Consider the following 72,089-nt stretch of genomic DNA (forward strand, 5'->3'; position numbering starts at 1 on the left):
CCCTTGCATTCTGAATCTATGATCTCATGATCAAGATAGGTAAAAAAAATATGCTTTATGCAAATAGGAAACTACCTAAGAGACCAGAATTGATGATCTGTCAAGTTATGTAGAGGTGAATCTGGGAAGGATGAATGAGGAGTCATCAAATTCTTCAAATGTTCTGCTGGCTAAAAAAATCACTCACTGCTTTCTCAGATTCAGATAAAAGACCTTTAACCACTCAGTCTCCTCTTTTCTACACTCATGACACTGGCCTTATAAAATTAGCATATCAAACAGGTCTTGAAATAAAAAACATCATTTTATCCTGCTGATCATTGCATTCTGGGAAGGGAGCACCAACAGCTATAAATCCTGTTAGTGAATAGAGACAGCATCTAATCAGGGTCTCAATTGTACAGCATATGGAAGTAGATTATTAAGTCCCACATGTAAATAAAATAAGGGCAGATAGGTGGTACAGGGGTAGAGTGCCAATCTTGAACACTTACTAGTTGGGTGACCCTGGGCAAGTCATTTAATCCTGTTTATCTCAGTTTCCTCATTTGTAAAATGAACTGGAGAAGGAAATGGCAAACTACTCCAGTATCTTCACCAAAAAATTTCCAAATGGGATCATGAAGAGTCAGCTATGACTGAAAACAACTAAACAACAACAAAATAACAGAAAACATCCTTGAATCTGAACTTGGAGTGTTTTGTGTACATCATCAGAAGGAACATAGGAGGTGCTTATGTGCACCTAAGTTTGCTCTGGTCATTGCTAAATGACTTAACCGATGTGGTCCAAGTAGAGACTGTGAAGTCATCACTTATAGATATTTAGTACTTATATCAAAAATTCAGTTTTCTTTGCATAAATCACATTGAGGATTCTCTTAGAGAAGTTCATTAAATTGTGCTTTTTCTCCATTTATTTTTGCTAGCTCTGAAATTTCTACAGCAGAAATATTTAATTACTATATTTCCTAAAGTGCTCTTGGACCTCAGAAAATTGACTTCAAATTCAAGGCATTCTGGAGATCAGCACCCACTAACTCAGAAACTTACCTCATGAGCCCCATTAATGTATATGTTTTTACCAAATAGTCAGAAGACATAGTTCAAACAAAAAAACAAATCAAACAGTTTTAGGGAGTAATATGACATGAAAAGCTCACTTGAACACAGGGTGAATCATTGTTCTATGGGCTGCCATTCTACAAGTGGCAAAGAGTCTCTCTCAAAAAACACCCACCTCCAAGGGACATTCAAGAAAAGTATAGACATGAGGACACAAAACCAACCAGCATGGACCAGAAACCCATATGGCCAGGGCACCTATGGAGAACACGCATCTCAAGGAGATTTGTGGCTAAGCTTAACCTAGCCCTAACCAAGACAACTGGATTAGGAAATTTGAAAATGACACCAACCTGTTTTCTGTTGACCTATGCTAGTTGTGACATCTACTGCTGCTGTGATCATCAATGGATGGCCCCACTGAGCACATGCTGAGTTTGATATTATGCATTAGGCTCCATTGCTTCAGAATTACTGGCCACCTTGGCTCCCATTTTGAAACACATAAAGCTGTTTACCTGTGAAGAAGTGAAGATCTATTGACATGGAGTCTCCTGACTCAACTATATCATGATGTCATGGCCACAAAGTCATTCCCTATTATGATGAGCTCCTTGAGATGAAGGGATTGCCTTTTGTCTCTTTTATATCTCTTGCCCTTAGTACAATGCCTGTTATATAATAGACACCTAATAAATATTTAATTATTGATGAATTGATTAATAATGATAATAAGATTTTTAGTCCTTACTAGAGGCCATCATGAATCATCACAAGAAGAAAAGGGCAGGAACGGCTAGGTGGCATAGTGGATAAAGCACCAGCCTTGGAGTCAGGAGTACTTGGGTTCAAATCCAGCCTCAGACACTTAATAATTACCTAGCTGTGTGGTCTTGAGCAAGTCACTTAACCCCATTGCCTTAAAAAAAGAGAGAGAGAAGAAGAAAAGGACAAGAGCCAGGCAAAGAGATGCATAATTTTTTTTTGACTGCTTTGGTCTAGTGCAGAATCAGACTCCATTGTCCTTGGCAACTGTAAGAAAATTCCTTTATCTGGCATGGTGGTGATGAAGTCAGCACAACAGCTCAGTAGAACTTCAGCATGGTGGGAAGCCTGATACCTCTTCTCTCCTACATTTTCTTTGAGAACCTCCTAAACACTGATCTAGATTTGCCAGTGCATGCATCTACCTCATCATTGCCAAGGTAAGAGAGAGGCAAAATGTATAAGTGGCAAAGGCAATGTGTGGTGCAGAGGTGCTAGACTGATCATAGCCCCACCCTACCCAAGCTACATGTTTGCATTCATCAAAAGCAGAGGTATTCTGAAACATTACCTATATCAAGAGACTCAGTATCAACAGATTAGAGCACTTCTTCACAGGTGAATAGTTTTATGTGTAAATATAGATTGATAGATGATAGGTAGATAGATAGATGGATAGATAAATGGATGGATGGATAGATAGATAGATAGATAGATAGATAGATAGATAGATAGATAGATAGATAGATAGATGATAGATAGATAGATAGATAGATAGTTGGATCATCATTATCACCTTCACCAATAACAATTTCACTTCTGTTTGGTTTTTTGGTTTGTTTGTTATGTTTTGTTTTATTCATTGCTGTATCCTGGGCAGACTCCTGACATTGGCATTGAAGATTTAGAAATGGAAAGAAACCTAGAGATCATCTACTTCAACACCTTCATTTTATAGATGAGGAAACTGAAACACAGAAATTAACTGACTTGTCCCAAATGACATGGATTTGAGTAGCAGAACTGACATTTGAGTCAGGATTATTCATTGGACTTCAATAAAAATACCTCCTTGAGGCGGCTAGGTGGCGCAGTGGGAAAAGCACCAGCCCTGGAGTCAGGAGTACCTGGGTTCAAATCCAGTCTCAGACACTTAATAATTACCTAGCTGTGTGGCCTTGGGCAAGCCACTTAACCCCATTTGCCTTGCAAAAACCTAAAAAAAAAATTAACAAAAAATTAAAATACCTCCTTGTGCCAAAAAAGGCATAGAATTGTCACTTGTCAAGACCCAACTATCTTTGGTTCTATGGGAGTTGAACTTAAGCTGTACACTACATAGTCTCTGCCCTAGAGAGACTTCTATTCTGGTGAGGGAAGAAGCCCATAAATAAACAAAGCAGAAATCAAAACCATGAATAATTAACTTCCTGATTGCTTGAATTTGCCTAGAAATACTACACAATAATGCTAAGATTTTTCTCTTCCAAATAAATGACCTTACTAATATGTCTTTCACAGTTTGTTGACAACTCTCTTCTACTCCAAGGATTTATTATTTCTTGCTTCCGGCATAAACCTCTCCAAGTTTGAACACACAGGATTGAGTTGCAGCTGCTAAGTCACACACACACAAAATCATAATTCGATGCAAGGAATGCAGATACTTGGCCAGACCCACATCTTCTGTCTCTTTTTTTTTTTTTGCTGAATTTTTTTAAACTACTCTGACTGAACAATCAGCATTTAGTACCTTCAGAACTCTTGTTCCTTTTCTGTACATATATGTGAGAAGAAAAAGAATTAGAGACTGAGTTGGTCCAAAGAAAAAAAGAATGCTGGAAGTAAAGGAATTCATCAGGGGGGAATAAGGGCTTTTATAGAGCAAAGAAAAGAATAGGAGACAGTTAGCAGGAGGTTCAACTGATACCAGCAAGAGAAAACTGACAGAGAAGAAAGGAGAAAGGATTCATGTAGTTACCAAAAAAAAAAAGGAAAAATGCAATCCATAGTCAAAATAATGGTTTCAATGACATTTGAAGAAGTAAGAGAAAAATGAAAGCCAGAAAGAAGAAAAATTGACATTTTTAGATCATTTATTTGAAGTCCTAAGTGCTATTCTTTTACTAGTTATTCTGGAGAATAATTATTCTACACTTCCCAATATCGTGTCAAACTGAAGAATTTAATGCTGGAAAGGACCTTAGAGATCAACCTCATTTAAGCCACACATTTTGCAATGACAAAATTAAGGCATAAAGATAGAATATGATTTACTAAAGGTCATAAAGGCTGGAAGGAATGGAGATAGTATGTGAATTCAGGTTTCTTATCTCCAAGCCAACTGTTTTATGTGTTACTTCTTATGGCATATAGTGTCCTTTGCAATCAAAACTATGTTGTTATTCTGCAGTTAATGGGGCTTGGAGCACAGGGAAATGGGAACCCTCAGGATGATTTTTCCAGTAGTCAGGATAGCTTCTCCTGGATCTCTATACCAGAACCAAATACTTGTCTTCAACTCCAACATTTTCTATCATTCTGATGCTCCCATTATCAGGAAACATGCTCTCCTGGTTGGCCATGGACCATTAGATCTAGCCAGCCCAGGTCCTTGACTCTTGGAACTAGGATCTGATCAATACTATAATACCGTTCCCTCTGGAAAGAATCTAATCAAGAAACGGTTCAATTATTGGATTCACTATGCTTATGACTTTCAGACAAAAACACTTCCTTGGCTAATACTCCCCTCAATGTGTAATCCCCAATTATAATGTTAGCTCCTTGAGAGTAGGGAATTGTAAAAGCTATATCCCTAGAATTAAGTACACTGGATAGCAAATAGGTAAAATGCTTAATAAATGTTTGATTTTTTCCCAATTCATGAATTTACCATGCATGCACAGAATCTCAGAAATTAAAGGGGTTATGTTGTCCAACTCATACCTAAACAATAATCTTGGGGTGGCTATGTGACACAGTGGATAGAGCACCGGCCCTGGAGTCAGGAGTACCTGATTCAAATTGGGCCTCAGACACTTAATCACCTAGCTGTGTGACCTTGGGCAAGCTACTTAACCCCATTGCCTTGCAAAACAAACAAAAGCAATAATCTTCCATGTAGCTGACAAGTAATGATCAAGACTTCTCTTGAAGCCCTCCAAGGAGGAAGAGCCCACTGCCTCATGTGGGTATCTATTCCAATTTTTGGTAACTAAATGTCAGGAAGTTTTTGTCAATGAAGTTTATATAGTAACCTCCATATTCTCTACAATCCAATGACATCAGCCAGCCCCCTTAGTGTTCATCAAACAAGTTGCTCCATCCTCCAGTGGTTTTCATTGGCCATCCTCTATGCCTGTAATATTCTCCCTCCTCAACTCTGCATCCTGGCTTCCCTGGCTTCTTTTAAATCACAGCTAAAATTGTGCCTTATGAAAAAAAAACTTTCCTGATTCTCCTTAATGTAATTCCTTCTCTCAGTTAATTATTTCCAATTTGTCCCATATATATATTGTTTGTGTGATTTCATGCTCTCCCCATATTCAACTGTGATTCTTTGAGGTTTGAGACTATGTTCACTTTTCTCTATATCACCAACACTAAGCCTAATTTTGGCAGGTAGTAGATTCTCAATAAATCCTTCTTGACTTGGTGACATTTGTCTTTTTGCAACACATGCCGATTGCTCCTTGTTCTACCCTCTGGAGCCAAATCCAAGTCTAGTCTTATTTTCATATCACAGCCCTTTAAATACTTGAAGAGATCTATCATCTATTTCCATGAGTCTTTCCTTACTTTCATCTAACCTCTAATAGTAGAATCTCAAAGTCTTTCACCATACTGCTCACCCTACACAAGACACTCCAGTTTTAAAAGGCTCTTCCTAAAATATGGTCCTCAGATGTTATCTGACTAGTTTGTCAGTATCAAATCCATTTTTCTCTTTCTTCCCTAATGTGCTTGCATGTTCACATCTTAAAAGACATGGTTTCTTAAGTTATCCTCCTCAATACTTTTTACAAGTTTACCAGTCCTCGAAGCCTAAGAGTCTTCAATCAGGGGCTCTTAATCTGTGGTCCATTAACTTATATTTATATGTGTATTTTGATATCTGTTTTAATGTAATCACTTTCCTCAATAACTCAATTTATTTTATTTTCATCTTTTAAAACATGATTCTTAGCAGCGTATCCACACATTTAACTATTCTACCACAGGCATCCATGAAAAGAAACTGGTGAAGAACCTCTGGTTTAAAGGAACTGACATTTTGATCTGGTTAAAAATATATCTTGTTTGAAATGCCTAGTGGAGCCATCCCATGCCAACTTCTGATTTTAAGGCTTGGGATCTTTTACAGAACACAGGAGTACCTGACCTGTTTTATCCATAACTTGTTTAGCTTCTGTTTATTCACTGATGTTCATTGCCAAATAGAAGTCCTGGTCCTTTTTCAAATCAGTTTTACAGTGAAAGAAGAGAAGAGAAGAATGTAAGAATGAGCCCAAAAGAGAGTGTGTTGAGACAAATGTATTTCCTTCCTTCTTCCAACCCAAACTGGTAAATCCTCTCATCAACCTCTTCTCTACCTAGAGCTCAGCACATTGCCTAACACATATCTGTTGACTTGGTTTGCTTAGGAGGAGAAGCTTGATGCCCTGTAAAGCCCCATATCCTGTCCCCCCCCTGCCCCTGGCAGACTTAAGAGGTAAAGAGGACATTAATGAACATTTTCTCAAAGATGTCCTATGAAAAAAGAGTATAGTTGAAGACATTGCACAGGTTGATCTAGATGGATTTGGAGGCCCCCCTCCAACTCTCAAATTCTCTGTTTCTTTTTCTGCCTTCCCGGTCAATCATCTTTCCTCCCTCTCATAAACACTAGCTCAGATCAATGAATTTCCTGCATGCAGAGGGGAGAACTGAATTTATAAAAGGGTATCACTTTTGAACTGAATCAGTTCATCAAACATTTAAATATATTGCTCGTAGTTCTGCCCAATAAGACCAAACAGAATGAGTCTAACCTCTTTTCCACCTGACTGCTTTTCAAAGACTGGCATTTCCGTATTAAAACATATCTACTTGATTGGGAAAAAAATGAAAAGTTTAGAGCAAGGAAAATTAACTACCTCATATGACTATTCCATTATTCCAATAGATCTGTGGCCTCACTTATGAGGATGTTCTCTCCAAAGATACACATCATGCAGTTCATCCATTATCCTCTATGATATTTGTTAAAGTATACTACAGGAAGTTTACTCAGTTGAAAAGGGGTCTAAAATTCTTCTCTGATGGCTATTTAATAATATATAGGGAATCCTAGCTTTTCAAATATTATGTTAGAGAAATATATCTCTCTAGAGGTGATTTCTATCATCTCCTGAAAATGTTTCTCACATGATAAAGGCTATAAAGAGATTCTGGTTTCCAATGATCACCCTATTTAGTTGCAGATAAGTTTATCACTAGAAGACTAGTCAATGGGTGATGGATTCTTAGGTCATGACATTTTATGAAATAAAATAGTCTTTGGCCCTGTGAGACTTCTAAAGTGATGGTGGCAGACTGATATAAAAGGAGTTGTCAAGAATCATAAATTCTTTAGACCATTTTTCAACTTTATAAGCAGGTGGTAAGATACCACATTTTTAAAGGAATCATTCTGAACTTTTCAAAAACTCTCTGGTGATTCCTAAGACATTAATTCTCATCCCTAGAAAATCCCCATGTCCATCTACAATAATTGATCTGTTTCCTTTTAAACTCTCCTGTTTGGTGTCAAGAAGTCCATTGCTCAAAAACTGATTAATATTTTCCAAAACAATAGGTTTTGCCAAGTTTGAAGTATTCTTAAACATGGGTTTTCAATTTCAACTTAAGCTTAGGGCCTCTTGGCTCTCAAGCTCATTTACTCTTGGCATAAATGTGACTTCCTCATTTTAAGACAAAAGGCTCAAAGGTTTCTTTGATATGGAACAGCTCTTACAAAACAACACGCCTGGTGTGTAAGAAATTAAGTTCCTTAAAAGTGAGTGGATTAAATTTGTCATAAAATAGGCAGGATTTCAAAACTCCACTTTGATTTGGATAAGGATGCGATCCTCCTTCCTCCATACCCACCCATGGTCCATATTGGGGTATGTCTTCTGACTCTTGGGAAAGTAAAAAAGACCACTTAAAAAAAGTTCCATCCAAGTACTGGTCCGGTTTCAGTTTGGGTCAGGGTAGAACATGGGAAAGTGGGAAAGCCAGGTTTTTGTTTTTGTAAACTCAATCAGTCCATTCATTCCTAAAGAACATGTAAGTGGCAGCTCCCCTTACCAGAGTTGTGCAAGTTTCAATGAAACTTAGTAATAGTAGTTTCAACTTAGTCTCCCCAGTGCTTACATTTCTCCATATTTTGTGAGGAAGCCATCACAGCTGGGAGTTAAAGCAAGGACACTTAGATCTGAAAACATAGTCATTAGTAGGAGAGATGCAGTCATTTTTCCAGGAGGATGCTGATATCCCAGTTGCATGATAGCAAGAATCTCGGCTAAGGACCAGCAATAAAATTCCCAGAGAGCCCATTTTAGTTAGACGCTGACTAAACCAATAACTTGAAATTTCCAACTTTCCTGAACATAACAGGTACAACATTTACCATCGACAAAGATAAACTTAAAAAAAAGAAAAGAAAAGAAATTCAACATTCTCCCTTGCTTTCTTGCACAATTGTAACCTAAACCATTCTAGACCAATCCAAAGAAACAGATTATAGGGTTTTCTTTGAAGACATATTTGAGACCAGAAGTTTTTAACTTTTTTGGTGTCATGGACCACTTATAGTAATGTTTTTAAAAATGCATAAAATAAAACAAAAATCTTAAGACTCAAGGAAACCAATGGCTAGTTAAGGATGTAAAAATCAAAGTAGTTTTATTTCCCATTCAAGTACATGGTCCCCTTGAAATCATTCATGGATTAAGATCCCCTGTTTTAAGTGTCCCATCTCCCCTATCCTTCCCTCTCATGATTGAGCTGATCAAAACAATCTGATCAAAACTGACCTCTTCCCAACCCAGTTGGGAACCCAGATAATTGCAACAAGAAGATGCTAATGTCTTAAACAAAATGCAAAGAAGAATCTTAGCCCTTTCTGACTCTCCCTATAATGCTGACATTTGATAGAATTTGATGGAACTAAAAAAAGAAGGAAGCAGTTGACTGGTTACAGACAGGTAGCACTCCCTGACCTCAGACACTTACTTTTTGTGATCCTGGGCCTTCTAAGTACCTCTAATCAATTTTTGCCAAGTTAGAAAGCACTTTTCCCTAGAATCTACCCTAAACTCTTGCCTTCTGTAAAAATTCTGCTCCCCCTTCTCTACAGAATTTTCTGCCATATATATATCTATGTATGTATATATATATATATATATATATATATATATATATATATATAATATGTTGATGAATTGTTATAGTTGTGTCTGATTCTTCATGACCCCATTTGAGGTTTTTGTGGCAAGGATGCTGGAGTGGTTGGCCATTTCCTTCTCCAGTCTATTTTTGCAGATGAGAAACTGAAGCAAACAGAAATTAGTAACGGACCCAGAGTTATAGAACTATTAAGTGCCTGAAACTGGATTTGAGCTCATGAAGGTAAGTTTTTCTGATTCCAAGTTTAGTATTCTGTCTATTGTACCAGTTAGTGCCCTTTTTGTATACTTAATAACCTTTAAGCAAGATCTCTTCTGCAATTTATTCTGCTCAGAAGTCCAAATAACCAATCTTTGAATCTTCCTTGTTATATCAAATCATTGAAATGGAGACCCTACCTTACTTTTTCCAAGTGAATCAGCTTTGATGACAATTGAATTTCTAGTTTACTGTAAGAAGAATTGAATGCACTTAGAGTTAAACCTGAAAACCTAAAAATGTTGGTTCTAATTTTCCCTATAGATGTGACCAAGTTTCTAGCCAAGTTCCATCTCTGCTCTGTCCTCAACTTTGGATTTCTGTGTGAACTGACTTTCAAACCAATTCAATAAAAGTTATAAGATACTGGGCTAATAATATCTTTAATACTATAATTTTATATATATTATAAATGTTGGTTATAACCTTTAATGTCCCTAAGGTTCACAAAATAAAAATTAATATAGCTCATATTAGAATAAGTAAGATAGAAAGAAAAGAAATAAATACGTATTACTTGCCAAACACTTAACAAATATAATTTAATTTGATCCTCATAGTTTCCCTATAAGATAGGTGTTTTATTATCCCTATTTTACAGTTGAAGAAACTGAGGCAGACAGACAGAGGTTAAGTGGTCATACAGCTAGTAAGTGTGCAAGGCTGGATTTGAACTGAAGTCTTCCTGATTCCAAGTATAGTCCTCTCTCCACTCTGCCACCTAGTTGCTAGATAATCTCCCTTTATTTTCCTAAACACTAAGCAGTTAGGTGACTAAGTGGCTAGAGTGCTTGGCCTAGTGTCAGGAAGGTCTGAGTTAAAATCTAGCTTCATACATTTACTATCTGTGTGACCTTGGGCAAGTCACTTTGTCTCAATCTACCAGAGAAGGAAATTGCAAACCACTGCAGTATCCTTGCCAAGAAAACCCATGGAATATACTGGCATGCTACAGACCTTGGTATCACAATGAGTCAGAGATGATTGAATAGAATGAGCAAAACAACACATAGCATCATAATGGAAACTATTTTTTAAAAATTTTTTTCACTTACAATGTTTTAACACTGTCTTCTGGGGTTTTTTTTACACTATCTCCCCATCCTTTTACAATATTTTTCGGCATTACCTCCCATCAATGACAAAGGGTATCATCTTATAGTAAAAGAGAAACAGGTCGACAAAATTAGACAGCCCAGAGAGTAAATCAGACATCTTGTATGCTATTCTCCATCTAGATGAAAAGCATATCTTATCATTCATTAGTCCTTAGTAATCAAGAGTGATTATTCCATTCAGTCTAGATGTAAACATAGAACAGTTAAAATAAAAGAATTAAAAATAATTTTCGAAATTTTTCAAAATATTATTTAAATATAAATTCTTAAATTAGATAATATAGAGAAAAATCTATAGACTCAAAACAAAAGAAAAATATAAACAACCCTAAAGGAACATGAAGACTTCCCTGCAAAGGGCAGAAAGTTAATACTGAATTTCCTTAAATATGAAATGACCATAATGATTGTATATCACAGGCACTTTGTAAATGTTTATTGACTCATTGAATGACTAAAATAACTCCCCTTTATTTAGTATTAAAGGTTTACTAAGACTTTCCTTCACAATAATTCCTTCTGGTAGGGAATGGAAGAATTCTCCAGTTTACAATGGAGGAAACTGAGTCTCAGGCAAATGAAATTACCTGCTTATTCCCACACAACTAGCATATGGAAGACTCATACAGTGAAGAGGAAACTGTATTTAGAATCAGAGATGACTTAAAATCCCATTTCTGATATCTACTACATCTGGACCTCTAGGTAATCATTTTCCTTCCTAGACCCTCAAATTCTTCATGTATAAAAGGAGGGTTGAAGTTGATGGTCTCTAAGTCTCTTCTAGTTCTGTCTTGATTTAAAGTGACTGTAACAACCTTGAGCTAAAGACATCCAACTGTGAAACTTATGCTTAGTCCATGTATAGGAAGCCAACTAAAGAATTAGCAAAGTGGCAGTCATAGATTAAAAGCTAAAAGGAACCTGATGGCTCATCTGGTCTAACCCCCCATAGGGAACCTGGGACCCAGAGAGAAGAGTAGGTGATTTAGTCAAAGTTGCAAAGATGATAGAGGTCATAAATGGAATTGGAACCTAATTCCCCTAACTGCAGTGCCACTCGTTTCAAAGAACCACTGTGATCATGGATGTAGTTATTAGTGCAGTGAACAGAGTTTGGGGTTTGGAATCAGGGAAATCTGAATTATCCAGACACTAAGACCTTGGGCAAGTCACTTAACCTCTACCTGCCTCAGTTTCCTCAACCATAAAATGAGGATAATAACAGCACCTATCTCAAAGGATTCTTGTGGGGATCAAATAAGATATTTGTAAAGTGCTTATCACAGTAGCTAGAATTTAGTAGTTGCTTAAGAAATGTTTCTTCCCTTCCCTCTTCAAAATGAAAAAAAAAGAGGTAGCGGCAACAATAAAATAGAAGAAAGATTGATAGGAATTTTTATCTTTTTACTAAATAAGACATTAAGGAGACTCCATTTCCCTCTTTATCTTTATGATCAGTGACAAATACAAAATATTTTAAACCTACTAACTGGAAGAGGTTGGCATTCACCCAACAATTTTTAGAAATCCTAGGAAGAAATTGTGTGATTCTTGGCCAGCTATATACACCAACAGTCACAAAGCCAAGACTAGCAGACAGTCGTTTTAACATCCATTAGAAAGACTGGTTGCAGAGAGAGAGGAACCCTAGTAACTACAAATCCCTCTGGGTCATTTCCATAATAGACAAGCAGGTGGGGGGAAAAACCATCATGCCTAGCATCAATGAACATAAGAAAAAAAAAAAGGTGAGGGAACAAGATGCAGCATATCTTTTGTAAAGAAAATAATGCCTAATTCTTCTGCTGGTGTTCTTTGAGATAACATCATCACCTTGTGGGGAAGAAGAAACTGAAGAATATGCAGTTTCAAAAAGCCCCAAAGAAAGAAGTGAATTCAGAGTCATAGGACTTTTGTTCAAAGACTGGCTCTGCCATTTATTTATCTAGAGACTTTGGGCAGGTCAGTGAAACTATACTATTTTTAAACAATTGGATTAGATGGCTTCTAAGGCTATTTTCTACATTATTATTTTTAATTCTTTTATCTTGACTGAACTATTATTTTATTTTGTACTTTTAATGGGCACATAATGGATTTTTTTTGAAAATTCTACCCTACTGGGAAAGTAAGAGCGATCAGAAGGGAAAAAGCTGGACTATGTGGCCCACTCTGCAGTTCCAGGCTCAGAGTAGAACAGTGCTTGTGCTGAAGGATTTGTTCTAGGCCTGGGTTCATTTTGCAAAGTATCTAGAAGAGGAAGCGAGGCATCTCCAAGTGTTCAGGGGTTTATGGTGACTCGTGACTCAGAGTGCGAGATGGCGACTCTTCATGTGCAAGCTGCAGGAACATTTGGCAGAGCTCGACAAACAGAGAGACAGGCAGGCAGGCAGAAAGAGAAATTAATAAATTAAATAGAGAGAAAGACAGAGAGACAGAGTGGGAGGAGACAGGTAGTTCTGCCCTCTTTTAGGGAAAACTTCCACAAGTTATGAATGGGTAGAAAGGAACTGTATCAGAAAATGCTGATCATGTCAAAGCTGAAGTACCTTGGATGAGGTGAGAACTGCATCATAGAACTAGATATTGCCACCAGTTAAAATTCCAGATTCATCAAAGGTTCAAACTATTATTATTATTATTATTATCGTCATTCTTCTCAAAAGCAATTGTATTTGGAAAGACGAAGCCTCTGGTTGGGGTGAACCTAAACTTGAGAGCCTACAGTGGGTGATAACGTATGCTGGAGTTTTTAACTCCTTTGGCAGGGTGGCCAACAAGTCAATGAGCATTTATTGAACCAATGTGCCAACCAATGGGGTCTTGAAAACCTCATATTCTAATGAGGGAGAGAACATGCAAACAACTATGCACCATCAGGATATACACAAGTTAGGGATGAGATAATTTCAGAGGGAAAATCTGGTGCAAGGGTGGATCCCTTCTGAGCATCATGGTTTTACATTCTTCAATAAAATACATTGGATTCCAATTAATTATTGTGCAATACAGTTATCACTACATTAAAATTTTAAATTCAGATAGAGCAAGTTAAGAATCTCTTAGAATAGAAAAAAAGACCACAAAAGGTTGGACCAGAAGATTGAGATTTGCTAGTTTAATGACCATAGTCAGAGAGGTCACCTGGCATCTCTGAAATGCAAATTCTCAGCTGAAAAATGGGGATAATAATCCTGATACTACAACAGGTTATGTGGAAGGGTCATTGTTACCATAAAGTACTATAGCATTTGTGTCTTAGAATTATCATTATGGAAGTGTGGAAGAGAAATATTTAGGAATAATAAAGGGAATTGACACTTCCTGCACCTGAGAGTAAGCATATGGCTTGTTAATCCAAGAGGATAGAGGGCTGACAATATTGATTAGTTTAAGAAGTTTTAGGTAGGGGCAGCTAGGTGGTGCAGTGGATAGAGCACCAACCCTAGAGTCAGTACCTGAGTTCAAATCTGGTCTCAGATACTTAATAATTACCTAGCTGTGTGGCCTTGGGCAAGCCACTTAACCTCATTTGCCTTGCAAAACCTTAAAAAAAAAGGTTAAGTAAATTCATAAACAACAGAAGCCTACTTAAAAAAAAAACAAACCAGATAATGTTTGAGGTCAACTTGAAGGTTGGTAATTGTGCTCCTAGGTGCTGCTTTCAAAACAGAAGGAAGACAAGACTTTTCCAATGTAGTAATTATTATATTCTTGTTTTTAAAAGTTCATGTTATATCATTGAGAGCAAAAATATCCCATGGAGAAACAGTTGAACTGTGTCACTTGATGTTCAAATATCTGGGAGAAAAGCAAAAAAATCCACTCAAAATTCCAGATGTTTTGGGAAACCAAACATCCAGATGTTTCCAAAAACCCAGGTGTTTGGCACTGTGTAGACAAAACTAAGCAGATTGACTGGATTTTGTATTTTTCATCCAGATATTTTATCGACCCAGTGATAAAGAGTGGGCCTATTCATGAATCTTTAAAAGTATTATTTTTAAAATTTATTCAAATCATTATGAAGTAGTGGAAGTCTTAAGTATATGTAAATGCCAGGTTTGTGTTTTTTGAGCTAGCAGCAGCAACTAAGCCAACTGCACATACCAAAGCATTGTAATATGATTCAAGATGGTTTGGGGAGATGACAAATATTCAACATCTCAGCTGAATATCAAGTTAAATGTCAGGCTATTCGTAGACCGCCTTCATACCACAAGGAGACCCCTATGGTTTTTTCATTCATTAAGCAAGCCTTCAGCAGAGAGCCAAATGTCGAATGTCTCTTGTACTTAAGACTCTTTCGACCCTGTGCATCTGTACTGTGGCCTATACAGAAAGGAGCTGGCAGTTCCCAAAATCTATAAAGTTGCTGGTGCCATTCTTTAATATACACAGTTGGGAAAGTTTATCCCCTGAGTTGACTTGTCAGATAGGAAAGTAAGCCAGAATTGTCTTGCTTCACAGTTATTCTAGAAATACACACACACACACACACACACACACACACACACACACACACACACACACACACAGTCTCTCTCTCTCTCTTTCTCTCTCTCTCTGTCTCTCTCTCTCTGTCTCTCTGTCTCTCTTTTCTCTCTCTGTCTCTGTCTCTCTTGCTCTCTTGCTCTCTGTCTCTCTCTTCTCTCTGTCTCTGTCTCTGTATCTCTCTCTCTCTCTCTCTCTCTCTCTCTCTCTCTCTCTTTCTCAGCTATAGTTGAATGAACTCAGAGGAAGCACTGAAAATTCATGTTTTTTTCCTTTAATAAAGCGGTGGTATCAGACATGCTGCTCATTACCTCTTAACTAGGATCTACAGCTTTCAAAATCCAGACCAAACGACGCTGTGCTTTAAGCATACTAAGCTGGTCTTGGGCTGGGGAAGTTTGTCCCTGGAAACATCAATAGTACAGGGCTGGGTCTGTATCCTATGTGGCGTAATTACACAGAAACATATTGGAGGAATATGGATGAAAAGCTTGAAAAGAATGGTCCATTTGAGATTTGGAGCCTTATAGAAATGAACTCTGATGGCATTTCCATTTGGTAAAGTGTTTAGAATGCTGGCCAAGAATAATAGCAGAAGAGGGAGAGACAGAGAGACAGAGAGACAGAAAGACAGAGAGACAGAGAGACAGAGAGACAGAGAGACAGAAAACAGAGAGACAGAGAGACAGAGACAGAAAGGCAGAGTCAGAGACAAAGAGAGCTAAAGACAGAGAGACAGGGAGTGTTATCTATCTATATGTGTGTATATATATGTGTGCGTGTGTGTATTATACATATACCCATAAAAATCGATCTAATTTCTTGCTCTAATTTAGATCAATTTAATAGGCATTTTTTGAATGATTGCTGGGGGGAGGGGCACTAGACTATATAATAGAAACATAAAAACAAAAAAAAATGAAAACAGTCCCTGGTCTACAGATGTTTCCATTTTACCAACTCACATCCTATTTAGGGTTTTCTAAGACATATATTTCTTTGAGTACATTACCATTTTTTTGTCCTCTCTATAGCCCGGTAAGGCAAAACTATAATTATCCTGATTTTACAAATGAGAAAACTGACAATGGGTCATAAATTTGAGATGGGATTCTTAGCCTGAGGTCTGTGAAGGTAACGGTCTTTTTATAAGTATGGGCAGAACGATGAAAAAGAGAATCAATACAAAATAATTAAAAAGAAGAGAGTTTGCAAGGAAAGGCACTAGTTGTTGGGAGCATCAAGAAAAGAATCAGATAGAAGAAGATGGTGCTTGAGCTGGGTTTTGAAGGGGGAGAGGGATGCTGGGAAAGAGAAAGGAAGAGAGATGCTAGGAAGAAGAGGTGAGGAATGGGAGCATTCCAGACATGGAGGTCACATGCAAAGGCACAAAAGACAAGAAACAATTTAGAGAGGTCTTAGAGCAATGATGATGATGATGATGATGATGATGATGATGATGATGATGATGATGTTTGTCCTTCATTCTTGAAGAACATGGCATCAGAGAAAGTAGATTTATTTCAAAGTCAAACTGAGGAGCTGAGATCGTATCTTAGACGAATGGGGATCACTGGAAGTGATCATTTACTACAAGAATTTAAAGATGAAGAGACCAGTTTCATGAAATGATCATTCTTGTTGCCTTTGTAAGCACAAGGAAACCAGGCTTCCAAAGCCATCTTTTGCTTCTTATTGAAGAACCTACAAACCATCCTTCCATGCTTCTGATTTCATTTAAAGGGAGAATGTCAACGTGGATAGGATTCCATTCCTACAAGAGTGTATAAATTCAGCATCTTTTGTTTATGAAGTCCCAGGAGCTGAATGGATATTATAGATTGCCCCCAAACTATAAGTCTTGGTGTCTTTATGTTTTCCTTGTCACTGTCCTAGAGGTTTATTCAAAAGCTAAGACCAATTTGTATTTCTGTTTTATGATTTGTTATAGCCCATGAATTTATTAATCACTCAGTGGTTGACGCTGGCCCTTGGACAGAAAACTCAGTAGGCAATCTTAAGTTTTTCCAGTTTGGCAAAATGTGCAAAGCTATAAAAACCCAGGTTCATCTTTATGTTCTTATGAAGTAATTTGGTGGAAAATTAGAAATGGAATAGATTAAAGGAAACAAAATGAATCCAACTATAAAAGGATCTTTATAAAACTATCAGTCTAAATAACTAAAAAATAAGTTATACCAATATATAAAAATGATAATGCTAGCACATGAATTAACATTAGTAAATGAATTAAATTGTTTAATTAACACTATTAAAAATTACTTATTCAATGCTATACAAACTGAACTACTAAAGCACTATCTTATTTAGCTAGAAATAATTATAATGAAATTCACAGGGAAGAGCAAAAGGCAAAATCAGACTAGAATGGTGGAATTGTAGCTGTTATTTAAAGAAAGACAGGGAATCCAGAAAACTAGAATGAGGAAAGAGATCATTCCAGGCATGGGGACAGTCAGAGAAAATGGTCAGAGTCAAGCAATAGCATATCCGATTCATGAAAGAGCCAGGAGGTCACCAGAGTGAAGACTATGTATCAGAAAAGGAGGTGTAAGAAGATGACAAGGTAATAGGAAACTGGGTTATGAAGGACTTTCAATGGCAAACACCATTTTTTTATTTGCTCCTGGGAGCATTGGAAAGTCACTGGAGTTTATTAAGTGGTGATAGGAATTGACATGATTAAGCCTGCACTTTGGGGGAAGGTTGCAAAGGTTCAGAAAGGGAATTAGATTATGAAAAAAAAATAATGCCCAACAGAAGAATTTATATTTGATCCTAGAGATGATATGGAAAATTACTGAGTATGGGATTGACATGGGCAGACCAGACCAGGGATGGGTACATCTAAATAAATGATGGAGAGTATCATAGAATCTTTAATAGACAAATTTAATTATATAAAAATCCAAAAGAATTTACATAAACAAATCCAATGAAATTAAAATTAGAAAGGAAACAGTTAACTGGGAGAAATCTTTGTAGAAAATTTCTGTTATTAAAATGTACCATTCAGGACAAATATGGAATGGATTCAAACTTATAAGACCAAAATAAATTATTTCCTACATACATGGTAAAATACATGCAAATCTTTCCAGTGGAAGAAAGCCATGCTATCAACAATCACATTTTAAAAAAATACTTCAGTCAGTAATAATTTGAGAAATTGAAAATTTCTCAATTTGAAAGCATTCATCTCACACCCATCAGTTTGACAACAATGATAAAAAATGGAAAATAAGAAATGCTGGAAGACCTATCATATAATCTGTGCCCCAATTTTCTACTGTTAGAACTGTGCCTCAGTTCAACCATTCTGGAAAGCAATCTGGAACTATGAGCAAAAATGTACTGAATTGTGCATTCTCTTTGATTTAGAGAGATACTATTCTCTATGGATACTAATATCTCAAAGAGATCAAAGAAGGAGGAAAAGAGCCTATATATAGTTTTGTTTTTTTTCATAATGACTCCAAACTGGAAACTTAGTGGATGCCTTCCTATTGGCCAATGGTCAAAGCATGGTCTGTGACTGTTATAGAATATTATTGTGCTGCTCACAGTGATAAAATGGACAGTTTCTTCTGAAACTGGAAAGACATCCATAGCTGAAGCAGAGCAAAAGGTGAACAGAACTAGAAAAATGTATATATCAACAACATTTTAGGGGAAAAAATAAAGATTTTAATTCTCTGATCAATTCAATAATAAACCAGGAGTTCAGAAAACTAAAAATGAAATGTAAGACCAAGGGGTAGCTAGGTGGTGCAGTGGATAAAAGCACCAGCCCTGGAGTCAGGAGTACCTGGGTTCAAATCCAGTCTCAGACACTTAATAATTACCTAGCTGTGTGGCCTTGGGCAAGCCACTTAACCCCATTTGCCTTGCAAAAACCTAAAAAAAAAAATCAAGTGGGAAGATTTAAAGCTTTGGGCAAGCCACTTAACCCCATTGCCTAGCAAAAAAAAAAAACCTAAAAAAAAAAAGAAATGTAAGACTAAGTTTCTTCCAGAGATAGGATGAAGCTAAACTGCAGAATTATACATATGTATTTTGGACATGATGAATAAGGGTATTCATCATAAGAGTTTTGTGGGAGGAGCAGATTTCTTATTCTGGAATATGTTTGTATGTTGAGGTGGGGCAGGGAAAGGAATAGATAACAAATGTTTCTGAAAAATCAATTGTTTTTTAAAAAGAGGGCAAAGGCTTGCAAATTATTCAAATACCACATGTCTTTATACCAGAAATGTTTTCTTCAAGAAGTGAGGTAGAAAGTACTAGATAGGACAAGTATCAAACAATGTCACCGTATTTCAACAGAAAAGAAATAACTGGACATAATCAAGGAAATAATTTCACAATCATCAATGTGTAGTCAAATCATCACCTAAAATGGAATAGCAGGAAACAAGGAGGTTGGATGCCTAAAGAGAAACGTATATTTCAGACATTTCAGTAATCCTTAAATTGTTCCCTTACTCACAAATTCCTCTTTTAATATTAACATGCTTTCATAGATGCCATATGGCTATGAATGAGGAAAAATGATTATTTCAAAGGAATCCAAACACAGCTGACCTCAATGTCAATAGAAAGATTATAGAGAGGCACAACTATGGCAGGAGATATTGCCAGAACCTTTCAGGATTGGGATAGGGAAGCAGCCAAGCCTGGAAAGGCTCTCAAGTCTGCCTCAGACTATGAGGGGAAAGGAGGGACTGATTGGTTCCTTAACTTCTCAGCCTCAACATCACTGGAAAACAAAAAGCTTGAGTTTGATGACCTCTAATTCAAGTAGCTCTAAGTCAAGATCACATGATCTTAAAATTGACTAAAAGGAATCATGGAAAAGATAGATAGATGATAGATAGATAGATAGATAGATAGATAGATAGATAAATAGATAGATAGATAGATAGCTAGATAGATGATAGATAGATACATAGATAAATAGATAGATATATGATAGATAGATAGATAGATGATAGATAGATAGATAGATAGATAGATAGATAGATAGATAGATAGATGGAAAGAGAGAGAGAGATGGGCAGATGGTTGGATGGATGGGTGGAAGGATGAGTAGATGGATGGGTGAACAGATGGATAGAAGGATGGACAGATGGATGGATGGCTGACTGAATGGATGTATGGATCAATAGATTGATAGATCAATGAATCAATGGATTATTGAAATGATGACTCAATGGATTGATCAATGTATGAGTGGATGATTGGATGAATAGACAGACAGAGAGACAAATGGGTAAGGTGATAGATATGAGAAAGAATTCTGAAAAGGAATGAGTCAGCAAAATAGTGAGAGCAAGGAATGTGCAGCAGTAGTGGTGCATTAATAGCAAAAAAATATTTAAAACACATAGAATTCATATATACATATACATATGTGGTACACTGTGTATATTTTGTATACAAACATTTGTTATTATCATTCAGTGGTTTTTGGACATGTCCAACTCTCCATGACCCCATTCTGGTATTTCTTAGCAAAGACACTGGAGTGATTGGCCATTTCCTTCTCCAGCTCAATTTTACATGTGAGGAAACAGAGGCCAAAAGGGTTAATGGACTTTCTCAGGGTCACACAACTAGGAAGTGTCTGAAACTGAATTTGAAGTCAGAAATCCCTAATTCAGGGCAGTTGCTCTACCCAATGTGCCACCTTGCTGCCTAGGAATATACATATGAGTTATATGTGTAAAAATCAGATGAGCTGATTTTTCTAAGTGCTTTATAAATGTTAAATTTATAGTAATTGCCTAATAGTTTTCTTTTACAGCACACGCTTGCTTTTGTTCTTATTTTTCATATTGCAGGGAAGAATTTTGAAAGCCAAACTTTTAACCCTAGCAATCATCATTGTTTATTTCATATAGTAAATCTTGCTTGAATGAAAAACACCAGTGGACATTCGTATAGCATTTTATGTTTTGCTAAGCACTTCAATACTTCCCAGATCATAGCTCTTCTGAGTCTAAACAACCCTGTGAGGTAGGCTACCATTAAGGAGCTGAGGTTCAATGACTGAAAAATGGCCACAGAACTCTCAAGTTGAGGAGGGAGGGTTCAAAGTCAGAACTTTGCAGACTTCACAACCAGTGCTCTCACCACACGCCATACTTCCCTACTACAAATAGTGCTGAGAAGTGGGAGAAAGAGGACATTCAGGAAGGAGTGGAACATGATGAAAAGTGGCAGATGGCCTGACCTGGACAGCGTGGCCATTTCTTTCTAAATCCTGGGCAGATTTTCATGGTTTTCTATGAAGGGAATTCCTGGATTGTTAGAGCCTAAGACAGTGAAGAAAGAGTGCTTCAAAGGTCAGTTAGTTCAATCCCCTCATTCTATAGATGAGAAACTGAGTCCCAGAGAAGTCATACTATTTATCCAAGGTCATCCAGGGAGTGGCACATGCATGCTTATGTGTGTCCATCTATTATAGGCACATGTGCGGACAGGTGTGCCTATCTCTATGTTGAATAAGAACGTGGACTCAAGTCCTGATGACCAGGAATTTCCTCTGATACATTCCCAAAAATGTAATCACAGCTTCAGTCTATTATCCAAGTGGTGAAATTCAAGAGGTTGAAACCTTTGACCTTCAAGAAAGGAATCCAACTAAGAGAGAAGCCACTTTCTTCAAGGTATCCAGGCCAAATCCCAAAATAAAAAGCTCCTGCTTCTAACCAGAATAAATGGACTAACAAAGACACTTGTTCAGTCACATCCAACTAACTCATTGGGACCCTGTGGACCATACTGTTGTTTTCCTAGGTAGGGCTCTTGAAGTGGTTTGTCATTTCTTTCTCTGATGCATTAAGGTTTGAAAAGGGGGAGAGGGAATAGTTATTAAGTCTGAGGCTGGATTTGAACTCATGAGGTGAGTATCCATTGAGTCACCTGACTGTCAAAGTTCCTTAGCTACATCACTCTTTTTATGAGCATTTGGGTATTTGAGATTGCAAAAGATGATGGATTCCAAATGATGGACATATCTCCTCATGAGGAAATATACTGAAGAATATCATTTCATGCACTGAGTATCGGAAAAGATTCACTGTCACCGGGGTCAAATGCCAAATAGATACCTTGAAATAAAGAGCTCAAAATAAGCAATTCATTATGAATTCTTGGTGCTTCTCGGAGAGTCCAGTTTTGGACCAGTTAGTGTTGGAGGATGGTCAAAAATCAAAACTTTTAAAAAAAGAAATCTAGCTTTTTGTTGGTCCCTAGATAACTCAGATGTCATTAGTTCTCTCTATGGTAGTAATAACCATAATCATCCTAATGTGTCCATCTCCAGGTTTTCCCCTACTAATACAGAAAAGACTTGGATGCACTGGATGGGTAAAAAATACTAAACTTCAAATAACTATGATGTGTTCAAGGTGTATAGCCCACTGGTCCAGACTGGAATACCTCTGTGACTTTATGTAAGACGATCCTTGAGAGTTGATATGGCTAAAAAATTACATCTTGCCATGACCAATTTGGTGTTGAGTTTTTCCAAACCTAGACTAGGCCTCAGATGTGAAACACATAATCTAACAGGCCTTTTAAACCTTTTCCAATTAATAAAGCAATTTAGCATCTAATTAGTGATATTAGAAACTTAACAGGTTCTACTATTTTGTTCTCTGAAACAGATGTCCAAAAACCCAACATCACCTCCATGATACATCAAAGTATTAAAATATGTTTTAATGAAAACAATTCTGTCCTTTATTTTTGTTATCTGACATGATAAATTCATCTGTGTAAGAAACTCACACCAACGCAGATCTTTAACAGACAATTTTAGAGACTGACCTGAGGACAATGGAGAGTTAAGTGACTTAACCAGGGTCATGTCCTTATGATGTGTCCCAGACAGGACTAAAGTCCAAGTCTCCCTCAATTTCAGGCAAACCTTCAATCCAAAATGCCACATATTTCACTGTAATAAAACTAATGATATGTTGTTTTATCATGTTTATAATAATACTATGATAACATATAATTACATAGGTCAGTGATGTAAAATTGCATAGATTGTAAGTTTTATGAGGTGAACATCACTCTTCCACAAAGAAACAATAAATTTCATAATTATTATAATGAAGCATAATTTATTATAATAATTGTATTTTAGTGAAGGATAATAATGGCAATTATATATGGTATTGAAAACAATATTTTTAAAAACAAACACTAAATAAATAGAAATTAGAAGAGTAGATAATGATTAGCTATAAAGCTATTTATTAACCATTTACAATTTGTCTGTCAGTATATTAAGCATTAGGAATACAATTCAAAGCAAACAAGACATACTTTCATTCAAGGAAGTTCCCTTAACAGGGGAAGACAGTAATACAAGGCAAAGGTGGCTATGGAAATCTTTAGAAGTCACAGGAGTCTTAATCACAGTTATAGGTCAGTTGATCACTTTATTTCCAGATATATTTTTGCTCATTTGATTACTCTTATCACAGATTGATGGAAAAGTTTTGAGAGGGAGAGACTTCCAAGACTTCCAATGTGTCGATGGCACATCATGGAGACGACCAGGAAAGTATTCCAGGTTTAGGTCTAGGCAAGCTTAAGTAAATGCTCAACATCTGGAGATTCAGTGTCCCAAAAGAGGGAGCTTAAGTTCCAGGTTGAAGGTGAGGCAGAAGGATAAATGTCTGGTTGCTTGAAGATGGCAAAGAAGAAGCATGATAGGCGCGACCAATCACACTTGCTTCATTTTTTTTCTTTTTATTCATAACATCGAACACATTGATTAGCCTTTATTAGGTGATTAATAAATGCTTTTGATTGACTGATATGTGACCCTGGGCAAGTTGCTTAGTCTTTCAGGGTTTATAAGTCACCTTCTAGAACAATAAGTGAATAACTGGCATCAATGGAGTCAGTTTCCACACCATAATTTCCTCACACTGATAAAATTATTGGTCCAGACTAAAAAATAAAACCATTACAATATTGTACAATTCATAATATCATAATAAACCACATATATGTTTGTACCCTTATATGACTATGCAAGAATGTCATATGTTCACTTACATTCATGTGTGTTTATGTGCTTAGTGTTTCATACATGATAAAGTTATTCCTTTGACTGATTCTCTCTAAGGTAGGTATGTAGAACTCTCTCAAAATGTAAATCAACTGGGAAACCCCAAAGGAAACTTTTGAGGAAGAATTTTCTGACTTTGAGTTAACTAAAAAAACAAAAGAATCCCCAAGGAATCTCAGAAACAATGAAACTCTCAATTCACAGAGCTGCGTATGACCAAGGTGAAGTCCTGATGAGCCATGCATTTTATCAATAACTTACATTTCTATAGAGCTTCAAGGTTTACAAAGTTTTCTAAGACATGATCTCATTTGACCCTCTTGACATTTGTGGGAGGTAAATGTGCCTACTTAGGGCAATACAGTGGCTGGAGCACTGGCGTCAAGAAGACCTGAGTTCAGATCTACATTCAGACACTTGCTAGCTATTTGACCCTGGGCAAATAACTTAACCTTGTTTCTTCAGTTTCCTCATTTGAAAAATGAACTGGGGCAGCTAGGTGACCCAGTGGCTAGAGCACCAACCCTAGAATCAGGAGGACCTGAGTTCAAATCCGACCTCAGACATTTAATAATTACCTAGCTGTGTGGCTTTGGGCAAGCCATTTAACCCCATTGTCTATCAAAAAAATCCAAAAAAAAAAATGAACTGGAAAAGGCAAACCACTCCATTATCTTTGCCAAGAAAAAAACCAAATAAGGTCACAAACAGGGCATAATTGAAAAGACTAAACAATATCTTCAGTTAGCAGATAAGGAAATTGAAACTCCGATAAGTGACTAGCCCAGAGTCACAGAGCTAAGATCTACTGTAGAATTAGAACCCACTTTCTCCTGACATCTGGTACAGATGTTTTTCCATTTCCTGCGTTTTCAAATTCTCTTCTACTCATCTCTGCTATTAGACATCGCCATTTTCCTTCCATAGGAAAACCCAAATAGAAAGACAAATTTCTTACATTTTGATTATCTTGTCAAATCCCCATGTCCAAGTTTTCAAAGCTGCCCAAAGTCATTCTAGCTGAGGGCATAAGACTCAAAAGTTCTGTTGCTAATTCCCAAACAGACCCTTAAAGGTTCTCCCTAATGACTTAACAATTCCTGAAAAAGATTTAACATCAAAAAGAATTTCCCTTTCTGCCACCTAAGTGTCTGAGATGTTTTAATTGCCATTTTAGTTTCTGGACTTTAAAATGGGGGCATTTCTCTTTCCCTTTACTCTTTCCCAATGGGAAGATTCTTACTAATTCACCATTGCCCTGTGGTCATTTTAATTTTGCCCTACAGTCCCAGCCTTAGGGCAAAATGCCCTCTGAAGTTAATGGAGCCCAAATCTCAACAGAGGAACAGGCTTGAGGTTAAGTATCTGACCCCAACAATCCACATTTTTCACTTCAGATTTCCTTTCCCTAGGATTCAAGGGAGTGAATAAAAACATACCAAGATTTCAGTGCAATTTCATTGTTTTCTCAAACTTTCTTTAGCATCGTTAGAAAGGTGATTGACAGAGAGTCAAGGAGAGACCCACAAGAAATTTAAATTTGTTCAGAGTGCTTATCCACTGGGTTTCTTTTGTTATTGCTTTCAACTCAGACTTTGTTGAACTTTTCCAGCAGAATCTGATCTCATAAATGTTGAGTCTTTCTTCATCAAGTCTCACCACTGGCCACCTCACCCTCCTATCTGCCCCAACTCTTGTGACATTCATTCACTTGAACCTGGCATGCCCCACTGAATTCATATCAAAACTGCCGCCGTCTTTCCTCCAAGGAAATTAATAAAGTTCATTCATTTTAATTTGAATAAGCTTCAGTGGCAGGCAATCTCTAGACAATATATACATGCTTCTGTATACACATATTTTTATGTGTATGTATTGTAAGTGTAGTACATCTATATGGAAAGAGAGAGACAGAGACACAGAGACAGAGAGAGACAGAAAGAAGAGAGAGAGAGAAAGACAGACAGACAGAGACAGAGAGAGACAGAGACAGAAACAGAGAAGAGACAGAGAGAAGAGAAGAGAAGAGAAGAGAAGAGAAGAGAAGAGAAGAGAAGAGAAGAGAAGAGAAGAGAAGAGAAGAGAAGAGAAGAGAAGAGAAGAGAAGAGACAGAGAGAGAAGAGGAGAGAGAGAGAGAGAGAGAGAGAGAGAGAGAGAGAGAGAGAGAGAGAGAGAAAGAGAGAGAGAGAAAGTTTCCTTGAAAGGAAAGTCAGAGATCATTCATTTATTTAGCAAGGGATTTGTGTATGCCTTTATTGGCTTTCCTTGAGGAAATCCAAGACTCAGGTGGTTGAAAGTTTGAAGATACATTGTAAAATCTCCACGTTGCTCAGAATGTAAACTTTTTTTCTTCTGGAGGCAGCTTATAGCCAGTTTAGATAATATATATGGACTTTTCCTCAGGGTAAAATTATGAGAGGTACAAGAGAGATAGTTTACTTGAGGCATGGTTTTCAAAGACAGGTGAGATAGACTAGTAAAACAAAGAGGTAGGAGAAGGCTATTTGAAATATAAAGAAATCATGCTTGAAGACAGGTGCAGGAAAAGGAATTCAGGAGTGGAGGCTGTGAAATAATAGGTTACCTTTGTGAATGTTCCACTGCCCTTGATGAAGACTGTTCATGTGGTTATGCACATACCATATACATATATAGACACACACACACATATGTGTATACACCTGGCCTGAACATTCAGGTTCCACATTTTACACTAATCATTAAATCTAGGGGCGGCGGAAGGCAGTGGCATGGCCTAGGGATCTATCACCCAAATCACATAACTTTGGCTCAAAATGATAGGTCTATTCTGTATATTCAACATAAAACTCAAATATCATGCAAAAAGGAACCCACTCACATACAAATTCTAAGGTTAAAAACAATGAATAATCTATAAGAGCACAGAGAAAATGAAAGGACTTTCAATGACTCACAATTAGTGTTCTCATTATCCCTTTCTAGTGGGACTCACCATTCCCTCCAGAGTCCTATATGTCTCCCACTTAGAACGTAGGTTTAGATGCTCTCTAGAAAGGGAAATAAAACTTGACGTTTCTAGAGAGACAACTTCCAATAACCCAGTGAGTCTCACTTTCATCCCAGGACCTACACAAGCCTCTGGACTTGAGATTCTGACCTGAGAGTTCCCCAGGAGTGAAGCCAGCTTGGGTTATTGCTGTGTTATTTTCTTACAGAAGCAGCCATCTTTCCATCCAGTTTGTGCCCTTCAGATGATAGCAGACTATAAAGTCAAGATTTTTAACTCCTGGACATAATGGCTCAGTTCCTTCCTGCTCCCCATGTCCCAGACTCTGTTCTGGACCCTTTTCTTCTCTTCTTATCATCTTTCGACAGTCTCATCAGCTTCAATTTATTCCAGAATCTGCATACCCTACTACCTATTGGACAGCTACAACTTGAAGTTTCATAAATACCTCAAAATCATTGTGTATATGATAAAACTCATTAACATTTCCCTAAAATTAGCGCACCTTTTGTTTGCCGTTTTAGAGCAACACTATCTCATCCGTTTACTCAGGTTCATAATTATGAAAAATCATCCCCAACTCTTCTCTTTCATTCACCCACCAGTCACTTGTCAAGTCTCAGATTCTGCCTCCGCAATCTTTCTCCCTACTCACAAGGCCACCATGCTTGTTCAGATCCTTATCAATGTTTGCCTGGAGTGTGGAATTAAATTGGTTCTTCCTGTTTCAAATCTCTCCCTTTTCCAATCTATTCTCAGTAGAACTGCCAAACCAGTATTCTTAAAGAGTACAAACAAAGAAGTTTACTCAGGCTTCCCTTTTGCCCCTCAAATTAATACATCCATTTCTGATGCCCTTCCCAGGTTTCAACCTCTCTTTCCAGAATGAATTCACTACATTCTTTTTTATATATTTTATTATTTCAACCAAACTCATGCTTTCTCACACAGATTATTATTCTTTTTCCTTCCTCCATACATTTGCCTGATCTGAAAGCTTGTTCTCCTTACTCCTTTCTCCTTTTTCTCCTCTTGGAATTTTGCATCTGTCAAAACTTAATTCAAGAATCTTTTCTAATCTTTTTACTTGGAAGGATTCAAGTCTCCTAATTACCTGGTATTACTTTGTATCTTGTGCTAACATCTTTCTCTACATGTTCCCAACCTGCTCCCGTATTTTGTAACCTTCTTGAGGGAAAATATTGCATCTTTTTTAATCTTACCAGGTTCAAACTAAACATAACTCCTAACAGGCTCTTGGTTAATGTAAATTGATGTATAATATTTACATTGAGTATACATTTAAAATGACTCATCCCAAGTGCCAAAATTATTGGTTATTGAAACTTTCATTCTCATTCCCTTCATTTGTTCTTGAAACTGATAAATTAGCCTTTCTTCTTTCCCAAGGTTAAACTTTTAATTTCTGAATATTATTCTTTTCATCATACTCTGGGGATACTTTTCATATTTTCATATTCTAGGGGACTGGATCTTCCCCCTACCTTTTGCTATTTCTTTGCTCTTTAACTTGACCCTAAGAAAATTATCACTAAGATCCAAGGATTGCCTTTACTGAAGATACGGATCTATGACCGATATATTTGTAAGAATAACTTGAGCTTATCCTTCGGACCCTTGCTCTATCCCATCCACAAGGATTCTTAGAAGACTGTATTCACAAGGGGGATATCTAGGAAGCAGAAACCAGAAACCAAGAAACCAAGATGCCCAGCTAAAAGGAATGGCTTTGGGCAGCTAGGTGGCACAATGGAGAGAGCACCGGTCTTGGAGTCAGGAGGACCTGAGTTCAAATCCGACCTCACACACTTAATATTTGCCTAGGTGTGTGACCTTGGACAAGTCACTTATCCCCATTGCCTTAAATAAACAAAAAAAAATTTGAACAATAAAGGGAATGGCTTCCATATAGAGTAGTCCATGCTAGACAAGTGACACTGAATTGTCCTTTTTTAATTCTAATTAAAAATATTTCTTTTTCCTTATCCCAAATGAGGAAATATCTTCAACCAACCAGGAGTGAGGGAAGAGCATGCTGTCACAAGTCTCACTTTCTCCTCTGGAGCCATTCAGTTCCAGTGGCCAGATATGGATCAGAATGGCCAAAGATGGCCTTGGAGGTGAGACAATTGACATTAAGTGATTGGCCCAACCACGTTTCCCTCAAGAAGGTTACAAAATACCAGAGCAGGGTTGGGAACATGTACACAAAGAAGTTAACACAATAATACAAGGTAATTAGGAGAATTGAATCCTTCCAAATAACGCAACTTCTAGTCATAGAGAGTCACTTGGGATATCAAGGTATTAAAGGAGTGCTCCAAGGTCACACAGCCAGTATATGTCAGAGAAAAGATTTGAATCCAGGTCTTTTTGTCACCAAGGCCAAGATCAACACGACTGTAAATGCTACAAATCTATATCCAAATTCATGACATGCACTAATCTCTCTACCACAAGAAGATTCTGAGATTTGCCAGAATTCCACCCTTACTGGCCAATGTCTTAGTGTTTTTTTCATCAGTGTTCACTATCAGGCCCAGATGGCCATTTGCCAGTAAAGTGCCAATATTGCAATATGACAGGGAAAGAAATATTTGAACTGGATTATCAAGCTTATTATTGTTGGAGAAAACGTCTAAGCCAATATAAACATAGAAATTCATTTGAAAAAGTGACTTGTAAATTGAGAATATTATTCTCAATAGTCATTGCCCACACGTTTCTGTAAATAGAATGGAATGAGATTCTTTCTTTTGATCCTAGGTGGACCAATTTGACACTGAGCCATGAAAGCCTTCTGTCTCTAATCCAAGGAACCAGAGGGTAAGGGGACAGCACCTGTGTTGTCCTTTTGTATAGGAAAGGAGTTCTGCTGCTCTGCCCACCAGGAAAGACTTGAAAAGAAAGTCCTTACCTCTGCCCTCCAGAAGGAGAGTCAAGAGAAGAACAAAGCAAAGAGGTCCTAAGAGCCCTGCCATTTGAAACCCTGCCTACTACTTCAGGTCTAGTCAGGTTCCAATCTCAATGTTTGTTCCTCACCTTCGCTAAGAAATCATGTTCTAAGAGGTTAGTGTCTGTCCTTCATTCTTGAAAAAGATTGTGACATCAGGGAGGTGATGCCAAGGCAAGCATATGAATTGGATTGGGATGAGGGAGGAGGGTGCTGTCACAAGTCTCACTTTCTCCTCTGGAGCCATTTGTATCCAGTGGCCACACATGGATCAGAATGGCTAAAAATGGCCTTGGAGATGAGACAATTGGCATTAAGTGACTGGCCCAAGGTCACACAGCTAGCAAGTATCTGAGGTCACATTTGAACTCAGTTCTCCTGACTTCAGGGCCAGTACTCCACCCACTGCACCATCTACCTGCCCTGCGTGGAGGATATGCTTCTTATTGTTACCTTCAGCCAATCAATTTATGAACATTTATCACCTGTCTTCTCCATATTAAGCACCAGGTTATAAATCCTAGTTATAGCCAGAGTTGTTTTACAGATACATACACATGCATACAAACACGCAGGCACATACATGCACATGCCATTCGAGCCTCACAACAACCCTGTGAAGTAGGTGCTAATAGTATTCTCATTTAGCAGCTGAGGAAACTGAGGCTCAGAGTAGTGAAGTGACTTGCCTAGGGTCATAATACTCATAAATATAAAGCAGGATTTGAATTCAGATCTTCTTGATGCAGAGTCAACACTCTATCCATGATGCCATCACCCGGCTAACAGTGAGACAATTTCAGTGAGCTGGCATTCTACTTTACCCATATTATAATGTATAGTTTTGGAGTAAGCAGGACCTGAGTTCAAATTGTGCCTCTAGTACAAATTGGCTATATTATTGTGGGTTATATTTCTGGCTCCAGTTGGTTCCATTTTATGATTTTGTGCAGTGGAACTTTTATACCAATAGAGGTAAATCCTCTTTTCAAGGAAGAAAGTAATTTTGAATCAGGGGTTCTACACTGTTAGCAATAGAATTTCCTCCATTCAAGTCACAAGACTTCTCATCACTCAATTTTCTAAAAAATATTGTTCTCAGCTGGAAATGACCAGGGCCAGAGTGGCTTACCATGCTTCTCTGCTCCAAACAACTAAGAGATAAAGCAGCATCAGCTAACAGCTGGGGTGCTCTCCAAACTAAGGAAGCAAGAGTATTATTATAGCTTAGATTCAGGTTGGTATCGGTTATCAGTCCTATGAGGCACCACCTCAAAGCTTTCCAGCTCAAAGACAGTATGAGATTTTAATGGCCCAAAGAACCCACTTCATCTTTTGACTCAATAAACTCAAATCATAGAAAAATAGCTGTCTTGGGATTAGCACATCATCATAGGTACCCTTCTCTCACAGTCTATGCTGCCCCTCTTCCATGACTAATCTCTCTGCAAATCTCTCCCAAAATTAAAGATTAGACTTTCATAATTATACTCCTAAGATTTGGGGTGACAACACTAGATATAGGATTTGAGGCACCATGTTAACTCTAAGGAGTCCCTGAGAAGCAATAATTCCAGATTTCCTTGCTGTCCTGCCCCATCCCAGGGCTACATCTCCTTCTCAGGCTAAAATTCTTAAGCAAAGAGGCTCATTTCTTCACCTGAATCAGACCATAACTAACCCAAACTTTTCTGAAGAATGTTTCTTTTAAATTTAAATTCCATTCTCATAACCCGCAATCAGGGTGTCCAATTTTCCAATGCTCTAAGTAAATACCTACTTTTCACCTTCAGTCATAATATCGCCAATGTCTCGCTTTCCCCCAAGATGACACCAAAGGTGAAGAAGGAAGCAGTTGTTCCCCACCCCCACCCCAGGCATAAGCCAAGTCCAAGGCCTTGAAGGCCAAGAAGGCAGTGTTGAAGGGTGTCCAAAGCCACAAAAAGAAGATCTGAACCTCTCCCACCTTCCAGGGACCCAAGACACTAAGACTTTGAAGGCAGCCCAAATACCCTAGGAAAGGGGCCCCTCAGAGAAACAAGCTTGATCCCTATGCCATCTTTAAGTTCCCTTGACCACTGAGTCTGCTATGAAAAATATTGAAGATAACAACACCCTAGTCTTCATTGTGGACGTCAAGGCCAACAAGTATTGAAGAAGCTGTATGACATGGATGTGGCGAAGGTCAATACACTGATCCAGCCTGATGGAGAGAAGAAGGCCTACGCCCAGCTTGCTCCAGCCTATGATGCTTTAGATGTTGCCAACAAGATTGAAATCAACTACACTGTCTAGCTGACCCACAATAAAAGTTTTCCAAAATAAACATCTCCAATATCTCACTTCCCACCACTCAATTCAACTTGAATTTATTAGGCATCTAAGGTTGATGAGGTCCATGTTTCTAAAGAATTAAAACTCAAGTCTTCTCTAGAACCAAGCAATGATATTTATTCCTGATCAGAGGACTAGACTCCCATGAGAAGTTCATTAGTGAACTTAGTGAAGCAAGGCAAGTGTTTTTAAAGGGTCAGAAGGCATTGTTTTCAACAGGTAGTATGGAAGGGAATTGGTTCTATGAGGGGATCATGAAACCCTGGTGAGCTTGTGGGTGGGGTCACTCAGAATATGCAAACAGAAAAGTCCACTTAGAGGGATATTAATGTAGGATAATGATATTACAATTAGCCTAAGGGTAGTTGCTCTTGAAAAAAGTCCCTTCTGTGATTTATGGTTTAGGGTTCCAAATCCACATCTCTGTAGTACTGTATTTTTTTTTTATTGACTGGCCTAAGTAGAGTTTGCTCAATATGTGCTTATTTTTCTATTCTAATGGGTATTACTGGGGAGTTAGAGAGCTGGGGTTAGACTATATTCCATCCGTGTGCTCATGTGTTAGATCGCAGACTGGACCATACTCCTGCCATTTCATCATTGGTGATAATAGTTTGGTCAACCCTGTGGTCAACAGGTTGACCAAACTCCTTTAATCGTTTGTTTCCCTGCAATCTCTCTACATATTTCATTCCTCAGCTAAAATCTCACCTTTCCTAGGACCACTTAGTGTGAACACCTTTCCTCTGACATCATCTCCAATTTATCCTGTAGGTATCCAGTACAGACCTGATGATTTGCCTAGTTTCTACTTAGATTGTGAGTTCCTGATGAAGAGGAGCTGTTTTTGCTCTCTTTGTATCTCTAGAACTTAGTACAATGTCTAGTACATCTAAATGGTGCTTAATAAAGTCAACTACCATCTGAGTTAGTGGAGTGAAGTGGGGATGGAGAGCAATGTAGGAATTAGACTTCCTTTTGATGACTTAAAGTGCATGGCATAAGTGGACAACATAAGGGTAAAACACTTATTATTATGGGGGAACAGCCTGAATGTGATCTAGTCCTTAATAAGAATTTGAGATTAGAAAATCAGGTTGTATATGTCTCGCGTACCATGCCATACCAACTTCCTGAAAACCGGTCATAAAAGTAAAATGTTGGGGCAGCTAGGTGGCACAGTAGATAGAGCAGTGATCCTGGAGTCAGGAGGACCTGAGTTCAAATTTGACCTCAGACACTTAATAATTACCTAGCTGTGTGGCCTTGGGCAAGCCACTTAACCCCATTGTCTTGCAAAAAAACCTTAAAAAAAAAAAGGAAAATATTCTTTCCTAATTAGTAAGGTGATAAGTCCTAAGGTCAAGCCACTAGATTTACCCAACTCTCAGAAGATTCCTTCCCATATATCTCTTTTAAATGGGCTCATTTCTGGGAGTTCTTTTGGGAAGATGTTGGAGCACGCTCTCCAGATTTCTTTGACAGACAGAAAATCTCCATGAAATGAATGTACAGCAGCAAAACTAAAGAGCTAAGGAAATTGCCCTCCTAAGAGAGGCCACATGACAGACAATACCTCCAGGGGCTGAGGTTTGGCCTGGGTGGAGCATGGATGCTTCTGGGCTAACTCTGTAAGTCAACAAAAAGCAGGCCCTGTAGCAACTCTGCAGGGAGGCAGACTGGGCCTCCAGAGGTTTCATCTCAACTTTTACAGCCTTGTCCACCATCATTAATGTTAGATGAACTGCACCTAATTGCATCATGCAATTTATTTGAAGCAGCTAGGTGGTGTAGTCTACAGAACCCTGTATCTGGAGACAGGAACACAGTTCAAATTGAAACTTGGACTTAATAGCTATATGATCTATAGAAAGTCATTTATCCGCTATTTGTCTCAGTTTTCTCAACTACAAAATGGACATTTTAACGGCACTCACCTCCTAAAGCTGTTGAGATGATCACATGTGAATAGCTACTAATCCTACTCCTGCTGTGCTCCTGATGCTGCGCTTTGGAAAGGTGAAAGCTTAATATAAATGTTGGCATCAAATCAGCCTCTAATGTAGCTACTTCTGTGGCTACTACTACTACTACCACTACTACCACTACTATCACCACTACCACTACTACTACTACTATTATTCCTCCTCCTTCTCCTCCTCCTCCTCCTCCTACTACTACTACCACTACTATCACCACTACCACTACTATTACTATTACTCCTCCTCCTCCTCCTCCTCCTACTACTACTACTACTACCACTACTATCACCACCACCACTACTACTACTATTACTCCTCCTCCTCCTCCTCCTCTACTACTACTCCTCCTACTACTACTACTACTACTACTATGCCTGTTGCTACTACCATGTTTGCTATTATTATTGCTGGTACTACTGGTACTGCTGTTGCTGTTCCTACTTCTGCCACTACATTTTGTAAAATTTTAAGCTTTATATTTTAAGTTAACATTTTACCACTTTACTGAATCACCATTACCTCCCTCATTCTGAACTTGATACATCGAAAAATTTAATATAGCCTAAAATCAAGGTAACTTATTCCCGATAGTCACTCACATTGAACTATCAGTCTAGTAATATCCTGTGATTTTTTTTTAGATGAACATTTCCCTGATCATCCACATCCTACTTTTTCTTGCACTGGTGAAATTGATCTTTTAAACCCCAATACCAAAATTCATGTAGAGAAATAAAAAAGCCAAGAATTTCCAGGGACTCAATGAAAAGAAGTACAAAAGAAGGTGGCTTAGCCTTACCTGATTTAAATTCTATCATAAAGCATCAGTCATCAAAACTGTCTGGTATTGGCTAAGAAATAGAGTGGTGGACCAGTGGAATAGACTAGGTGCAATAGCAGGAAATGGGTATAGTAATCTGCTGTTTGATAAACCCAAAGAGCCCAGCTACTGGGAGGAAAAACTCCCTCTTTGATAAAAACTGCTGGGAAAATTGGAAGTTAGTATAGAAGAAACTTAGATTAGACCAACACCTCACACCCTTTACCAAGATAAGATCCAAATGGTTACAGGACTTAAACATAAAAAAAACCAATACTATAAGCAAATTAGAAGATCAAGGAGTAGTTTACCTGTCAGATATATGGAAAGGGGAACAGTTTATGACTAAGGAAGAGAGGGAGAACATCACTAAAAACAAACTAGATGATTTTGATTACATTGAATTAAAATGCTTTGGCATAGACAAAACCACTGCAACCAAGATCAAAAGAAATGTAGTAAACTGGGAAACAATCTTTGCAACTAATGTTTTTGACAAAGGACTCATTTCTAAAATATACAGAGAATGGAGTCAAATTAAAAAAAAAACAATCCATTTCCCAATTGGCAAATGGTCAAAAGATATGCAAAGGCAATTTACAGATGAGATTAAAGCAATCCATAGCCATATGAAAAAATGCTCTAAATCATTAATGATTAGAGAAATGCAAATTAAAACTTCTCTGAGGTACCACGTCACACCTCTCAGACTGTCCAATATAACCAGAAAAGACAATGATCATTGTTGGAAGGGTTGTGGGAAATCTAGGACACTATTACACTGTTGGTGGAGCTGTGAACTCATCCAACCTTTCTGGAGAGCAATTTAGAACCAAGCTCAAAGGGCAACAAAAATGTGCATACCCTTTGATCCAGCAATACCACTACTGGATCTATACCCTGAAGAGATGATGAAAAGCGATTAAAAAAAACATCACTTGTACAAAAATATTTATAGCAGCCCTGTTTGTGGAGGCAAAGAATTGGAAATCAAGTAAATGTCCTTCAATTGGGGAATGGCTTAGCAAATTGTGGTATATGTATGTCATAGTACACTATTGTTCTATTAGAAACCAGGAGGGATGGGAATTCAGGGAAGCCTGGAGGGATTTGCATGAACTGATGCTGAGAGAGATGATCAGAACCAGAAGAACACTGTACAACCTAACAGCAACATGGGGGTGATGTTCAACCTTGATGTACTCGCTCATTCTATCACTGCAACAATCAGGGACAATTTTGAGCTGTCTGCGATGGAGAATACCATCTGTATCCAGAGCAAGAATCGTGGAGTTTGAACAAAGTTCAAGGACTATTCCCTTTAATTTAGGAAGAAAACCTGGTATCTTACTGTCTGATCTTTCTATGTTTCTTCCTTAAGGATATGATTTCTCTCTCATCATACTCAATTTGGATCAATGCATACCATGGAAATAATGTAAAGACTGGCAAATTGCCTTCTATGAGGGGTGGAATGAGGGAAGTAAGATTGGGAGGAAAATTGTAAAACTTGAAATAAATAAAATCTTTAAGTAAAAAAAAAATAAACCCCAATATCAGACTTTACATTTATTGCTATTAAATTGACTCAACATATTTTGGGGGCTCTTTTGGGATCCTATTATTCAGTGTGGCTTCTTCTACCAGTTTTTTTTAAATCAGAAAAGTAAAAAATCCTAACCTTCCTTGAAAATTTCCTCATGATACCTGTGCTATATGATTTTTTACTGATCTTAGCTCCTTGCATTTCATCACTTGGAAAAACATACCTTACTGATTTGACCCCACATTTCATTTGGGTGTGACTCTGAAATGGAGATTTAGACTTTACTACTCTTTCCTCAAAGGAGATTGTTATCCTTACCTCATACCAAACCTGGTAGTTGTTCCAATTACTTGTCTGGGAAAGGTCAAGTGACCTACATGAATTCTTCGCTCAAACTTGCTTAGAGACTGTTTCATTTACCTTTAACCTAACCTAGAACTGTGATTGTCCCTTCCATCTCATCACCCTAACAACATCACTCTCTCTTTGGGGTTCCCAGATATGTCCTCTGCTTAAGGAACTTGCTTACTTGATATTTCATGATCATTATCAAGTACCCTATTCAACTATCCTATACAAGCACAGTAATTGGAATTAAACATTTTTAATTAAATTAAATACAATTAAATAATAAAAATTATTATCTCTTACATTGGGTAAGTCATTTAATTTCTCAGCCTCAATTTTCTCAACTGAAAAATAAAAATAATACTAGCATTTAACTTCCAGGGATATTGAGCACATAAAATGAGATATTATTTTAATGCACTTTGCAAACTTTAAAACACACTGTCATTCCCTACTCAGAAACTCTCTCATGGCTCCCTATTGCTTCCACACAAACTTAAAAATCCTCTATTTGTTATTCAAAGCCCTTTATAATCTATTCCCCTATCACCACTATCTTTCCAATCTTCTCATACTTCTAGAACCTCTTGCTCCATGATAGGTTCTGCTATCTGGACACTGGCATCTCTGTTATGGCTGGAATAGATCTATATCACTTGCTATGGGCATTTTCTTTGGCTGAGCCAAGGCTTGTAAGTCTCTTCCTCTGTGCCTCCTCGAGGTCCAACTAAAATTCTACCTTCTACAGGAAGCCTCTACTGACCTTTTAATCTTAGCCACTTCTTTCTGGAATAATCACCAGTTTTTCCTTTCTTAATGTCCATACCATAGCTGTTTACAGATTGTCTCTCCAATGGAATGTGAATTCATTGAGACATAGTCCTGCATATGCAATTATTTTTCTGACTTTTTTTAGTTGTGTCTGACTCTGTATCTTCATTTGGGTTTTTTGGTGTCAGAGGGTGGTTTGCCATTTCCTTCTCCAGATCATTTTACAGATGGAGAAACTGAGGCCAATACTTAAGGGACTCCCGGGATCACACAGTTAGTAAATCCTGAAGTTAAATTTGAACTCAGGAACATGAATCTTCTCAGCGCTCTCTGTATTGAACCCCATACTTAGCATAGCCTACACACTTAGTAAATCTTTCCTGACTTTTATCAGTGTGCTTTGAAAACATAAGAAGCTATCATAATGTGACTTATTGTTATTATTATTATTATTCATCTTACTTCTGATCCCCCATCAGTGGAGGCTTTACCATTTGGGAATTTCCCATTTTAACTGAACTGGCCCTTCTGGTGCCATGGCCCTGAGCACAGGGTCTCTTCACCTAGCCCTGGTTAGTACTGTCCTGGGTCCCATTCCTGGGAAGGCACAGGAGTTTAGATCTAAGGAGTAAAGTCTCAGGAGCCTAGAACTAATAAATAAAAAAGTTGCAACACTATACTGAATGCAACCAAATAGCATTAATCAATATTACCTCTCTCAGTCCCTGAAAGCAGGAGGTGAAATCTATCTCTCTTCTCTCTGTAGAAAGGTAGGTAGATGGCACGTGGTACAGAATGTTTCACACTCTGACACAGTTTCTCTGTGGGTGGGTTTTGAATAACTATTTTTCTTTCTATCAAGGGAGGTTGTTTGGTGATAGCACATTTCTGAAAATATCAAATGGCGTTAATAATATTTTGTTTAACTAAGAGATATTACACAGGATAGATCAGTATGTTCTTGAAAGAGACGTGAGGAGTCCCTAAAACCAACAATCTGTGGGATTAGGAAATGGTTTTTCTATTAATAGAGAGCAAAACAATAAAAGTGGGTGGTAGTGCGACAATGGCTATGATGAGCTTGGGTCATTTCATTCCAGCACTCAGAGGTCACCCAAATGTGCATATATAGAGAGTCAATCCAATTGAATTAACTTGCTCTTTTAAAAATGTTTTTCTTTGCATTTTTCTTGTGCCTTTTTTTCGAATGTTTGTGTCTTTCTTTCCAGTTAGCTGATAGCTCCTTGGGTTTGGCCTTTCCGTTTTCTAACACATTTCCCCGGCAATGCCCCAGATTAACAAAAATATGATGTTATTGGCAATATTGGGTTGATGAGCAAAGAGTTTCAAAAAATATATTTTGGCTATTGTTCTTTTTCCTTCTTCCTTGCTACCTTTTCTACATTTTCCAGTGGAAATTAGTTGCTTTTTTAAAATTCTCATTTAAACCACCTGAAAACCTAGCATAATCTTGGGCTGTTGCACTGCCTTGCACCATCCTTTGTTACTGTGTTAGGCTATTAGAACTCTCTAATGAAAATGATGAATAATAGTTGTTTTCAAATTTATTATAAAGTATGACCAAGTTTTTTATTTGTTTAAACAAATGTATTTTCATTCAAGGTTATTGGCATATTTAAAAAGTGATATTTTTACCCATTTAATTTTTTTTTATTTTACTGGTATTTTCCCAATTATATATGATGACAATTTTAACATTCATTTTTATGAGATTTTGAGTTCCAAATTTTTCTCCTTTCCTTTCTCCCTCCCCTCCCCTTCTGAAAATTGTCAGCAGTTTAATATAGTTTATATATGTAAACTATTATGTAAAACATATTTCTAAATTAATCACAGTTGTGGAAGAAGAAACATCAACAGGAAAAATAACCTCAAGGAAAAATAATTGAAAAAAATATGCTTCCATCCTCTTTCAGAGTCCATCATTTCTTTATATGGTTATGAATAGCCTTTTCCTTCATGAATCCTTTGTACTTTTCTTGGATCATGGTATTGCTGAGAAGAGTTGGATCATTCATAGTTGATCATCACACAGTGTTGTTGATGCTGTGTACATTGTTTTTCTGATTCTGCTCTTTTCGATATGTATCAGTTTGTAGAAGTTTTTCCAAGTTTTTCTGAAATTTGTCTGTTCATCATTTCCTATTGCACAATAATATTCCATTATATTCATATGCTATTCCCCATTTGATGGCTATCCCTCAATTTCCAATATTTTGGGCACCACAAAAAGGGCTAATATAATAGTTTTTTGCACATGTTAGTACTTTTCCCCCTTTTTATGGTATTTTTATTGGATCAAAGGGAATGCACAGTCTGGTTGCCTTTGGGCATAGTTCCAAATTATTTTCCAGAATGGTTGGATCAGTTCACAATTCCACCAACAGTGCATTAGTGTCCCAGTTTTATCACATCTTCTCCAACCTTTATCATTTTCCATTTTTGTATATTCATCATTCCGATTAGGTGTAAGGTGATATCTCAGAGAGAGTGCTATGGTCTATGAGCAAAAGAGAACTGAAGAAGCTCAAAGTAAACATGAGATGTTCAAGTGTAGAGGACACACCGCAAACGTTCACATTTACTATGTTAAAACATTCTCAGTTCACACTGGTCACACTGCAACTTGACTAAATCATAGAGATGTTCTGGTCCTCTTCAAAAGCAACCACCAACCAACCAACCAACCAACACACCTTTCGATAGAAAGATAAGCTATGAATATGTACTAACAGTTTTTTAAATCATATTTTTAAAAAAGAGTTAAGTTCCTTTAAAAGGCAAAGAGAAGAAATAAGAAATGAGACAAGTATTTGGTGAACACTGACCAGAGGGGCAAGGGAACTGGAGAGAGCTACAAGTCAATTAGGCAAATACTGAAGGGCTAATAATGCACCACAAATCTCAAAGGCTGGGGGTGTGAAAAGAAATGTGAAACAGTTCCTATCCTCAGGCAACTTCCACTTTATGGGAAAAGATCAGTGGCATAAAACAAATAAAAAGTTAACTTAATGCAAAATGTATACTGTACAAAGTAACTTACAGAAGAGAAGTGGATGGCTACTTGAAGGGGAGGAGAAATCCAGAAAAACTTTCTGGATGACGTGGCACCTCACCTGGTGCTTTAATGGAACCTGTTAAAGAGGAAAGATGTTCTAGGCTGGGAGACAGTCTGTGCAAAGGAATGGGAGAGCATCATACCTTCTCCAAGCAGGAGATTAGGGAAGCAGAAAGGGAAGAGAGAAATTTATCTATCTACCTATGTTTCTATCTAATTATCACTACCATCACCATGGTCCCTTCTCATTTATTATCTAATTCTATTTTTATTGATGATAGTAAGCCCCACATTGCATAGTAGCTAGGGATGGGAAAAATATGTGCAGTGTTAAGAATTATTGCTCTTAGGGAGCCAGTTTTTACAAGGGAACCCACTTTGCAGAAAGAACAAATGTCCTATCCCGGCTCCCCCTCCCCAAAAAGCAACAACTATGTGGAATGAAACACACTTATATGTAGTTCATTATTGGTGAACCACTCAAAGTAGAAAGACTTCAGCTGAGACAGACCTCAAAGAATAGGATCTTACCGATGTGCTCATTAGACTCCTAGAGGCACAAAATATTAAAACTGAGAGGTTATCAAGTCCCATGCTCTGGTTTTACAGTTGAGGAAATTGAGTCTGACACAAAGAAGAGTGACTTCCCAAAGTCACGCAGTTCAAGCATGGCAGAGTCAGCACAAAACACTATATCAAAAGAGCTAAAGATACAAATGAATAAGATAGTTAGAAAAAGGAGTGCTAGGGATTCATTCCATAGTTTACTGAAAATGAGTCATGTTGATTTGTGCTTAGAGGAGAATTGGGCTAATGATTCTCCAGCTTCTTTACTCTCAGTCATCTATAGAACTACTCTCAGGCAGCTAGGTGGCACAGTGGGTAAAGCACCAGCCCTGGAGTCAGGAAGCCCAGAGTTCAAATCTGGTCTCACACATACTTAGCTGTGTGACCTTGGGCAAGTCACTTAATCCCATTGCCTTGCAAAAATCCCCCCCAAAAAAAAGATCCACCCTCTGCCCATCCAAGCTCACTAACCAACCAATAAAAGATCAGCTAAAAGAAAAAGAAGGATTCACCAAAATTGATGCTGTGAATGATGCCACTTCTCATGAAAAAAATCAGTAAAGTGATGTTTGTGTTTATGTGACAAGGAGTGGATCAAATAATGGTCTTAGAATTAGGCAAATGGGAGTGAGAGCAATAGCTATCACTTAATTACTGAGCAAAAGTCTACAAATTACTCTTCATATGATCTGATTTGAACTTCACAACAGCCCAATGAGATAGGTGCTATTAACATCCATATTTGACTGTTGTTATTGAGTTGTTTTCCAGTTAATTCCAGCTCTTTGTGACCCCATTTCGGGTTTTCTTGGCAAAGATGCTGGAATGATTTTCCATTTCCTTTTTCCAACTCATTTTATAGATGAGAAAAACTGAAAAAAATAATCACAGTTACTAAGTGTCCAAGGTTAGATTTGAACTTGTGAAAAGGAGTCTTTCTGCCTACAGGCTCGACACTGTGCCACATCCTTATTTTTTTACATAGGAGAGATCTGACACTCCGAGTTTTGATGACTTGCCCAGATAGTATGTACCTGAGACAAGATTTAAACTCAGCTGTTTTTGATGCTAAGTCCAACACTCTCTCCTCTGTGTTTTGCAGCTGCCTAAGTTGAAAAATTGGCTTCTAGTTGTATTTCAGATCCAAGCTAAAAAGCTTGTAACCACAGACAGTGCACTTGACCCCCAAATCTTGAGTCTTCTAGGACCTTGGATCATAGAGAAGTTGCCGAATTCCATGGCATTTCTTTACCAGGGCCTTCCTTCAATTGATGAAATCACAGACCTATATCTCCTTCCCAGGACCATACCTGGATAAAAATACTTGTTTCTTGCTTCCCTCCATTCCTAAATAATTTGTCAAAAAGAAAAAAAAATACTATCCTATATCCCTAATATTAGGGGCAGCTGGGTGGCATAGTGGATAGAGCACCAGCCCTGGAGTCAGAATGACCTGAGTTCAAATCTGAACTCAGACACATAATAATTGCCTAGTTGTGTGTCCTTGGGCAAGTCACTTAACCCCATTGCCTTAAATAAAGAAAAAAATATAGTATCCCTAATATTAAAAGTAAAATTTTCCCTAATGTAAAATTTTTCCCTGATCCTATGCTGGTAAGCCTCAGGATCCCAACCCTTCTCTTGCATATATATATATATATATATATATATATATATATACATATATATATATGCACAGGTATAGGGCATACTTTGAACACCACTGTTCCAGGACATTGTGAGATTGTGGTAAACAAACAGACATTAGTATGATGAAAGAGAGGATGAAAATCAAAGAAGGGAGAAAATATAGCAACTCAAGAGCGAAGACCTGTGGGAAGGAGAAGGTGATGGGAAAGGAAGACAGGACCAAAGAGAAAAAAAGAAGATAGTAGACAAACACCTTATATTTTTGCCCTTGGCTATCCCAGACTGAAAACAAAGACATCCAATGTAAAATGGATGTCACATTTCCTGAATCCTGAGTGTCCAGGAAACTTTGCCATCAGAAGGCTGCCTGGAACACATAGTTCTCCAAAGGACTTAAAGAGTTTCTTTTTTCTCTTTTTTTATTGACTTTCAATTAGCACACAACACTATTATAAACCTATAAGCCAAAGAAATCAAAAGAAATATAGGATTTATATGAACAAAAATATTTCTACCAGAATTTTCATTGTTACTCCAAACCAGAAGCTATAGGAAGAACCCCCATTAGGAAATGACTGGACGAATGATACATGAATATGTTGGAATACTAATGTTCCATATCAATTGGAGAAAAAATTGTATGAAGTGATGAAGAACGAAGTGAACAGAACAAGAAGACTTTATATAATAACAACATTGAAAAGAAAAGTCATTTTGAAAGACTTAAGAATTCGGATCAATGCAATGACCTCCCCACAATTCCAAAGGACTAATAATGAATAATGCCATTCATCTTCTGAGCAAGCATCTTTCATTTTAAGTGGTTAGGAAAAATATTGCTAGAACACCCTGTAAAAATTCCCCGTGCTTCCCCACTTCATGGGTACATTGCATAAGTCAAGGACTGTTTATGTATTTGACTTTGTATCACCAGCAGTCAGTTTTCCTGAATCCTTTTTACAATCAAGATGCTAGAAATGCCTAGGAAGTCCCCTTCTCTCATTATAGAACTGAATTCTGGGAGCTCCTAAAATCCATAAAAGTTAGTACAGACCATTGATCCCCACGTATTTTTCTGAAGATTTCATTCAAAAAGTCACAACTGGGGTGGCTAGGTGGAGCAGTGGAGTCCAGGAGGGCCTGAGTTCAAATCTGACCTAATATACTGAATAATTGCCTAGCTGTGTGACCTTGGGCAAGTCACTTAACCCCATTGCCTTGCAAAAAAACAACCAAAGTCACAACTTTAAAGTTGTTGGAAAGTTAACTATCTCCTTTTCAAATAGTAATAGATATAGGTATCTAAATATGTATGTGAATGTATATGAGTATATGTGTGTGTGTGTGTGTGTGTGTGTGTGTATATATATATATATATATATATGGGCATAGGCATATTGTATATATATTATATTTATGTGTATTGCATATATGTGTATAAATAGGTACAAATTAGATATAAATATAACTATATATGGTATATAGCTATATTTATATAAATATAACTATATATAATATATAAATATACAAATTATATATAAATATTACATATTCTATATTTATGTATGTATTTATGTCTATTATGTATATTGTATAATATGTATGTATTTATAATAGGTATATATGTCTATATGTTGGTATATGTGGAATACATGAATAACCAAATTTAGAACTATAAGGAATCTCAAAAATCACTTTGCATATTAAAGATGAGTTATCTGAGACCCAAGTCCACTCAGGGGCTCCTTTTAGGATCTGAACCCAGGTCATAGCCTCAGAGAATCCTGAATCTAGAAATGGTAGTGAATTCAGAGACCATCTAACCCAACTCCTGCACTTGACAGATTAGGAAACTAAGGATTAAAAAGCTCAAAGGGCTTAGACATGGCCATGTGCTAGTGAGTTTCAAAGACAGAATTTGAACTTAGGTCCTTTGGTTCTAAATCTTTCCGCACTCTAGCATAAGCAAGTGGTGACCTGACTCTTTAAACCAAGGTGATATTTAAACCTCCTGCAGGGAGCAGGCGGAAGGACAAACTGAGTTATTCTTGGAGCTCAACTGGTTTTCAAGCATAGTCAAGACACCTCAAATGCAAGGAAACCCTTTACTTCCTTCTTTAAATTCCTTCAAATACTTTCTTTCATTATTTCTCTCATCTCTGATTTGTACCATTCAGTTAGAGATGCCAGAAGGAAAAGGCAATTTTGAAATTCTGCCAGAATCCTATTTGAAAGTCAGAGTGAAAGAGAAAGGGGAAGATTTGCTTAATTGGAGAAAACAAAACAGAAAAGAATTTAAAAAGCAAAGTTTCTTACTTCCACTCGATGATAGCAAACCACTTGTCCATCACCGTTTCCCCCATCCCCCCAGAGAGTCATTGGACTAAGTCCATAGAAACACCAAACAGCTGTCCTTTGTGTAAAGTTGAACATTGAGAAAAAATGGCCTTGAGTCGCTGCAAAAAGACCATGTGGCCTGAAGTCACCAAACGTTCAATCTTGACAGCTCCATGTTTTCCGAGTCTGACACCAAGTTTGTTATTGGGATGAAGGAGGTCTCCTTCAGTTACAAGCATCCCTTGGAATTTGTAGTGGATGCCAGGCCTGGGTTGGAGTCCTTGACTTGTTTTCTGAACTGGATTTAAGACTTGGAAAGCTAAAAGCAAATATCTAAGTGTAATCTTAGTATTCTTTGTTTCAAGGCCTAAGAAAATATTTATTTTACTACCCAGGCTTAAGTGAGGTGGGGGGGAGGGCAGGAAGGAGGGAAGAACTTTCCATGTGTGGTAGTCGATTACATTAAGACCAAAACAAGTCTAAAATGCAGCCAACAGCTCAATGTATTTAAGTTGGAAAACTAATCCCCCAAAAAGTCTCCTTTGCCCAAGTCCAAGGCATCTTTCAGGATTATTGTTTCTGAGGCACTATTTTGAGTTTTATCAACTGAAAGTTTACCTTGGAATATTGCTGATTGGAGTTATCATTATCATCATCATCATCATCATCATCATCATTTCAATTACAGAGTTTCTGAGTTGTAAAAGGATGTTAACAGCCATCTAGTCAAACCCCTAGCTAAATCAGAACACTCCAGGCTACCCTTTATGAAATAGGAATTGGCATTTTTAAAGGAGATGTGAGACACTTTTTTCATGAGAGGTAGCCTGGAATAAGAGATATGGTACCAGATCTGAAGTCAAAAATCCCTGGTTCCTACCTCTGATAGTTACTAGCTGGGTAACCCTGGGCTATTCATTTAAATGTCTCTGGGTTTGGTATTTTTATCTGTAAAAAAGGAGGGTTTAAGGTCCTTCCAACCTTAATTTAGGCCCCTATGAACATATATTTTATTTGAGTCTTACCACAACCTACTGGTACTACAGATTCTGACCTTAAACAAAGCACATCACTTTTCTATACCTCCATCTCCAACTTTGTAAAACGAGGGGGTTGAATTATGTGATCTCTTCAGTTCCTTTCAAGTTAAACATCCTAAGATTCTAAATTGCTCCCAAGGCAACCACTTTAATTCTGCCCTATCCGCTCATCCTCATTCCTTAATGAAATACCAGAATCTCCTAGAGCTTCTTTCTCAGGATCCTCTACTTCCAAAGAATAATCTTGCTCATATCTTTTTTTAGCAATTTGATATCCTCTGAAGGTCTTTTCTTTGCCTCATTTTGTTTTTCCTGATGGTCTCTGTTCTCATATTGACTCAATCCATGACCTCTGCAATAACATACAATATATTGATTACTGGAATATCAATTCTTATTTTATCTTAACAAGATGAGCTAGTAGACATAAAGACTGCAGTCAAAGAGGTAAAGGAAATAATGATACTTGGGTCATTTTTACTCATAATCTTTGACCTTAGCTGGGTAATATGGGTAGTATTTGTAGCTGGGTAGTCAATGATCAAAATAGCTGGATACTCAATATAGAGACTGGGAAGGGGTAGATAGCAAAGATCAGCAAGGCTCTTTGCCTCCATAATTCTGCACAATCAAATGAGATATAATCAATTATGTATAAACACATTAAGCATCATGGGCATTAAAAATGTAGATACTCTATTCTATTCTATAATATATTATAAACACTGCTTCTTCAAGGTCATACACATAATAAATAGTTGAAATTCAAATTCAGGTGCTTTTTCCAATGGGTGGTTGGTAAGCAGAGAGAAGGAAGTAGTGCAGAGGACAAAAAAATAAGGTGTGACAATATACAACTTGGTTGGCTGATTCTTGTCTTTTGTTGTCAAAGAAGACCAAAATGACATCACTATGCTTGAGACAAATGACAGTGTGTCCAACTGATCAGACCAATCTAAGTATGGAATGCTCTACCACAGGTTGGGCACAAATAGTCCATGTGAACACCTGGGGTGGGTACTTTGAACTTCAGGATGTCACGCTTCCTTTGAACTATTTCCATTTTGTCTTCCTTATAGAGTGCAGCACCCTAACTGATGAGGGCATACCATGCTGGACAGGGCCTCTCATGCTGTCCAATCAATTCTAAAGTTCTCAGAATTGCTTCTTCTGACCCCCAGCATTTGCCCTGGGGGAGTTCTCCATAAAAGAGTTTTTTTGACAAACATACATTTGACATTCTAACAGCATGACCAGCCCAGCATAGTTGCACTCATGTTGGAATGCTCAACAGTTTACCCCAAGAAAGGACCTCAGTGTCTGGGATCTTCTCCTGCCAGGTGATCATCAGAATCTTCCTAAGATGATTTAAATGGAAGCCACTCAGTTTCCTGACATTGTACTGGTAGGCTGTCCAGGTTTCAAAAATTCTTCAACTTGAAAAAACTACAAGTCAAGACCAAAGTGGAGGGAGTGTTGATGCAGGATCTTCTTTTGGCAGATGATTGTGCATCAATGCAGCCTCTGAAGCTGAGAGGCAACAAAGCATGGATTGATTCTCTGCTGCTTGTGCTCATTTTGGTCTAGCAATGAAAACCAAGAAGACCCAGGTGCTCCATTAGTCAGCACCACCCCAACCATATGAGTACTATGGACAAGTTTGCTTCCCTTAGCAATGTCCTTTCCAAGGAGGTCCACATTGACAATGAGGTTGACACACACATTGCCAGAACTAGTTCAGTATCTGAGAGGCTCTGAAGGAAAATGTGGGAGAGAAGAGGTATTAGACTCACTACCGGTCTACAAATCTACAGAGCCATTGTGCTGACCTCATGGCTATATGCCTGTGAAACCTGGACAGCCTACCAACACCATGTCAGGAAACTGAATTGCTTCCATTTAAATCGTCTTAGGAGGATTCTGAAGATCACCTGGCAGGAGAAGATCCCAGACACTGAGGTGCTTTTTTGGGGTAAACTGCCTAGCATTCCAACATGAGTGCAACTATGCCATCGGTAATGAGGAACAAGCTGATCTTGTTCATCCTCAGTGAAGCTGTTTGATAACATGACTGAAAACATCATGCTAAAAAGTATGAGAGCAAGGACACATCGTTGTTTCACTCCATTGGCGACTGGGAAATCTTGAGAGCATTGTTCACTGTTCAGAACCCAGGCATGCACACCTTTGTGAGACTGACATATTATTGATGAATCAAATTTTGACATAATCTTCCACAAATCTTCATGACTGCTAGTATCAAAGGCCATGGTTAGATCTATAAATGATATATACAGACCTCTGTTTTGTTCTTGGCATTTTTCTTGGAGTTGTCAAACAGCAGACACCATATCAACTGTTCCTCGACCTTTTCTGAAGCCACACTGGCTCTCAGGGTGGTGACCCTCTTCCAGGTGAAGAATCAGCCTATTGAGAAAGACTCTGGAAAGAATCTTACCAGCAAGAGTAAAAGAGAAATACCCCAGTGATTGTCACAGGGCAATCTATTCCCTTTATCTTTACAGAGATGGACAATGGAGGCATCCTTGAATTCTTGGGGGATAACCTCTTCATGCCATATAACCTGGAAAATATTAGTTTTTGATTGAGCAATGAACCCCACCTTGTAGATCTCAGCTAGAATAGAATCAGCATCACATGTTTTGTCACTTGAAAGAAGCCTAATGGCATCCAAAAACCTCTTCTTCAGTTGGAACTTCAGTTGAAAGGTTCAGTTCATTGACTTCAACTTGAGGTAAACAATCAATAGTTTCTGCATTGATACATGATGGTCTGTTAAGAACCCTATGAAAGTGTTCAGTCCAATCTCTAGGATTAAGGTCCCTATCATTAATCAATGTGGATCCATCAGCTCTGAATAGTTGTGATGCACCATAGATCTTTGGGTTATAAATAGCCTTCAGGGTATCATAAAAGCATTTTGGTTTGTTACTGTCTGCATAAAACTGAATTCCAGCTGCCTTCTTACTGAGCCAAGAGTCCTGCATCTCTCTCTGAGCTTCACTTGGACTTTACTTTTGATGAAATTATCTTAAAAATGGATGAACTATCCTGCTGGTAAACCCTATGGAGTTCTCGTTTTTCATTTAGCAGCTTCTGTATTTCCCCATCATTTTCATCAAACCAGTCTTGGTTTTTGCAAGTTTTCTGGCCCAGATGAGTAAAGGTAGTGCTATACACCAGATCTCTGAAAGCTGCCCACTACTGCCAACTCAACTGTGTATTGGCTCTATTTTCCCTCTAAGTTACCAAGAAATTGTTACAGCTCAGAGAGTTACTCTAACCTCTTGACATTAATTCTTCTAGTATTTATTTTGCCATAGGGCTACCACTTTGGGTGAATCTGAATAATTAGCTTAAAGAAGGTGAGTCTGTGATCAGTCCAGTACTCTGCACCACACATCACCTTTGTCACTCTCATATCCAGTCTGTTCCTTCTCCTTATGCTCACATAGTCTAATAGATGCCAATGTTTTCTATGAGGATGCATCCAGGAAGTTTTATTGAATTCAGGTAAACAGAAGACAGTGTTTGAGATGAAAAGGTCATGAGATGCACAAGTCTTCAGTAGAAGGTAACCATTGCTATTGTTGTTTCCAACTCCATTCTTCTCAAGGACTCCCTGCCATGTCTGGTAATACAAGTCTACTCTAGCATTTAAGTCACCCAGAATTATAAGTTTGTCCTCTTTTGGTGCATTGATGATAAGGGTCTCCAGATCTCCAAAAAATTTTTCTTTAACTTCATCAGTGTTCATCATGGTGGGAACATAAGCACTGATGAAGGTGGCATGGCATTTGCCTGGAAGTGGCAATCTCATTGTCATGAGATTCTCTCCTTTTGGTAGTGGCCACTCCAGAAAAATGTGTATCCAACTCCAACTTCAGTAAGCTGGCCTTCATTTGCCAGCCTTGTCTCCCTCAGAGCTGCTATTTAGATATGACACCTGCTGAGTTCTGTTACAACAAGAGCTGTTCATCTTTCAGTTCTATTGGATCTTGTATTGTCTGTGAGTGTGCACATTCCATGCACTTTGAAATCCCACCTGTTGCAGTAATAAGAAGGGTTGGGTAAGCACACACTTTTTAGGGCACCTTTTATAGCCCATTTCCTCATAACAGGAGGTAAGCAGTATGATCCTTAAAAGGGCTGCTCAGTCACCCAGGGGGCTGCCAAATCCCACTGTTGCTTTCAGTGGGGAAAGGATCCTATGGCCTGGGGCACCTGTGTGCAGGGTCATGACTCCAACTCCCAGTGTATCTACACCTGCTCCTTCATCACTTGCTTGTTGCCACAGGACTTTTAAGAATGGTTATGAGTGATGTCTTTTGTTGCATGCATAAGTTGGATTTAAGTGAGGTAGAGCTGTATGAAATAAATCACTTCACTCTCTTCCAAAGTTATCATGATCCAGCATAGCCAGACAGAGTCAAAACAACTGCTGATGGCTCTAGATGCAGTGGATGACCTTGGTGTTTTCTATTTCTAACCAAGCTCTAAGGCACCTGCTTCAGCTGCCTTCATGGCCATTGGAACAAATTGATTTCTTCCGCCCATTCCACCAGTGGAAGCTTTCACCTGCTTCGGGTAGACAGCCCCCACTACTCATGGATGACTTTGAGAATCCAGTTACCCTCAACCTTGTTTAGCCCCGCTGAAACAGTTTATCAGAGTTGGCCACTGTACTTCTTCCTTCAGGCCCATGGGATAAAAGTACATGCCCCGGGATATCAACCTCATGGAGGACATTCCAGGTTCCCATCCTAGTTATGGTTCTGCTCTTTCCCTTACACCAAAGCCAACTCTACTCCATGTCTAGTCTTCAGACTATCTTGGGTCATGGGTAAAGCATAGCAATGACACAAGCTTGAGTTGAACATTAGATGAACACTAGGTAATAGCAAGAGACAAGAAGAGTTAGGTCAGGCAGAAGTATAGAATTAGAAGTATTGTCAGTCCAGATTATTCTGGAGGAGCGATAGGAGACAATTCACTTGGCCATGAGTCTCATGCATTTGACCATGCAAACCAGTCAGATACCAAGTTCAAGAGTATGGTTATAAAAGAAGACTTTTAATAGGGCAGAATGTGAAAAATCTAGAAACTGGGGGAAGGGGTGTTAATAACAATAAAATAAGCATCTGAAGGTCCCATTTTGATATAACTAGACAATATGTAGTTAATATAGTTCTGGAAGTTGAGAAGAAATTTTTCTCTTTGAGTGATGCTAGCAAGAAGGCTAGTCTTGGCAACCAGTTCATCATGGGAGACAAAAATGTTAGGAAATCCATTACTGGATTTCCAGTCATATCATTTACTTGTGCAGTATGATGGATTAAAAATATCATTTTCTCCATTTTAAATGAATTGTAACAATTCCAAAGACATTCTAATCTTCATGGTCTGATTAATATTTCTCATATTTAGGGAGATTTCAGTGGTGATAGGTATTTTTATAATCACCTTATTGCTGCATTTATAAATTACCATGGAAGTCAAAATAAAAAATGAACCAAATGCAAAGACCCAACAGACCAGAGCAGAGAGATGAGGCAACAAGTCAGCATGAAAACAGATCATTTTAAAATAGTGACGCCCTCATTTGTATCTCTTCTATTACATTTCTACACTCAATGTTACACTGAATCCTTCTCCATCACTGAGAATTCCTTGTGGGAAATAGGAGTGGACAATACCCTTAAGTAGAAAGAACCGGTGTATTCTACAGCTGGGTCAACAATGAGTCATGGACAGCTGCATGTATCTGGCATATACAGGTCCTTGGGTTTTCATTTGCAATGACCACAACAATTTAATTGGAAAAAATGTCCCAACTTCTCTGAGATCTCAGCCTAACATAAAGTAGGAAATAGTACACATCCATACACTTAGCTCCAAACTTCCTTCCTCCCTGTCTATATTTATCTTATTAAATGAAAGGGAGGCTTATACCAAGCTTACTAGATGCCTACTCATAAACAATATTCCCTCTGAATTTTTGAAGGTTATAAGTGGATCACCATGTTAACCTGAACAACAAATGATGAAGTCTGAATAAGAAGGAACAGAATGCAAAGTTGAAATTAAATAAAAAATTGTTGTTCCATTATTTCTGTCATGTCCTAATCTACATGACCCCATTTGGGTTTTTTGTGACAGGGTTTTGGCAAAGACCCAGTTCATTTTATAGATTAGGAACTGATGCAAATGGGGTTAAATGATGACAGTATCTTAGACCAGTTTTGAATTAAAGTCTTCCTGATTTCAGGGCTAGTAACCAATCCACTGGGCCACCTAGTGCCTCTAATAAAAATTATAGCCCAACACATATCACATGGGTCACAAATGTCACATGCCAAAACTGCTGTTGAACAGTGGAATACTTCAATATTTCAAAGATCTAGGATTTCTTCACTGTAAATGCTCCTTAAACACATGGATCATCACCTTCTACAATTTACTTGATGACTTTGAGATTTGCTGGGTCAAACAATAAATCATCTTGAAGCCAGCCTGGGTTAAGCCCCTTCCTACTTGCACAGCCTGATCCCCAAATAAGATTCAGAGAGTTGATTATCATCCCAAAATTCAAGCTTCCTAGAATAAGCCTTAGCTTGTGTTCTACCCAGAATTCATTCCAAACTCTAGGGCCATCTCTATGGTTTCAATGAGGCAAGAGATGAAGACTATAGTGGAAACTATGGATTACTGAGATGTAAATGGCAAGCTGTTAACATAAAAGACAATCATCAGAATTTTTTTCCCCTCAGATAAACTAAGCATTTGTTGAAACATCCATGAGAAGGAAAGTCAGTATTTCGGGATGTGGGAGAGTTTGTCACCAGCTGTAACATTCCATTCAAGATGTAACTAGTTCTCTTCCCCAAGTGTTCATGAGAGTATTATAATAAATCAGAAAGCTAACAATTAGGTGGCAAAGGGTTAGAATGCTGAGCCTAGAGTAAGGAACACACTTCTCCTGAATTTAAATGTGTCCTCAAACACTTACCAGCTGTGTCATCCCCATTTAACTCAATTTCCTCATCTGTAAAATGACCTGAAGAAGAAACCACTTCAATATTTCTGTCAAGAAAACCCCAAGTGGGGGGCGGCTGGGTAGTGCAGTGGATAGAGCACCGGCCCTGGAGTCAGGAGTACCTGAGTTCAAATTCGGCCTCAGACACTTAATAATTACCTGGCTGTGTGGCCTTGGGCAAGCCATTTGCCTTGCAAAAACCAAAACAAACAAACAAACAAAAAAAACGAGTGGGGTCACAGAGAGTTGGACATAACTGAAACCAAAAAAAAGCATTTTTATTGCACTTTGAAACTTGTAAAATATTTGACCAATTTTATCTCAATTAATTCCCACACCTTTGTGAGGTAAGTCCTATTATTATCACTATTTTACAGATAAAGCTCATATTGCTAATAAGTATCTGAGGTGAGATTCAAACTCAGTTTATCATAACTAGAAGTCCAGATCTCTATATACTCTACCACCCAGATGACCCATTTTAAGTTTTGTGGTACAATATAAATAGTAGTCAGAGGACCCATATTCTAATCCCAACTTTGCCTCTTTATGGACTGTATGACCTTGAATATGTCACCAAAACTCTGGATCTCAGTTTCTCCAATGACAACACCTAAAGGCTAGGACAGATGGTATCTAAGGTACCTTCCAGCTATACATCTAATTTCCTGGTCCTGCTCCTGAACTGCCCCATGCTCTGGCTTCCCATTCTCAGACATTCTAATGACCTTGTCAACTGGGAAGTGTCAGAGCATCTTGTTCACTGACTGTGAAGGTTGTCATTAAATTCTCAGGGAAGAAAACTGTCCTGAGAAACAGGTCTTGGGGGTTCATCAGGAAGCTGGACCTGTTAAATAGAATAGGCTCTTAATAAATGTTTATTGATTTACTGACCAACAAACTAAGCTGGAAAATAAGCTTTCTTCTGCCAAAAAAAAAAACCCAACAAAAACAAAGTCTATCAGGAAGAATTTGTAAATGCCTCATTTGTTTAAAAGAAATCAAGGTGGAGCTTATGCAGAGAGGTCAAACAAAGCAAACTGAGAAGAGAGTTTGCAAAAGTATGAGCTTTTTTAGCAAAGAATAACACTGGGCACTGGTGGGGAAGGATGGTAGAAAAAAAGATAACTTTGGATCAAGAGGGTCTCAGGAAGACAGCAGACCCACATGTAATGATTTCTTGACAATCAAAGGAGATAGGCCTCTCAGAGAAGGAAAGAAGCATTTCTTAAGCAGTCACTACAATTATTATTTCAGCCTTGATAAATAGAAGCTATTATTATATTTATCTTACAGTTGAGTAAACTGAGGCAGAGGTTAAAGAGGGGCAAAAACAAGAAAAATCTCAAGGAAAATCTAAGGTGAAACCAGTCCATTTTCCTCTTTAAAAAATAAGGTGCCTATCATCCAGTACCTATTACATCCTGACCCACACCAAACCCATAACCTTAAAATCAAAAAAGTGAAATGAAGAGGCAGAGAGAAAGAAGTCAGTTGAGATCAAGATTCCATGATGATTAGCCTGGGACTACAATTAGACACTGTGTAGTGAGGATATTTTAGACTCAGTTTGGCAGTTTAGGGGGAAAAAAATCTTTATATGTAATTTAAACATACAAATATTTATTTACCCTTCTTTTCTTCTATTTGGTTTCTTTTTTCAAAATTAAAAGATGGCCAGGGCGGCCGGGTGGCGCAGTGGATAAAGCACTGGCCCTGGAGTCAGGAGTACCTGGGTTCAAATCCAGTCTCAGACACTTAATAATGACCTAGCTGTGTGGCCTTGGGCAAGCCACTTAACCCCATTTGCCTTGCAAAAACCTAAATAAATAAATAAATAGATAGATAGATAGATAGATAAATAAATAAAAGATGGCTTAAAAAATCAGGTTAAAATTTTAATTGTATATCAGATCTTTTTCTTACTTGTATTTCCTTTTACTTTTGAATTAATTGTGGTATTTGTCATAATTAATAGTCTTATTGTGCACACTGGTGGTGTCAAACTCAACTTGAAAATGGGGCCAGTAAACCATGTGGGAAGATTCCTATGATGCCATGACTTAAAAAACCACATGTTAGACTCTTTCATGTTCTATTACTCATAGTTTTATTAGTTTGATTTTGTTACTTATTTTGTTAACTATTTCCTAATTAATCTGGTTTGGGACATTGGCCAAGGACAGTTATTTAACACCTCTGGAGTATTAATTTAGGTGTTTATGATTTAAATGTGGAAATTCAATAGCCACCAAATGGACTTTATTACTGTAGGAATTAATTCTACAATTAAATAAATTGCTATGAATTGATTTAAGAGAAATTGCAGCTCTAGGATGACAAGTTTTTCTTGGAAAGGTGGATTAATGAGTTGACAGTAATCTTTTCTTCCCCCATCCAAAGAATGAAGAAATATAGTTTCTTAGGTCATTTAGCCATCTTATTTTGTAGCAATCATGAAAAGCAAAAGACACTCCTACCTTGAATACAACTGTAGCTTATTCTATTTGAAGCAATTAGTTGGCACAGTGGGTGGAGTGCTGGCCTGGAAGTTGAGAAGACCTGAATGCAAATCCAGCCTCAGATACTGGTTGCGTGACCCCTGAAAAGTCACTTAATCCCTACTTTCCTCAGTTTCCTCATCTGTAAAATGAAGATAATGACACCTACTTAAAAGAATTATTGTGAGGATCAAATGATATCTAATGCAGAAATCACCATTTCTAGTTCCTAGTTAAGTTTCATATAAACATTAGCTCTTGTAGTTGTCGTTATTCACTGAGTCTGTGATAAAATATATTAGAGAAACTCAATGAAGAACTCAGTGCGAACCTCTAAACTCAACCAATTCAGGCAACGACACTTTGGGATTTCACTACAATGGTGGCCATTGGTATAAATGGCCAAAAAAATAATTAGAAGTCTTGAATTAGGAGCAAGAAATGAAAGAGATCAAGAGTACTAGCCCTGGAGTCAGGAGAACCTGAGTTCAAATGTGGCCTGAGACACATAATAATTACTTAGTTGTGTGGCTTTAGACAAGTCACTTAACCCCATTGCCTTGCAGCCCCCCCAAAAAAGAAAGAGAGATCAAAGACTTATTCTACACAGATGACTCATGCACATTATATAGTTAGACTCCTAACTTTCTAGAGCAAAGATAAAAATGCATAGAAAGCTAGAAGAAAATGGGGGCAGATATGAAATATAATTAAATATTCAATTTATTGGTAACAAAAAATGGAATTATATGGATTATAAATGGCTTATACAATTTTCATAAGAAGGTAAACTGATAGAAAGCCATTATCATAAGGAAGAGGCCCTTCGAATTTAAAAATTAGTCAATAAACGCTTCACTTAATTGCCAAACAAAGAGAAATAGCAGGCAGAAAACCCTTCGATTTTGATTGCCATACTTACAAAATGGACAATAGGAAAAGAAACTAGGTCAGGGTTATAGATTTAAAGTTAGAAAGGACTTCAAGAGTACGAGTAGGAGCTCTCAACCTCTTTTGTGTGCTTGATCCCATTGGTAGTCTGATAAAGTCCATGGATTCTTTCTCAGTCATGTTTTTAAATGTATAAAATAAAACCCATGGTTTTATAAAGAAAACCAATTGAAAACATTAAAGTTATCAAAATATAAAAATAGAAACAGGAATGAATAACCCCTAAATCTTCATCAAAAACTCTTTTCACAAAGGAGTAAACTGGGGCCCAGAGAGGTTAATGACTTAGATTGTAAGTGACTCATGCAGGAGAGATAGTCATGGAGATGTTACCTACAGTGTAGACGAATATACCCCCTCCAATGAGATCACTGTATTGTAGGAGATCTTGCTTTGATTGATCTGTTTATAGTGGAAAAAGTACTATATTTAAAGTCATGGGATCTAGGTGGAAGTGGCATCTATAACCATCCCCAGCTCAATGATTTTCTGCAAGCAAACTTACACAAGTCTCAGCAAAATGTGAAAATAATAATGGCCCCACCAACGTTGCGAGGTTGCAGTGAAGTGATAACTCTGTAAATTTAAAGTTACATAGAAATACTTGTCATCTTCACTGTCCTCATCATCACCATCACCATCTCCGTCAGCACAACAGCCACTCCCATCTTTACTACCATCAGCACTATCACCACCGCCATTATTATCATTACCATCCTCATCACCATTATCATCAGCACCTCTACTGTCATCATTATCAGCAACATCACCTTCACCACCATCGTGGCCATCATCATCATTTTCCTCTTCTCTCTTCTTTAATCATAGCCCCTAGGGGTATATTACTTGTTTGACAATACTTAATTATGGGAAATTTTAAATTTTTAACTAGAAGGGACACCAGCAATGCCCCAGTCCAACATCATCATTTTAGATTTGAACAAACCATGGCCCAGAAAGTCTAACAACTTGTCACAGCCACGAAGCTATGAAAGAGTAAAGATGGAGTTCAAACCCAGGCCATAATAAGGATGTTCCATCCATTTCAATGATGATGATGGCAAAGATGATGACAATGATCATTGAAAAAGTCATATTCAGAGTATCCATTCTCACCACAGACCAATCGGCTTAATTTCATCAATGAATTTCAAATTCCTCCTCTCCCTCCACATCCTCCTCTGTCCCTCAATGACCTAATAAAAATCAACGGCCTAGCTTGGAGAAGCACTCAAAACTATTGTATTTCTCAAGCCTCAGTCAACCACCCCCCCCAACCTACTCTGGGGTCCCAAATGGGCTATAGCAATTACCAAAGCAAGATTCCTCCTGAGACTTTTGGAACTTCCTGTTTCTGGAGAGGCCAGAAATTTTCTGGGAACTGTTTTGCTTCTAGTCCTGATAGATTCCAGGACATGTTAAGAAATGCAGAAGTAAAATCTATTAACTGCCAATCTCACCATTAGAATATAGAGACACAAAAATGTTCCGGATACTTGTAGATCAGAATCACTTTCTAGTTGTTGGTCTGCAGATTAGCTTTTTTAAAAAAGATTCCCTTCACTTAGCACATACTCTGAGTGTGTCTGTCATCTATATGTGTATGACTCTGTGTGTGTGTGTGTGTGTGTGTGTGTTGTTTTCTGATAGTAAGAAGAAATTCCTTTGTGACCTTGGGCTATGGAGTTCTAAAAAGGGATGAATAATCTGATTATAAAAGGGACAAATATAACCTCAATCTACAAAAGGTATTACTTGAGTTGGTGGAAGGAAGGAAATGTGTGACTCAATGAGGTGTTTTTCATTTTCTTGTTTGTTTAATCCAAAAAGAAAAAACATGCCCTCTGCACTTTGCAATGTGGTTTGGAAATCTAACTTCTCCAAGAGTTACAGAGTTAAAATTGCAATTGTAAAACCTCAAACTTATTTCATATAGGAATATGGAAAATAAAGTTCAAATGTAAGGGAAAATGATTTAGTTACTGAAAAGAGAACATATAGACATCTCACTGACCAAAATTAAGGGAGTTAAGCTTCAGCTGGTATGCCATTATGAAGGGAAATGTCTAGTCATCTTCCATTTGAGGGTCTCTACACTGATAACTCCATATTGATCTACCTCATACTGACCTCATTTCCTAAATATAAGAAGTAAGAAATGATGCTTATGGGCAGCTAGGTGGCACAGTGGATAGAGCACTGGCCCTGGAGTCAGGAGGACCTGAGTTCAAATTTGACCTCATCCACTTAATAATAGCCTAGCTTTGTGACCCTGGGAAAGTCACTTAACCCCATTGCCTTAAATAAATAAGATTTTAAAAAAAAGAAATGATGCTTACTATGTGCAAAATTCTGTGCTAAGTGCTGAGGAGACAAATGGAAAAAGAGAAAGAGTCTGATCACAGAGAATTTGTAGTAGAACTGAAGGAAACAAGATTATGATAATGATGATAATGATGGTGCTGATGAGGGGGGTGATGATGATGATGATGATAAAATATTCAGCTAAAAAAGAACTGGAAAGACTGAGAAATTCTCAGGATCAGCTGTGGGGCATTGGCAAGGCTCAGGGATTCTTAGGTTCCATACTTCAGATTACAATGCCAAAGGACTACAGGTGAGAGAGGCAAGGCAGAGGATAAAGCCTAGTGATCTTCTATTTCTTTGGAAGGAATAGAGTTCCTTCATTCTCTTATTCAAGCTGCATGATGGAACAAGCAGACTGGGAGGGGATAGAAGGTCAGGGGACAAGGAAAGAGGGCACATACCATGGTGGTGGGGCTTCCTGCTGCCCAGCGATTCCTCAGGAACTCTAAGAGTACCCAGGGGTGGGAAAGAGTCAGGGAGGAAGTCAAGAAGAAAAGGGTTAATCATCAAAAACAACCATTTGCATTGACTCCTTAATTACTGGCCTTGATCTATATTTGTGGACCTATTCACACTCATGTACCAACTGGGATGTGAAAGGAATTCCATGTTAGACGTTCAAGGAACTGGGGATGTTTAGCTTGGAAAAGAGAAGATTAAAAGGGGAATGAATAACTGACCATGCATTTGAACAATTCCACATAAAAGAGGGAATAAGGGGCGGCTAGGTGGTGCAGTGGATAGAGCACCGGCCCTGGAGTCAGGAGGACCTGAATTCAAATCCAGCCTCAGACACTTAATAATGACCCAGCTGTGTAGCCTTGGGCAAGCCACTTAACCCCATTTGCCCTACACAAACCTTAAAAAAAAAAAACAAGGGAATAAGACATTCTATTTGGACCCAGAGAGCAGAACTAGGAGCACTGGGTACAAGTTGCAAAGGGGCAATCATTCAATCAATATTTAACATAACTACTATATGCCATTCATTAAGCTAGGCCCTTGGGCACTGGGCAAATTTCATGAACTCAAAGAGTCAAATTTAGGCTCAATGTTAGGGGAAAACTTCCTTAGAAATAAGATTTCCTAAATTAGAATGGATTTACCTCCAATAGGGGATCACTTTCTAGGTCTGGCATAGTATGGATTCCACACTCTCTTGGGTGGGGTTTGGACTGATGTTTATTTGAATTCTCAAATTCTGCACTTCTATGATTGGGGTTAGCAATCAAGAAACAATAACAGAAAGGCCATAAAGCTTGTTGGGTGTTGGATCTATAGGAGAACATGAATCAGAGCCAGTACAGGACAAGGAAACAAGACGTGGATGGGTTGTTCTTGCTACACTGATGGATGAAAGGCCAACAGAGTCCTCCACCACTTGTAAGGAGGGTTTGATTCAATTCCATCACAGCATCCTTCCACAAGGATGGGAGGCAGAGTTTATGCAATGGCAGCAGGATACAGAAACCGGCCTCTCAAAAGAGTCATCCACCAAATGGATTTTTTTTTCCTTTAACTTCCAGATTGGACTTAAGTTTTCCTCTCACTCATGTTCTCAGCTCAGACTTCCTTTCCACATTACTTAGGAAAATGTTTAGGCCTTGATGATGTGACAAATGATGGACACGAGGGATTACTTAGCTCTTTTGAATTTGCTGCAGCTTTGAAAGTAAGACGTAGAACCTCGTATGCCCTAATAGCTGAGTTCTTTGCATTAATATATGAAATTCAAAATGTGGATTAACATCCATCTTATTTTCATATGAGTATATAATCACGACCTCACCAAGTTATCAGCATTATTCATTTTAAAGTGGAAAAATGACAAATTGATTATTCTAAGCTCAGAAATACGTTTCACAGTCAACCTTTTGTTCTTTGCAAGTTTTCTTGTTCTTCTCTCCCACAAAAAGTGAACATGAAAACATTTTCACATAACAGCTCATGTCAAATCATCAAGAATTTATTAAGGATCTACCATGTCTCAGAATCATGAAGATAGCTAACTGGGCCTGAAAGCAGGATGATCTGAGTTCAAATCCAACCTCAGACACTTAACTCACTGTGAGACTTCTGTTTGCCTTAATCTACTGGAGAAGGAAATGATAAGTCACTTCAATTCTTTGCCAATGAATATTTCTCTCTATTTTAATTGCTAATCATTATAGGAGAACCAAGGTTTTTCACCTCTCTGCTTCCCCATCCAGAAATCAAACTGTGAAATTTCTCTTAGAGATTTATTTAGACCAAGATCCCATCAGACAGTAAAAGACGTTCTAAGTTTGAGGTAATGGTAAAACCGGTCTGGGGAAGTGTTGACTCTCCCTATTATCAAGACAGTTAATATGACAGTTGATATTTCTTTGACCAGAGTCAAAGTGACCTAAGTCACACACCACAAGGCCACCCATCTCCCTTTATGTTAACCAATCAGAGTTGTGAAAGCAGCCCTCAGGAACACTTGCTCTTCTAAGGACATTAAAAAATGAGCCCATCATAACAGATCTTGACTCTAAAAGAGACAGACAAATGATCATCCTTTCATTAATAACATGCTAGTCTAATTAATAAAATTACCAAATTACCCAGGTTTTTTTTTTTAATGGTCACAATTTGGTCACAGAATCAGACATGACTGAACAAATGTGCTAGACACTGTGCTGAGTAGTTAAAACATAAATATCAGTCCCTCAGCACCATATCATTATTATTTTTTTCAGAAACATTAAAAATCCCAATCGCATCTATTACATTTTACCTGCATGTGCCCTAACTAGACCAGTTTTCTTCTCCCAATAGTCATGGGTATAGTCAACCATTAATAAGGGTTTCCTTATATTTTTTGTATCATCCACTTTAAAGTAGATATTTTAATATAACAGAATCCTTTCAAAGATATCACACAGCTTTACATTAAAGAAAATGATCTAGTTTCTCAATGTTATTGGAAAAGTTCTCCTAGAATTATTTCTAATTTTGGCAATGGTTTACCCCCTTTAAATACTTAGGTGATGAAACTTTTATACTTTCCAACAGTTTTTTTTCAAAGAAACTATTTTTATTCCAACATAATTTTTCCCTTTAGATTTGTTTCCTTACTGAAAGGTCTTCCCTATTCTGTGTTCTGTCAGGGAGTCCATGGAAATTGGTTTTAATCATAGAGAATTATTTATGAGCAAACGGTGGCAGTGGACACTGGGAAGTCTCCTAGGAAGACCCTTAAAAGTCGATGCATTATAGGAAGATAATCCTGTAGTAAATCCTTCAGGACACCGTGGGGAAATTGAAAGTCAGTCAATCAACAGACTTTTTCAAGGACCTCAATCTCAGTCCCATCTCAGATAGAATCCTGCCCTCAATGCAAGCCTTCCCTAGAGAAAGAGATGGTAAGGGTTCCAGAAGGATGATTAACAAGGAAAAGTTTCAGAGAAAAATAATTCCTTAGCTTAGGGGTTAAACTTTGATACTTTGACTCTTCCATGACCTTTATGAGCAAAAAAAAAGTATTTGCATTATTTTAATGGGAAATTCTCTTGCAATTCCTGCTATTTGTATGGGTTTTTATTAATATTGTATTAGACCCAAGATAATCAGCCTTTCAAAATTGTTCTTTTTTTTTCTTCATTAATTTCACCCAAAGTAATGGAGTTTTGACTGGAAATGAATGTGGAAGCTATAAATTAGCATATGGGGAAAGAATTCAATCAGGACCTATGAAGGGAGGGAATAGTTAGAATTTAAAGCTTAAGCTACCTCTTAGAGAAAACACAGTACAAACATCCTAGTCCCCAAATGGAACTAAAATTAGCATTACATGGGTCAATCCTGATGTATTGGGGAAGGGCATTAATCTAGGGAGTGCATGTTGAGTTAAGAGATAATGCTGGGTAAAACCAGATGCCAATTAAAGCCCAGATACATTTTTGTCATGATTATGGGGAGCAAAGCATGATAACAGAGTTAGATAAAATGCCCAGAGATTAAAGAAAGCTGTGATTCTTAATGTAAGCAGGATCCATTGATGTGAGTGACCTGGCTCTGACTCATTGGGACTGATGTTGGAAGATGACATAGAAATATAGCATGAGGGAAAGGTATGCCAACCAGAATGTTCTACTTGAAAATGAATTTCAAGAGTTTAGTTTAGGATTAGAGCACACAGGCCCAACATTATTTGGTCATCATAAAAACAGAGCCGTACCAGCAGGGGTAAATTTATCCAAGTAGAGAGCAATCACAGATGAGTAGCCTTTGACCAAGTTATAAGGCTAATAAGAAATTTAATTTAGTGATTCTAATTGTTAATATGATTGGCAGAAAGGTAAAGGGTTTAATGAGATGTCCTCAAAGCTAGAAAAACCTGGATTCAAGTCTTGTCTCTGATATTATATTGGCCGTGTGAACCTGGGCAAGTCACTTGATCTTGCAAAGTTTTATCAACTGTATCAGTTGCAGAGGAGGCACCAATTTGCCTTGGATGGATTTGCCTCACCTGGGAGTCTCTCTATGAATGAAATCACAGTCCCTATCCACTAATGATTCATGAGAGAATTTGAAATCTACATTAATGTGAGCCTTACTTGGACCAAAATAACAAACATTGTCTAGAAACTTGCTTATATTTTATTTTACATAAGTTATGACATAAAAATAGTATTTGAATGAATGCAGAAAGAAATGTTGTCATGAATCAACCTGAAAAATAGTCTTAGGGGATTAATGAAAACTTTAGAGTGGATTTGTTAAATGTGCAATATGATTAGAAGTATAATAATGTGGGGTGGCTAGGTGGCACAGTGGATAGAGCACCGGCCCTGGAGTCAGGAGGACCTGACTTCAAATCCGACCTCAGACACTTAATAATTCCCTAGCTGTGTGGCCTTGGGCAAGCCACCTAACCCCATTTGCCTTGCAAAAAAAAAAAAACTAAAAAAAAGAAGTATAATCATGATAATGATAATAATAAAGCTGGCAGGGTCTGCAGATTGCTTTGCAAATTCTCTCCTACTTGATCCTCACAACAGCCTTCAGAAGTAATTGTTTAATAGATGAGTAAACTCACTAGAGTCTCAGGGTCACACAGCTAGCACATGTCTGAGGTAGAATTTGAACTCAGGTCTTCCTGAGTCCAGGACCAACACTCATCCTTTCCATCACCCAAGGGTAATCTATCTTTGGAAGCAGTCTACCTCTGACTAATTCAGACAGTCCCTCACCATCCCAAATCTCCACTTTCATATAAAAATTATAATCAAGTATTCCTGCCATGCCAGGTGCTCTCTTCTGGAGAGAAAATATAGCCTGAAACAGAGCTAGACTGATGATACCTGAGGAAGAAGGGAAAAGCAAAGAAAAAAAGTTCAATAAAGTGGGGAACTGAGTGAAGCTGATGATCAACACATGTGCTGGAGGGTGAAAAGGAGGAGAATCACTTAGTGAAGTTGTCGACCCAAGAGTGAGTCAAATGAAGTGGTTTGTCAGGGGAGACTGAAGAAGAAGGTATTCTGGGATGAAGACCCTGAATGAGCAAATTTGTTGAGTAAGGTCATGAATAAATAATGAAAGCATTAAGTGTTTTCCACATAAAAAGTCCTACACTATGTTCTGGAAATACAAATAGGAAAATTGGACAGTACCTCTACTCGAAGAGTTCACAGTCTAACCAACCCTGCCAGTCATTGTTATTATCATTATCATTATCAATCATTATTATCATTCTTATACTTCTTGCCATATTGCCCATATGACAGCTCCACTCTAAAGTTTTCACTAATCCCCTAAGAGTTTGCTTCAGGTTGATTATTAACAAAATTTCTCTCTCCATTTAGACCAATGCCATTTTTATTTTATTTTTTTTTTATTTTTTGCAAGGCAATGGGGTTAAGTGGCTTGCCCAAGGCCACACGGCTAGGTAATTGAGTGTCTTAGGACGGATTTGAACTCAGGTATTCCTGACTCCAGGCCCGGTGCTCTATCCACTGCACCATCTAGCTGCGCCCCAATACCATTTTAATGAAATATCTTATGTAATATGAAATGTGGACAAGTTACTAGGACAATTTTTGCTATTTTGGTCCAGGTAAGGCTGCAATTCCAAGGAGAACTCCCATGGTCCTTAGGGAACAACAGCAAGTAGATGGTTATGGTTCTCATTAAATGCCTCTTCCATTGATAAAATTATATCAAATTTTGATAATGAACCATACAACAGTGATGACTCTGGAGGAAAGAATTTTCTTTTCTGGTTATTCAGTAGCTTCAGTCTTTAGCCCCTGAAGGAGCCTGCATCTCCATAGGATTCACTTTCCAGGTTGGAAGCCTCATTCTTTCCAAGGTTTCTTTGTCCTCCTCTGCTCTGAAGGGAGATGCTGGTCAAGGTGGCGGTGGTTGTCTGACTTACCCAACTCTTGCTGCCTCCCATTTCTCCCTTGGGAGCCTGGTGGTCTCACCCAGGATGGTTTGCTTTCTTTCAGTAGCAGATGGTTGGCCATGTGACTTTGGAAGTGACACAACTTTGAAGTCACATAAATGAATATATGTATGTATGTATATATGTAAATATAAAAAATACATATACATGCTAATATAGAGAAAATGTATGTATATATGTGTGTCTATATGAGGAGTTGTGTGTGTGAATGTGTGGAATATGTGTAAATATGCATGCTTATTTATAAACATATATCCATTCATGTTACATATATATATAATATATACATATGGAAAGAGAGAGGGAATGTGAAAGAGAAAGAGAATTATGAAGAGAGGAGAGAGAAGAGGGAGGAAAGAGGAGAAAGGAGGAACTATAACGTATTACATGTAATGGTGATTGAGTACATTTATTTGATTAATACATCCATCACATCAGTCCATCCATCTAAAATGAGGGGAGAATACAGTTATCTATTAAATGTGTAATAGTGTGTCTAAAAAGGTATAGAAACATACTGTAATTAAAAACTATTTATTACTAACAAGAAAATATGGTTAACCATCACCTGAACCTTGAGTGAGTCATCATTTTGTGCAGGTGGAGTGTCTTGCTTTGAGAGTAATGGCTTCGAGGGTTACGGAGAAGAAAATGAGACTTTGCACAGAGCTCCCTCCTTTAAATCCAATTCCCTTGCGTATCATGATATCACATGTCTGATGTCATGGTCCTCTTCCAGAATGAAGGGCAAACAGCAACCAGTGTGGGTGGTGGGAGTAACTTGCCAAAAACCAAGTATAAACAATAAACTATATTCAGTTTTCATTAGATCAACAGAGAGGAAGCACCAGACTTAAGAGAATCAGGAAAACCTGCCTATAGAAGAGCCAGGAGATGGGGATGAGGAGGGAGTGAATCCAAATTCCGAGCAGAAGAGATAGACAGTGGAAATGTCTGAAGTTAAGAAGTTAAGGTCTTTCTTCTTATAGGAACAGAAAAGAGACCAGTGTCACTGGAGCAAAGAGAGCTGGGGGGTGGGGGTGGGTGTAGGGTAAGGCTCAAGTGTAAGAAAATCAGAAGGTCGGGAAAGAGGAATGTTATTCAGGTCTTTGAATACCAGATGGCACTTGATGCTGGAGGTGGTAGAGTTTATTAAATAGGTGGGTAAGAAGGTTGGACTTTAGGGTGATTACTGTGATATCTAGATGGAGGAAAAGATTGGAGAAGGGAGAGACTTGTGGCAGGAAGATCAATATGGCAATGAGGGGGACACAAAAAAAGACCTAATGTAGGACACAACAGTCAAAGGGAGATGTGATGAAAGCTTCTAAGAAATGCACTTGCTATTTTAAAATGATTTTTTTAAGATAAGCAAAGAAACTGATTTTTTTAAAAGGGGGGGGGGATATTTCAAGTGTTCCCCTCTTCTGAAATGTGAAGAGAATCAGAAGAAAGTTCTCAGCATGTTGGGAGGATTTTCTGTGGAATGCATGGGAGGGTAGGGATGCCCAACTGCCTTGTTTGGCCATAAATGGATGAAGATCCTACTGTGGCACATCCCACAGCCTTTGGGTACATTCCACCTCCTCCACATGGACCCATGAGCCAGAAAAGGAAACCTGCTTGTGTTGCAGTGTTTGTAATAACAAATTCCTTCAGGTATTGTGGCATATGCCCTCAATTTGCAGACAACAAAATGAGTCAGGCTTTGGAATTGGTAACAAAGCTCTGATCAAACCAGTGAGCTGGTGGGATGGGGGACCAGAGACAGCCCAAGTTCTGTCTTGTATCCAGTCGTATGTCCCTGAGCAAGTCCCTGGAGGCCCTCCGGCTTCCTTTCTAAAAACCACTTACATCCAGTGCTTTTTACCTGCTCACTCATAAGTGTGGAGAGAGAAAGGCAGATGGAGACAGAGACAGACAGACAGACAGCAAGACAGAGACCAGGCAGTCAGAGAGACACACAGAGAGAGAGAGAGAGAGAGAGAGAGAGAGAGAGAGAGACAGAGACAGAGAGAGACAGAGAGAGACAGAGAGAGACAGAGAGAGACAGAGAGAGACAGAGACAGAGACAGAGAGAGAGAGGGAGAATGTGTAGAGACACTTGGGAGTGCTTTTTACCTGCTCACTCACAAGTATGCAGAGAGAAAGACAGATGGAGACAGAGACAGAGAGAAAGAGAGACAGACAGACAGACAGACAATGAGACAGAGACCAGACAGTCAGAGAGACACAGAGAGAGAGAGAGACAGAGAGACAGAGAGACAGAGAGACAGACAGAAAAAGGCAAACAGAGAGACAAACAGAGAGAGAGAGGGGGAGAGAGAGGGAGAAAGAGAGAGAGTGTGTGTGTGTGTGTAGAGATACTGGGAGTGCTTTTTACCTGCTCACTCACAAGTATGCAGAGAGAAAGACAGATGGAGACAGAGACAGAGAGAAAGAGAGAGAGAGAGAGAGACAGACAATGAGACAGAGACCAGACAGTCAGAGAGACAGAGAGAGAGAGAGAAAGACAGAGACAGACAGAAAAAGACAGAGAGAGAGAAAGACAGAGACAGACAGAAAAAGACAGAGAGAGAGAGAGAGAGAGAGATAGAGAGAGAGAGAAAATTTTTGCAAACGAACTTCCAGCAGCTGTGGTCCACAGCATATGCAAAGCTCCCAGCTTCACAGAACAGAAAAGAAGGTAGATATTCTTCTCTTTTCTTCAGGGCCAAAGAAGATCAAGGTTACCCAGAATCCAATTCTTTTTGTTGTTGTTTTCATTTTTGTCATTGTTATTCATTCCATTTCCATCCCAACCCCCTTTTTTATAGATAAAAAAAAACCAAGCAGCTCAAGGTCAATCCCCCAAGACAGTTAGCATATGGCAGAGCCAGGCCCAGAACTCCGAACTCCTCCTTTGGCGCTGCCTCTCTGTTCATCTTCATCAGATGCCTGTCAAGTGAGCCAGTGAGCACCTCAGAAGCAATGAAGTGAGTGTGAGAAAACAGAGTAGGTAATGATCCAGAAAAAGAAATCTGGAACTAACTCCTCTTAAGATCTTCCAATTGGTGGTTGAGACTGAATTTTTATGATCCTATAAATATTTGGATTGTTACTAGGAGGTCTCTGCTCATTGACTTTACACCAGGAAACGAAGTGGGTGACCCATGCAGCATAGCGATTTTGCTGCCATTTAATTCTTATTTATTTGATTAGAAACAGATGTGCTTAGGGCCTGGCAGGTTCCTGCTTGCATACACGTAACATTAATATGGAACATATGCAAAGAAAAGGGATTACTCTTTCTAAACTGGGGAAATGGCAACCTACAATGGGCCTTCGATCTCTTTGTACTCAGATTTTTTTTTTTTTTTAAGGATCATGCCTGAAATCCAAATCACAGTGATTTTCATTGATTGGCCAAGTCAATTCTGGGATAGAGCCCCATTTGGTCTTTATTTGGATCCTGATTGGTTCAGAGTGAATATAAAAAGTTATTGTTTCTGTTTTAGCTAGAAACCCAAAGGACTTCCCCTCCCAGATTGATTTTTTAAAATTGTTTTGTTAAGGTATTTTATTCTGTAATGCTACTATCTCTTATATCTTGTTTTCCTTAAGGACATGATTTCTTTCTCAACACATTCAACACTGATCAATGTATAACAGGGAAACAATGTAAAGACTATCAGACTACCTTTTGGGGGGGGGAGGGAAGTTAGGGGAAAAAATTGTAAAATCCAAAAAACAATTTAAACAATTATTTTGTTTCTTTGACGAGGTAAAAAGAAGTAAACTAGCTTTAATCCCTGATTGGGCATTGCCTCAGTCAAACTGAGGCCTGATAAAGACTTTAGTTTAAAAATGCCTAGGCTATCTCCTGGCATCCTGATCCATAAATGGCCACTGGACCCATAGGCTCTGGAGGAGAGAGTGAGGGTGGTGACTGCCCAACCCTTCCTCAATTAAATCCAATTCATGACTTGCAAATCATGGCATCACCTCCTGATGTCAAGGTCTTCTTCCAGAATGAAAGATAAACAAGGAATGACCCCCAGAAACCGATAAAACCCCCAAGTGCATTGAACAAGAACCACATTGCTGCCACTGATAAGTCTCTGCCTGAAAAACATGCACCAGCTGAGGTATATTGCAATGATCCCTGGCCAAGAGTCCAATCTTTGCATTATTTTGAATATTGTGTAAAAGTACAACACCCCTTATAGAGACATAAAAGCAACCCTAACCCAGTTTTGCTTATCTTGCTAATGATTCTTTGCTAAGTTCAGGGGGGACCCTGGTTTGAACCTGACATTTTAATGAGAAAGATAGAGACTGTTGGCATAGCTCCAGGTCCCACCTAGATGAGTGAACCCTAGGTAAAATCATGAGAAATTAAACCTTAGAAACAGAGATCTAGAATTCATATCTATGTAAAACCCTCATTTTACAAGACTAGAAAAGGAACTCATAGAAGTAACATTAAATATACCACAGTGGATAGAGCCTTGAACCTAGACTCAGGGTGTTAAAGTAACTTGCCCAGGATATCACAATTAGGTAATATTTTATCAAATATCTTGGTAAATCACATACTTCTACTCTGAAGACTATTGTTTTTCTTGTGGGGTCATAGGAAGGAAGTAGAAGTCATTTGGTCTAACCTCTTAATTTTCTGAAGAAAAAACCAAGACTCAGAAAAGTTATGAGTTGCTCAAGGTCATCTCATGACCTTGCTCAAGATCATCTGGCAGTATAAAGGAAGAAGTGATGCTACAAAGTATGAATAAAGCTACAGAATAAATGATTGTTAAATTATCACTTCCTGACTCATAGCCTGAGGTCCTTTCCATTCTAGGAAAATCTAGGATTTTCCTTTCTTTATTATTCCCTGATTTCTCTCCACAGATCCTGTTCATGTGAGGAATTCCTGGTACCTTGATTATTGCCCTGGGCCCTCTTCCTAGTAAATAATGCTTTCCTTCAGACAATAGCCCATCTCATAGGCATTAGAGATTCTTGGTTGAATACAGCTGGGAAGGATTAGAGGGTTTTTTTTTTTATTTTGAGCTGGAAAAAAACTCAGAAATCATCTAGCCCAAACACCTCATTTGTTAGATTAAGAAATAAGCCCCCCAAAAGAAAAGGGACTTGCCTAGGATCACGCAGATAGGAAATATTTTATCAAAAGCCCTTTAATCAAGAAACAATAAAAGCGTATACTTTTCATGTTTTTCTTCTTATAGGATGATGTAATAAGAATGAATGTTTCTACAGAGAGTTAAGGTTTATAAAGTGATACACGTATTATCTCATTTGGTAATGTAGCCCAATTTTCTCATTTTGCAAAGGAAGAAATTGAGGCATAGAGAGGGAAAAATTAAGGTGACAAAATGAGAAATAGAACTTTTGATGCTTATTCCAGAGTTCTTTCCATCAACCTTATCCTCATCTTCATCATCATTATCAATACCTTCATCAAAATCATCATCATCAATGTCATCATCACCACATAAATTTCAGCAATAACAGAACCACCAATTAAAAAAAAATTGTCTCCCTGCCATGCCCAACTGGTCCCATCCCCATCCTCAGATACAAACATTTGCAGGGTCTTACTCTCCATAAAGCCACATAGTCTGACCTTTCTGACCTCTGCTCTGATAAAAATCATTCTATACCAGCACCTGTCTTTTCTGAATCTAACTAATCTGAAAAACAAATCTTTCCCAAGGCAAAAATAGCTACTGAGAAGGTGGTATTCCCCTCCTAGGGGATAATGTCATCCAAATCAATAACACATATTTAAGGAATTCTTCTCATGTGCTGTGTCACCATTTAATAATAATAATAATAATAATAAATAACTTGTTCAAATTATAGGACTGGGCAAGTCATTTGATCTCTCCTAACCTCAGTTTCTTCATCCATAAAATGGGAATAACAGCAGCACATTCTATTTGTAAGGACAAATGAGATAACACATAAAAGACTTTGCAATCCTCAAAGCACTAGTTGAGGCTATCATTATTATTATAATGATTATGTAATAGGGTCTGTGAAGGATAAAAAGGAGCATGGGACATGTTTCTATCTTCAAATGTAGAC

This window comes from Macrotis lagotis, chromosome 6 (assembly GCF_037893015.1).
Source record: "Macrotis lagotis isolate mMagLag1 chromosome 6, bilby.v1.9.chrom.fasta, whole genome shotgun sequence".
Classification (NCBI taxonomy): domain Eukaryota; kingdom Metazoa; phylum Chordata; class Mammalia; order Peramelemorphia; family Peramelidae; genus Macrotis; species Macrotis lagotis.